The sequence below is a fragment of the Tamandua tetradactyla genome, assembly GCF_023851605.1.
Source record: "Tamandua tetradactyla isolate mTamTet1 chromosome 15 unlocalized genomic scaffold, mTamTet1.pri SUPER_15_unloc_4, whole genome shotgun sequence".
NCBI lineage: Eukaryota > Metazoa > Chordata > Mammalia > Pilosa > Myrmecophagidae > Tamandua > Tamandua tetradactyla.
Window position 1 is genome coordinate 266693 of NW_027518247.1, and position 72089 is coordinate 338781.

Here is a 72089-nt window from a genome sequence, read left to right on the forward strand (position 1 = left end):
ATTTGACGTAAATATAATCTCATATCTTGAAAATGAACAGAAGTTAATACCTCAGTGGTGGATTTTGGTTTGAAAGCAAGGACATATTTCTATATTTCTGTACCTCTTACTGGTAGATTCATTCTTAATATTATGGAGGCAAATAATATAAGGCTAAAGAAATGCCAGATTTAGTTTAAAAATACTATAACAATTTATTGTTATTGCATCCTGTTGTGAATTTTAAATACAAAATTTGTACACATTTTCCACATTCTCTTTAGGGCCTTTTTCACCTCTTTGTTCCTCAAACTGTAGATCATGGGATTCAGCATGGATGCCACCAAGGTATAAAATACAGAGGCCATTCCATCAGTATCAAGGGAATTATTGGATTTGAGCTGCACATATATAAAGAAGAAAGTTCCAAAGAAGACAGCCACCATTGTCAGGTGAGATCCACACATGGAGAAGGCCTTGTGCCTGCCCTCTGCAGAGTTCATCCTGAGGATGGCCATGAGGATCAGCACGTAGGACATGAGAACTATCAGAAGAGATGACACCAGATTAAAAGCTGCAAAGACCAGTATTATCAATTTAATTCCATGTGTGTCTGAGCAGAGCAGAGATATCAAGGGCAGACTATCACAATAGAAATGACTGATGACATGGTAGCCACAAAATGAAGAAAAGAAAATTTTTATGATGAACAGCAAAGACACAAAAACACTATAGACATAAGTTATCACCACCAGCAGGTGGCATGCTCTTTCTGACATGATGGCTGCATAAAGCAGAAGGTTGCAGATGGTCACAAAGCAGCCATAGGCCATTGCTGACAAAATGAAAATTTCATTAGAAATAAAAATACTGAAGAAAGTACGTTGGATAACACACACATTAAATGAGATTGTATGTTGATCTGCAAGAATATTAAATAGCATTTTGGGCCCCACAGCTGTTGAATAACCAAGATCAGTGGAGGCCAGATGTCTGAGAAAAACATACATGGATGTGTGTAGCCTGGAGTCTATCATGGTGAGGATAAGCCCAGGTTACCCAATGCGGAGACCATGTAAACCATGAGGAGGAACCCAAATAGTGGAGTCTGCAGCTCAGGGTGATCTGTGAGCTCTATCTTTATTTCCTTCATTCATCAGAATGAATTCATTCAGAATGGTGAGATTGCTTTTGTCCATCCAGGCCACTCAGCAGGGATCTATACTGGAAATAATTATAAAACAATCAATAGACTTTGGTAAATATGACTAAAAATAAAATATTTATATAATTTGCCCAAAATTATTGCAGGAATACAACTTCAAACTGTTTACAAAAAAAGCCTTTTTGTCCTCATTTTTATGGCCAAAAAATAACTTTTTTTGTAAATTGTCAACATCATTGCAGAGAATAAAATATTTGAATGGTGTGCATTATGAGAATGATCAAGATGTTTTCAGCTTTACTCAGTAATTTTACTGTCACTTTGGGGACAAAGGTTTAGAAGATGATATTCATACTGCCCCAGAGTTTATTCTAACATATGGTTAGTAACAAAATGAAAAATCATACCATTAAACAGATCTTAGCATTAAAACCTTAACCATTTATTAGTTTATTAGTCAAAATAATAAAATCTAGTATCTTGTGCTTTCTAAGGATATAAATTCTGGACTATACATCAGCACTATGAAATATTAATGAAAATTTTTAATTCTAAATATGATCACAATTCAGACTTTCTTCCCAGTTTGTAGCTAACACAGTGAATAGAAGAACAACATAAATGTCACTAGAAAAAAGTCCAGACATTAATAAAATAATCTATCCAGTCTTCTGCAAAAAGTTGATAACATCCAAAGAGATTTTTATCATTAACATAATTAATATTATGGAAATCTCCTTAAGAAAGCCTAAATGGATTTCTTAATTGAATTTTGGCAGAAAGAGGAAATGCAAGAGAGAGAGAGAGAGAGAGAACAGAAGAAAGAGGGGGGAGGAAGAGGGAAAAGAAAGAAAGAAAGGAGAAACAAGAAAGTTGAGTGATAATATACACAAAATGCATCGTTAGGACAAATGTGACCATTTTAATTGAGGCAATAAATTTGGCATTTCTAATTTAGGCAGTAACTTTTGTGTCTGTTTCTTCTTAGCTATGAAAATTATATGATATTTTATCAAAAGAATGCTTTGATCTATGAAACTAATGCTGAAATATTAAAGGAGTGAAATTTAACAATGTTTATGAATTACTTTTCAAGGCTTCAGCATATTAGTACCCCTCTAGTCTCCCTCTCTCTCTGTCTCTACACATAGATACTCTACACCCTCAGACACATATATAGATGAAGCAGGTTAAAACAAGAGATGTCCTTAAAAATGGCTGGAGGAAACATGAACAAGAAAACCATGACAAATTATTTTTTCTTCTTTTAAGGTAACTACAAGTTAAAGGATCTTTCTGTTCTATCATCCAATTAGACATGGAGAAGACAAAACACTAGAAGCTAAAGTAGAAGTAAAGAGGAAATCATGATAGCCTTTTGAAAAACTTTCTCAACAAGGGAAAACATACAAGGGGGTTAACAATTAAGTGTAAAGACTATACTGTAATGAAAATAAACTCTTCCCCTAGGCTACCTGCTAGCACCCTCATAGCCATTCTCCAAATTGTGCATTCACCAAGCAAATGTGGATAGAAAAAGCAGGTAATATTAATAGTTTCTACCATTACTTTTTCTCATGATTATATCATCGTTTCTAAATAATTTCTTCAATTATTTATATGTTCATCATTTCATATGTGAAATTTTGAATATCTACTATGAAAGATAAGAATTTAGCAAACATACATCATCTCCTTCAATCAACCCTAAATAAGCAGAACTAATTTAATTTCCTTTAAATCTTCATTTAGTCATCATTAATGAACAAAACCACACTTTGATGATTTTTCCATAGATGAGTACCACTTACATGTGGCAACCATTATTAATGTTTTCTAAGAAGGGTGAATTGACAAACAATACTTAATTATTTCTACTTACCCATAAAGACAAAGATTTAAAGTGTGACCATATTTATTTTCTCTTGTATTAAGGTAGATGTATAATTATTTAAAAACATGATAATTGGCTTTTTTATCTAAAATTATCATGTGACTCTTAATATGAAAATCACAATGCAGATAAAGAGCAATGATCAAACCTTAGATTCCTCTGGAAGCTGGATAGATATTAAATGTATCAAATAACCTAGTGTAGGGAAAGTTCAACTAAGAGAAACAAAAGTATACATCCCATTTACAAACATTAAACTACCAGTTTGCTTTGTTTTAATCTGCATGGCACAGACAAAAGAAGCATGCTATACAGATATGGTCAAGATCATATCGCTCAGACTCCTTCATACAATCTATGTGTTATTGATACAATTGTTATCTTTCTATCTTTAATTTATTTTCCATCAAATAAAAACAAGACCCCTTCTAATAAGTTGAACTGATGACTGAATTCCAATTTAAATGGCAATGTTGTGAGACAGAGATATTATTAAGAAATGCCTTTCACAGATAAAAATTAATAAAAATGGCAGAGTAGGGAACTCCAAAACCCCTACCTTCCACTAAAGAAGGAGATTAAATGCTAAAACTGTCCAAATCAAGTTTTTGGGATCTCTGGAATCTAATAAAATACATCCAGTGTCCATGTAAATGATTAATAAAGTAAGAAACTATTACACTTTGGTCAAATAAAGTTGTGGCATTTCAAATTATTGGCCTACCATCCCTGATTTTTCAGCTCCAAGAATGCCAAAACAATGTTGGCCCACACTCCTGGGGTTTCTTTTTTTGTGTGTGTGTGTGTGTGCCTCTGTTATGGTTTTTTTTTTAATTTTTTTTATTAATCAAAAAAAAGAAAAGAAATTAACACAACATTTAGAAATCATCCCATTCTACACATGCACTCAGTAATTCTTAGTATCATCACATAGATGTATGATCATCATTTCTTAGTACATTTGCATCGATTTAGGAAAAGAACTAGCAAAAGAGCAGAAAAAGATATAGGATGTTAATATAGAGAAAAGAATTAAAATAATAATACTAATAAAAATATATATATATATGGAAAAAGAAAAAAACAAAAACAAAAGATACAAACAAACAAACAAACAAACAAAAAACCATATTTCAGGTGCAGCTTCATTCAGTGTTCCAACATAGTTACATTACACTTAGGTATTATTGTGCTGTCCATTTTTGAGTTTTTGTATCTAGTCCTGCTGCACAGTCTGTATCCCTTCAGCTCCAATTACCCATTATCTTACCCTGTTTCTAACTCCTGCTGGTCTCCGTTACCAATGATATATTCCAAGCTGATTCTCGAATGCCAGTTCACATCAGTGGGACCATACAGTATTTGTCCTTTAGTTTTGGGCTAGACTCACTCAGCCTAATGTTCTCTAGGTCCATCCATGTTATTACATGCTTCATAAGTTTAGTCTGTCTTAAAGCTGCATAATATTCCATCGTAGGTATACGCCACAGTTTGTTTAGCCACTCGTCTGTTGATGGACATTTTGGCTGTTTCCATCTCTTTGCAATTGTAGATAATGCTGCTATAAACACTGGTGTGCAAATGTCCATCTGTGTCTTTGCCCTTAAGTCCTTTGAGTAGATACCTAGCAGTGGTATTGCTGGGTCGTAATCCATTCTGCCATTCTATGTCTTTTGATTGGGAAATTCAGTCCATTAACATTTAGTGTTATTACTGTTTGGATAATATTTTCCTCTACCATTTTGGCTTTTGTATTATATATATCATATCTGACTTTCCTTCTTTCTACACTTTACTCCATACCTCTCTCTTCTGTCTTTTCGTATCTGACTCTAGTGCTCCCTTTAGTATTTCTTGCAGAGCTGGTCTCTTGGTCACAAATTCTCTCAGTGACTTTTTGTCTATAAATGTTTTAATTTCTCCTTCATTTTTGAAGGACAATTTTGCTGGATATAGAAGTCTTGGTTGGCAGTTTTTCTCTTTTAGTAATTTAAATATATCATCCCACTGTCTTCTAGCTTCCATGGTTTCTGCTGAGAAATCTACACATAGTCTTATTGGGTTTCCCTTGTATGTGACAGATTGTTTTTCTCTTGCTGCTTTCAAGATCTTCTCTTTCTCTTTGACCTCTGACATTCTAACTAGTAAGTGTCTTGGAGAACGCCTATTTGGGTCTATTCTCTTTCGGGTGTGCTGCACTTCTTGGATCTGTAAATTTAGGTCTTTCATAAGAGTTGGGAAATTTTCAGTGATAATTTCTTCCATTAGTTTTTCTCCTCCTTTTCCCTTCTCTTCTCCTTCTGGGACACCCACAACATGTATATTTGTGCGCTTCATATTGTCATTCAGTTCCCTGATCCCCTGCTCAAGTTTTTCCATTCTTTTCCCTATAGTTTCTGTTTCTTTTTGGAATTCAGATGTTCCATCCTCCAGTTCACTAATTGTAGCTTCTGTCTCTTTAGATCTACCATTGTAGGTATCCATTGTTTTTTCCATTTTTTCTTCTTTGTTCTTCACTCCCATAAGTTCTGTGATTTGTTTTTTCAGATTTTCTATTTCTTCTTTTTGTTCAGCCCATGTCTTCTTCATGTCCTCCCTCAATTTATTGATTTGGTTTTTGAAGAGTTTTTCCATTTCTGTTCGTATATTCAGCATTAGTTGTCTCAGCTCCTGTATCTCATTTGAACTATTGGTTTGTTCCTTTGACTGGGCCATATCTTCAATTTTCCAAGTGTCATCCATTATTTTCTGCTGGTGTCTGAGCATTTGATCAGATTTCCCTGGGTGTGGGACCCGGCTGGTTGAAAGATTTTTCTGTGAAATCTCTGGGCTCTGTTTTTCTTTTCCTGTCCAGTAGGTGGGGCTCATTGCACTCATCTGTCTGCAGGACCCACCAGTAAAAGATGCTGTGGCTCCTTTAACTTGCCAATCCAAATCTCGCAGTCGGCCTGGGAAACTGCGCGTGGAGGTGGGGGTTGCCGGCCACCACGGCTTGGGGGAGTGCCGGTCCAAATTGCCCAGCTGGTCCAAGACACCAAGCGTGGCGGGAGGGCCCCGCTATCCAACGTTCCCAGTCAGACCGGGGAGCCACGTGTGTGGAGGGGACCCCAGTCGCCAGCCGCCCCAGCCGGGAAAACACGCGCCCCTCGGGTATCTCACCGCAGCGGATTCTCTCTGCCCATTCAGCCGTTCCAGAATGGGGTACGCTGTCTTTTTGGTCTCTGTCGTGGCTCCAGGAGCTGTTTCGTATTGTTTCTGTTTCTTTAGTTGCTTTTCTGGAGGAGGAACTAAGACCTGTGCATCTTACTAAGCCACCATCTTCTCCGGAAGTCACTCCTGGGGTTTCTTGATGGTTCCAGGGGAATTATTCATCCTATTTTCTAATAATTTGGTTGTGTGTCTTCATCTGTCTGATAACTACCTGAGGGATCAGCCCAGAGGCTTGCATAGGTTTAAAAAATTAATACAATTATGTGCTGTCTACATGATACTCATTTTAATTCCAAGGTAAGAAATAGAAATAAAGAGAAAGGATAGATAAAAAAGTAATCAAAGGAAAGAATCATTAAACAAGGCTGTGGCAGCTGCACAGATGAGACAAAATTAAGTTAAAAATTGTTAAAAGAGACAGAGAAGGATGTTATGTATTGATAATATGGATAAAAGAATCAGCCCATCCATAAGATATAAGAATTATAAATATATATACACCTAACAACAGAACCAAAATTACACAAATCAAAAATTGACAGATTGAAAGGAGAAATTTTCTACAATACTAGTAGGGGACATAAAATGTGTTTGATGCCTCCCATATTCACTATTAAAAATATAAAAGAGTTTAGCTTCACACTGTCATGTCATTATAAAACCAGATCATTTTCTGTAATTTCTTAACAGAAGCCAAATTATTCCCAAGACTCAGCTCCCAATCCCAATACGGTTTTCAATACTAAAATAAATGACAGTAAATGTATTTCTACTATGATAGATCAAGAAAATTATGCATTTCAATAGATCTATTTAAATATCAAAGTAACTTTTGAGTGGCAGATAGCAGAAAGAAGACCTGAAACCACTTGACAAATAAGTAGTGGAAAAACACTACAATGTTAAGCTAGATACATATTCTTGTTCCATAATTTTGCAAAACAGTTCTTTGCTTAAACCTTTAGTGGAAGAGACTTTAATCTCAGTACTGATCTCCTTTAGCTCATTGATCACCAAATAATAATTTGGATGTTCTTGCAAAGACTCCTCAAAGCCTGGGAGGTAAGATCCAGCAGCAGTCTTTTTACTCTTTGACATCATGGTGTGGTTGAGTCACACTGAAAAAGATACTTCAATAGTTTCATTTGGCCTCACTTCCATCCAACTAAGAGTAGTATCTTGCAAATGACACTGATAATTTGAACCAAATTGGCAAATTTGGAAAATAAATATAGAGGGCAAATTCAGTACAGAGTAAATGTAAAGATCATAGAAATATTGTTAATATTTGTATTCATTTAAAGGTAAATGGAAAGTGCTATGGAAATCTTTAGGTTATTTCTGAAATAAAATTGATTAATGACTATTTCTTAACTGGCATCTTGTCTGTGGCTACAAATGAAAGAAAATAACAAGAAAATCTTAGGATATGGGTGTGGAATTTGCCCTCCTCAGAGGGTACAGTTTTGTAATACCCAAAGAATATCAATTAACTAGGAAATAAAGATAGAGCTCCAGAAAGACCATAACAAAGGTTGCTGAAATACCACACTAGTCTAAAAATCAAGTTATCAAGGTAAATTGTTTATAAACATTGCTAAGTCACATAGATTAGGTACTAGAGAATACAGGTTAAATGGAAGATGGAAGCTATGAAAGGCCATGGGAAATCTGAGCGATATTCCTTGTTTTAGTTTCCTATGCTGCTAAAACAAATACCATGAATGGGTCAGGATAAACAAAGGGAATTTATTTGCTCCTGTTTTGAGGCTTGGACAAAGCTGAATCAAAACAAAGAGACACTTTCTTCCCAAAGACCAGTGTCCTGGTGCTGACCACTGATGCACATTTATGACCAGAATCCAGATTCAACAACAACCACCAATAAAACATTATCAGGACCCGTGAAGAATCCCACAGGGTTTCTGAACAGTAATGCTATTTATATATATTGCAATAGAATTATTTATATATAAATAGAATAATATTTATATATTATTAGCATATAATAAAGTATTACTATTATATATTAAATTCATTTGGCTAGACTTGCTCAGTCATATGTACACATATCCTTCCTTAGTAAATACTACCAGATAGTTTTCCAGTGTGATTATGCCAATGCACACTCCCACCAGCCATGCACATCAGTTAAGGATCTCAATATCCTTCTCATCATTTAATATTTTCCATCATTTTGATATTACATTATTTTCATGATTTCTATTTGTTCATTATTCACATTTTCTTTTAAATCTCAGCTTTTTTTTCCTGGGCAGGCACTGGGAAGTGCACTTGGTGATAACTCTGCCTGCTGAGCCACCATGACCCACCCGACTCTCAGCATTTCTTTTTTTTCAATGGACAGGCACCGGGAATCAAACCCAGGCCCTCTGGCATGGCAGGCAAGCATTCTTGTCTGCTGAGCCACTGTGGCCTGCCCTCTCAGCATTTTTAGGATACTAGTTCTAAGTCTTTGTCTAGTAAGTAAAATGTCTGAAATTTATCAGGGTTATTTTCTGCCACCTTATTTTTTCCCTTTGATCACAATCTTGTTTATGTGATTAATGTTTGAAATCTGAACTTTTAAATACTTTAATGAGTTAATTGTAGAATTAAATTTTCTGGCTTCCAAGCATTTGCTTTATATTTTTTAATTGTTGATGGTGGTATTAGCATATTGGTTTATTGATTTTTCCAATCTCTTTTGCCAAAACTGTCTTCCCAGGTGTCCATAATCACTGAAGTCTCTGTTTCAGCTAGTATTATATCTATTTCTTATAGATGAGGAGCTAAAAGAACAACTATTAAAAAAATACACCTCGGGCGGGCTGCGGTGGCTCAGCGGGCAAGAGTGCTTGCCTGCCGTGCCGGAGGACCCCGGTTCGATTCCCGGCCCCAGCCCATGTAACAAACAAACAAACAAACAAAATATAATAAAACAAGAAAATGTTTAAAAATGTTTCCCTTTCTTCCTCCCTTCCTTCCTTCTCTGTCTTTCCTTCCTTTCCTCCCTCTCTCTTTAAAAAAAAAAAAAAAAAAAAAAAAATACACCTCTCTCAAGATTTTCAGATTAGATCTAGGTGTGTTTCTCCATTATAGCCTTTTTTCAGCCTTCTTTGTGGGGCCTATTTCAGTAGGGAAATTTTCAACATTTCACTATTGTGTAAATGTTTAAGGCAAGAATTTAATAGATATTATTTATTAGATTGATTAGCTGTTTTAGTCTATTCTGCTAGAACTTCTATCATAAATTGATGTCAAATTTCATCATATGCCCATTTAAATTTTAAATTATAGTTTTTTTAATTGCATAGATTGATTTTCATAGATGAACTCAACCTTGAGTTCTTGCATATGTGCAGTACCCCTTTAGCTTTATCATATTTTTTATTAATTAAAAAAAATTAACAAAACATTTAGAAATCATTCCATTCTACATGTACAATCAGTAATTCTTAATATCATCACATAGTTGCATATTCATTATTTCTTAGTACATTTGCATCGATTTAGAAAAAGAAATAAAAAGACAACAGAATAAGAATTAAAACGATAATAGAGAGAAAAAAAAACCTATACCTCACATGCAGCTTCATTCAATGTTTTAACATAATTGCATTACAATTAGGTAGTATTGTGCTGTCCATTTCTGAGTTTTTATATCCAGTCCTGTTGCACATTCTGTATCCCTTCAGCTCCAATTACCCCTTCTCTTTTTCTTTTTTTTTTAATTAACGGAAAAAAAGAAATTAACCCAACATTTAGAAATCATACCATTCTACATATGCAACCAGTAATTCTTAACATCATCACATAGATGCATGATCAACATTTCTTAATAACTTTGCATCGGTTTAGAAGAACTAGCAAAACAACCGAAAAAGATATAGAATGTTAATATAGAGAAAAAAATAAAAGTAATAATAGTAAAATCAAAACAAAACAAAACAAAACAAAACAAAAACCTATAGCTCAGATGCAGCTTCATTCAGTGTTTTAACATGATTACTTTACAATTGGGGATATTATTGTGCTGTCCATTTTTGAGTTTTTGTATCTAGTCCTGTTGCACAGTCTGTATCCCTTCAGCTCCAATTGCCCATTATCTTACACTGTTTCTGCCTCCTGCTGGACTCTGTTACCAATGACATATTCCAAATTTATTCTCGAATGTCGGTTCACATCAGTGGGACCATACAGTATTTGTCCTTTAGTTTTTGGCAAGACTCACTCAGCATAATGTTCTCTAGGTCCATCCATGTTATTACATGCTTCATAAGTTTATCCTGTCTTAAAGCTGCATAATATTCCATCATATGTATATACCACAGTTTGTTTAGCCACTCTTCTGTTGATGGAGATTTTGGCTGTTTCCATCTGTTTGCAATTGTAAATAACGCTGCTATAAACATTGGTGTGCAAATGTCCGTTTGAGTTTTTGCCCTTAATTCCTTTGAGTAGATTCCCAGCAATGGTATTGCTGGGTCATATGGCAATTCTATATTCAGCTTTTTGAGGAACCGCCAAACTGCCTTCCACAGTGGTTGCACCATTTGACATTCCCACCAACAGTGGATGAGTGTGCCTCTTTCTCCACATCCCCTCCAGCACTTGTCATTTTTTGTTTTGTTGATAATGGCCATTCTGGTGGGTGTGAGATGATATCTCATTGTGGTTTTGATTTGCATTTCTCTAATGGCCAGGGACATTGAGCATCTCTTCATGTGCCTTTTGGCCATTTGTATTTCCTCTTCTGAGAGGTGTCTGTTCAAGTCTTTTTCCCATTTTGTAATTGGGTTGGCTGTCTTTTTGTTGTTGAGTTGACAAATCTCTTTATAAATTCTGGATACTAGACCCTTATCTGATATGTGATTTCCAAATATTGTCTCCCATTGTGTAGGCTGTCTTTCTACTTTCTTGATGAAGTTCTTTGATGCACAAAAGTGTTTAATTTTGAGGAGCTCCCATTTATTTATTTCCTTCTTCAGTGCTCTTGCTTTAGGTTTAAGGTCCATAAAACCACCTCTAGTTGTAAGATTCATAAGATATCTCCCAACATTTTCCTCTAACTGTTTTATGGTCTTAGGCCTAATGTTTAGATCTTTGATCCATTTTGAGTTAACTTTTGTATAGGGTGTGAGAGATGGGTCTTCTTTCATTCTTTTGCATATGGATATCCAGTTCTCTAGGCACCATTTATTGAAGAGAATGTTCTGTCCCGGGTGAGTTGGCTTGACTGCCTTATCAAAAATCAAATGTCCATAGATGAGAGGGTCTATATCTGAGCACTCTATTCGATTCCATTGGTCGATATATCTATCTTTATGCCAATATCATGCTGTTTTGACCACTGTGGCTTCATAATATGCCTTAAAATCAGGCAGCGCGAGACCTCCAGCTTCGTTTTTTTTCCTCAAGATGTTTTTAGCAATTCGGGGCACCCTGCCCTTCCAGATAAATTTGCTTATTGGTTTCTCTATTTCTGAAAAATAAGTTGTTGGGATTTTGATTGGTATTGCATTGAATCTGTAAATCAATTTAGGTAAGATTGACATCTTAACTATATTTAGTCTTCCAATCCATGAACACGGTATGCCCGTCCATCTATTTAGGTCTTCTGTGATTTCTTTTAACAGTTTTTTGTAGTTTTCTTTATATAGGTTTTTTGTCTCTTTAGTTAAATTTATTCCTAGGTATTTTATTCTTTTAGTTGCAATTGTAAATGGGATTCATTTCTTGATTTCCCCCTCAGCTTGTTCATTACTAGTGTATAGAAATGCTACAGATTTTTGAATGTTGATCTTGTAACCTGCTACTTTGCTGTACTCATTTTTTAGCTCTAGTAGTTTTGTTGTGGATTTTTCCAGGTTTTCAACATATAGTATCATATCGTCTGCAAACAGTGATAGTTTTACTTCTTCCTTTCCAATTTTGAGGTCTTGTATTTCTTTTTCTTGTCTAATTGCTCTGGCTAGAACCTCCAACACAATGTTGAATAATAGTGGTGATAGTGGACATCCTTGTCTTGTTCCTGATCTTAGGGGGAAAGTTTTCAATTTTTCTCCATTGAGGATGATATCAGCTGTGGGTTTTTCATATATTCCCTCTATCGTTTTAAGGAAGTTCCCTTGTATTCCTATCTTTCGAAGTGTTTTCAACAGGAAAGGATGTTGAATCTTGTCAAATGCCTTCTCTACATCAATTGAGATGATCATGTGATTTTTATGCTTTGATTTGTTGATATGGTGTATTACATTAATTGATTTTCTTATGTTGAACCACCCTTGCATACCTGGGATGAATCCTACTTGGTCATGATGTATAATTCTTTTAATGTGTTGTTGGATACGATTTGCTAGAATTTTATTGAGGATTTTTGCATCTATATTCATTAGAGAGATCGGTCTGTAGTTTTCTTTTTTTGTAATATCTTTGCCTGGTTTTGGTATGAAGGTGATGTTGGCTTCATAGAATGAATTAGGTAGTTTTCCCTCCACTTCGATTTTTTTGAAGAGTTTGAGGAGAGTTGGTACTAATTCTTTCTGGAATGTTTGGTAGAATTCACATGTGAAGCCATCTGGTCCTGGACTTTTCTTTTTAGGAAGCTTTTGAATGACTAATTCAATTTCTTTACTTGTGATTGGTTTGTTGAGGTCATCTATTTCTTCTTGAGTCAAAGTTGGTTGTTCATTTCTTTCCAAGAACCCGTCCATTTCATCTAAATTTTTGTATTTATTAGCGTAAAGTTGTTCATAGTATCCTGTTATTACCTCCTTTATTTCTGTGAGGTCGGTAGTTATGTCTCCTCTTCCATTTCTGATCTTATTTATTTGCATCCTCTCTCTTCTTCTTTTTGTCAATCTTGATAAGGGCCCATCGATCTTATTGATTTTCTCATAGAACCAACTTCTGGTCTTATTGATTTTCTCTATTGTTTTCATGTTTTCAATTTCATTTATTTCTGCTCTAATCTTTGTTATTTCTTTCCTTTTGCTTGCTTTGGGATTAGTTTGCTGTTCTTTCTCCAGGTCTTCCAAGTGAACAGTTAATTCCTGCATTTTTGCGTTTTCTTCTTTTCTGATATAGGCATTTACGGCAATAAATTTCCCTCTTAGCACTGCTTTTGCTGCATCTCAAAAGTTTTGATATGTTGTGTTTTCATTTTCATTCGCCTTGAGGTATTTACTAATTTCTCTTGCAATTTCTTCTTTGACCCACTCGTTGTTTAAGAGTGTGTTGTTGAGCCTCCACGTATTTGTGAATTTTCTGGCACTCCACCTATTGTTGATTTCCAACTTCATTCCTTTATGATCCGAGAAAGTGTTGTGTATGATTTCAATCTTTTTAAATTTGTTAAGACTTGCTTTGTGACCCAGCATATGGTCCATCTTTGAGAATGATCCATGAGCACTTGAGAAAAAGTTGTATCCTGCTGTTGTGGGATGTAATGTCCTATAAATGTCTGTTAAGTCTAGCTCATTTATAGTAATATTCAGATTCTCTATTTCTTTATTGATCCTCTGTCTAGATTTTCTGTCCATTGATGAGAGTGGTGAATTGAAGTCTCCAACTATTATGGTATTTGTGTCTATTTCCCTTTTCAGTGTTTGCCGTGTATTCCTCACGTATTTTGGGGCATTCTGGTTCGGTGTGTAAATATTTATGATTGTTATGTCTTCTTGTTTAATTGTTCCTTTTATTAGTAGATAGTGTCCTTCTTTGTCTCTTTTAACTGTTTTACATTTGAAGTCTAACTTGTTGGATATTAGTATAGCCACTCCTGCTATTTTCTGGTTGTTATTTGCATGAAATATCTTTTCCCAACCTTTCACTTTCAACCTATGTTTATTTTTGGGTCTAAGATGTGTTTCCTGTAGACAGCATACAGAAGGATCCTGTTTTTTAATCCATTCTGCCAGTCTATGTCTTTTGATTGGGAAATTCAGTCCATTAACATTTAGTGTTATTACTGTTTGGATAATATTTTCCTCTACCATTTTGCCTTTTGTATTATATATATCATATCTGACTTTCCTTCTTTCTACACTCTTCTCCATACCTCTCTCTTCTGTCTTTTCGGTTCTGACTCTAGTGCTCCCTTTAGTATTTCTTGCAGAGCTGGTCTCTTGGTCACAAATTCTCTCAGTGACTTTTTGTCTGAGAATGTTTTAATTTCTCCCTCATTTTTGAAGGACAATATTGCTGGATATAGGAGTCTTGGTTGGCAGTTGTTCTCTTTTAGTAATTTAAATATATCATCCCACAGTTTTCTAGCCTCCATGGTTTCTGCTGAGAAATCTACACACAGTCTTATTGGGTTTCCCTTGTATGTGTTGGATTGTTTTTCTCTTGCTGCTTTCAAGATCCTCTCTTTCTCTTTGACCTCTGACATTCTAACTAGTAAGTGTCTTGGAGAACGCCTATTTGGGTCTAATCTCTTTGGGGTGCGCTGCACTTCTTGGATCTGTAATTTTACGTCTTTCATAAGAGTTGGGAAATTTTCAGTGATAATTTCTTCCGTTAGTTTTTCTCCTCCTTTTCCCTTCTCTTCTCCTTCTGGGACACCCAGAACACGTATATTTGTGCGTTTCATATTGTCCTTGAGTTCCCTGATACCCTGTTCAAATTTTTCCATTCTTTTCCCGATAGTTTCTGTTTGTTTTCGGAATTCAGATGTTCCATCCTCCAAATCACTAATTCTATCTTCTGTCTCTTTGAATCTATCATTGTAGGTATCCATTGTTTTTTCGATCTTTTCTTCTTTATCCTTCACTTCCATAAGTTCTGTGATTTGTTTTTCAGTTTTTCTATTTCTTCTTTATGTTCAGCCCATGTCCTCTTCATGTCCTCCCTCAATTTATCGATTTCATTTTTGAAGAGGTTTTCCATTTTTGTTCGTATATTCAGCATTAGCTGTCTCAGCTCCTGTATCTCATTTGAACTATTGGTTTTTTTCCTTTGACTGGGCCATATTTTCAATTTTTTGAGCATGATCCGTTATCTTCTGCTGGCGTCTGCGCATTTAGACAGATTTCCCTGGGTGTTGGATCCAAAAGTTTGGAAGATTTTTCTGTGAAATCTCTGGGTTCTGTTTTTCTTATCCTGCCCAGTAGGTGGCGCTCGTGGCACACATTTGTCTGCGGTTCCCACCAGTAAAAGGTGCTGTGGGTCCTTTAACTTTGGAAAACTCTCGCCTTCCGGGAGGTTCCCTAGCTGACATGGCTTGGAAGAGTGCCAGCCGGCCGGGGGTCTGAACACGGGGAGGGTCGCTGGCTGCCGCAGCCCGGGAAAGCACTAGTCCGAATTTCCTATTCGGCTTGGGGCGCCAAGCATGGTGGTAGGGCGCCAGCCACAGAGGCCTGCCCGGAAGAGTGCACGTTCCCGGGGAGTCACGGGTTTGGAAGGGGCCCCCCCGTCACCGTTCTCCGTGGCCTGGAGATTTCCGATCCAATTCTCTCAGTTGGTCCGGGGGCCGCGCATGGTGTGGGCGCCAGGTGCCACGGTTTCAGGGGACCACCTGTGCAATTCTCCCAGCCAGCCCGGGAAGGGGGAAGGGAGTGACTCCGTCCGCTTGCCGCCCCGCCCAGTGAAGCCCGCGCCCCTCGGTGATCTCACCAGAGCAGGTTCTCTCAGCCAGCCAGCCATTCCAGGATGGGGTATGCTGTCTTTTTTATCTCTGTCGTGGCTTTTGGAGCTGTTCTGTATCGTTTCTACTCCCCTAGTTGCTGTTCTGTAGGAGAAACTAAAATCCACGCATCTTACTAAGCCGCCATCTTATCCGGAAGTCAACCCTGATTTTTTTAAATAATAGCTCATTAATCACACTACAGGATACTAGATATATTGTCCATTGAATGAAATTGATATCTAGTTGATGTTCTCAAAAGCATCAGAGGAGGGGGCGCGATGGCGCTGGGACGCTGGGAGGCGCGCTGGGCTATCATATTTTTACATACTGTCAAAATATAAGAATATAGATCAATATGTTTCAGAATGTTATATCTTAGTGTAAGTTCTTTGGGGGATGTGTTTTTTCTTTCATTTAATATTATGAATGTGAGTTCTATCATTCTCCTCCATTTCCTTCTTCAATCATGGTATAAAATCCACTGTATTAATGCTTCAGTTTGCCAGGGATTCTGTAACAAAATCTGTACTATAATGAACTAGACTATGATACTATCAAGTAAAAAAAATATATTTCCTCACAGTTCTGGGAGCTAGAAGTCTGAATTTGTGTTTTGGCAGGACCATGTTTCCTCTGAAATGCGCAGAGTTCTGGCAATAGCTGTGAGTTCAAGATGTTCCTTCACTTGTGGTATAATTCTATTTCGCTCTCTGGATAAACAAATTTCCCATGATTTTACAGATACCAGTGTTAAGACACAGCAATTTCCCCAATACTGATAGCAGAATATACACATCTGTCATAATTCATCTAAGGACTGAACCTATCTGATGTTTTAATTGTCATGATTTTAAATTCAGTTTGGTCCTCATTAGAAATATATTCAGATATATACCAAGCCTTGCACCTCACTATCCATATGGAAATACCTGCAAATTTAATACAAATATAGTAAAGCCCAAGGAATTTTATCATCTTACTCTGGTGAATACATTAGCCTAAGTCAAATAATTAACATTTTACTTTGATTTTGTCATCAATTTACCATTTCAACTATCATTACTATAGAAACATATGTCTCCATAGTGTTACCACATTCAACCACCCATTGCGTGCCCTGCAGCTCCATCCAAGCTAGAGTTTCTCTGAACTTCCTTAGGAAAATTTCTAGATTTCTGCAAGGGACATCAAACCATTTTAAGTGATTGTATTTCAATTACTTACAGCACTAACTTGCTCTTTATTGCGTGCTTTATTTGCTTTTCTCCCTTCTCTGTCTCACAATCTTCATTCCCATATTTATGCTTCCTGGAATCAACTGCAAGTTAAACATCATATAAACAAGGCTTTCTCAAAGTATCTTTTCAGATACTTTGTGCAGTTCCCATCTAATGCTAATATCACATTACTGAATAAGTGGAAGGAAGCTGTCATTGGAAACTATTACTATTTGAAGTATAAACAGTTATTCAGCATCAATATCCCCAAGCCTTATCATCTTTCCTAAGATCAAATTCTAGATTTCAAACTATGCTTTCAGCTCTCCCTTTCAGAATTTTCATTGTGCAGATTACCATTACTAATAAAGAAATCATAAAAAATAGAAACAGACAACTTGTTTACCTCAAAGAGCATAATAATACTGGCAAAAACACCAAGTTACTCAAAAAAGCATTAAAATGAGAATATTAATATGTATGACATACTCTTCTGAGCCTGGCACTGGTACTATTGTCATTTCTATAATTTTAAATTGAAAACATGAATCAAAAATTTTTGCTGGCACTACTATGATAATCATGATTTGAGTCCTCCACTTACCTTAAATGAGGAATATGTTATTTCTTCCCCATGTAGTTGGTAACTTTACTGAAATAAGAAGAATTTGTGAGTGTCTCTCCTCTTTGAGAAACAATTCTGGGAGCCTGAGTGCAATTTGTTATTATTTCCAGTGCATCTTAGACTGGGAAGCAATGCCCCCAGGCCTTTGTTAATTATCCAGGGTAACTTTGACTTCCCTATTGGAAAACATTAATTTATATATAATTCCCTTTCTTTCTTGTGCTATTCTGTACAACCACCCTGATATTTGTTGGATGCACATTTTAATTTAAGAAAATTATTTCAGTATTCAACATTTTTCATATGGATTCTTCCAAGTCTGAGTGTGAAGGTAGATTTCTTTAACTTGCCTTAAAATATTTTTAAAATATTCAGAAAGAATAAAAATTGTGAAAATTACATACTCATTTTATTTCTTTAATCTCACAACTAAATCGAGTTAATCCTACCTTAATTGCTTATCCTGCAATCAACATCCATCTTCATTCCTAATTCCACATCACTTCTCCTTCCTATGTAGGCATCTCTCCTAGTAGGTTGATATAGGTCCTTAAAAAAGGCATCCATGTCTGGCACTGGCCAGCTGTCCACTCTGGTCCATCACATTACCAGGGAAGTCATGTGGCTGCTGCTAGGAGAAGTAGTAGGAGGGATCATAGGAAGTCTCCTGGAGACCTGCCATGTCTTCTTCCTCAGAACAGAACAACAATAGTCATGAAATCAAACCCCCACACTGTGGGACTTCAGAGAAGAAATGTTCATGGGTCTCATATATGACCAACTCCTTGATTCTCATCATTAGGATTGTCTTGCCAGCCTGGAACAACACCTATGTGTCCAAGAAACTCACATGTTATCTCAACTGGGTTGGGGTACCCAATAAATTATTAAATCTTGGAGTGTTTGGTGTGAAGCAGTCAAGTTGAATATGTCCTATGACTACCATTGGTATGATAATGAGGAAGTGATGAAGATGCTCAAACAGTGTGCTCTGGTGGTGCTGGAAGATGTTAAGGCACATCTCATTAAGAAGAGTGAGCAGACTGCAATGTTTGATGCCACTAAATCCCTGGGAAGTTACTGGAGTTAAACTGGTAGGATGATAAAGTTTGTGAACCCAGGTAACTAATTCCTGACCTTGATTTAGAAAGGTCAAGGGGAGGGAAAAATATTTGGGCTTAATTAGTAATTAAGATTTTTTAGTTAACATGGCCTTTGTGGGGTTTTATTTCTTATTTTCTCTGGATTTGAAAGAAATTATAAGAAAATGGACTTTCTGCAAATAAGTCATATCATTTGCTCATTGGCCAACAAGGGAGTCTATGTTTCTCCTTTTTCTGGTGGAGTTTGACTTAACAGTGATGTAGTCAGTGGTCTGTTTCAACCTATGGTATCCTTTTATAGATCACTTCCAAAAGCAGGTTGCATAGATTCTGTTCAAAATTTTTTCCAAGACTTTAAAAACCTGGATATTCCCATGTAGTCATTACATAATGTGAATGCAGTGGATTGAATCTGTTTTGTAACTCAGAAAAGGCCATGTTTTCTTAATCCACTCCTGTGTGTACAGACCAATTGTAGGTGGAAATTTTTTATTAGGCTGTTTCAACTGAGATGTGATATGTTAATTCCAGTGGGTCTTAATCCTATACTGGAGTCCTTTATAAGAGATGAAATGAAAATATGCTCATAGATAAAACCATGAAGAAGCTAAGAGGGCACCCAGCAGAATCTCAGAGAGAAAGCACCCAAGCACCGAAGTGAAAGATGAACAGCAGATGCTTGCCATGTGCCTTCCCAGGTGACAGAGCTGTCCCAGATGCTAGCAGCCTGTCTTCAGAGTCCAGGTATCATACTGTTGATTCCTTGAGTCTGACATTCTCAAGGCCTAAGAACTGTAAATTTTGAGTTAATAAATTCCCATTGTAAAAGCCAACCCATTTCTGCTATATTATATTCTGGCAGTTTCAGAAAACTAAAACAAAATGGAAGTATTTACTGAGTTTATAATTAATGCTCAAGGAAAACAAAATACAGTTCAAAGAATAACTAACAACTGGCTATATATAGAGATGGACCACAATATGAAAGGTAGTTAGCCAAAATTTGGGTGTTCCTTTGTTGCAGGTTCTGTATCATTTCTAGCACTCCCTCCATCCTCTATGTTTAAGAAATGAACTCTCATTTGTCATCATCCCTCAAAGTTTACACCCAATGAGCAAAGCCCTGAGAAATGATCTCCCATTACCTAAACATCCCCCATTCTAGGTTGTATATATTCTGCTTTGTTTATTTTTGCTGTAAGAGTTGTTTATTTGAAGAGATATTTGGAATACAAACTTAGTTTTACTTTAATGAAAGTTCCTTTTTACCCATCAAGGATGATTGCCTTGTGTCCACTATAATAATTCCATTAAAACAAGGTAATCAGAGTTAATTATTGATCTGAATTTGATATCCAATTCAACAATTTTCAGGACCTCAGTTTCCAATCAATTAAGTCAAGAGAATTCATATATCTCATTGTAACAAAGACGTGGTTGATAGTAAAATGTGTTTTAAATCTCTACTCAAAATTCTTTGTAGAAAAAAAAGAAATTTTCAGAGATAAGACACTGGGTATAATGTATATATCATGTTGTCTTATAAAGAAATTTACATATTTAAAACCACAGCATATTAAAATTTATTTGATTATGATCCTTTGAGGTGATTTTTCTGTAATAAAGTAATGAGCTAATTGAAAAGTATTTCTAAATATCCATCTCTTATAAAAATTACAGTATTTTCAGCATTCTAGGATCATTGTGTGGCTTATTCCTTTCAAATCAAGTTTTAAAATTAGTAAGGTAAAATTTCAGTCATGAATGTGCCCTGGTTTATCAGTTTAGTTGTCTCTTCAAATTAGTGAAAATGTTTTTTATATGGGAAAGAGAGATTAGTAGCAGGACTAAGGATGTGCTCAATTTTGCCTGTCATTATCTGACCCAAAATTCCATCTATATTATCCACAAATTGATACCAACTTAATCTGCATGAAAATTGCACTACCGTTTTTTCTCATAGTAAAGTAGATACCAAATGGTGACAATACATCATTTCTGTGATTTTCTATTCATGAGGTCAACATGGTAAAATGATCTATTAAACTCTTATGGTAACTTTCACACTTCATATTTCAGCTCAATTATCATCTTAAGAGAGAATTCCTTGACTTCCATTGCTCACATAGGCCCTCTCTCTCTCTTTTTTTTACATGGGCAGGCACCGGGAATCAAATCGAACCCAGGTCCTCTGGCATGGCAGGCAAGCATTCTTGCCTGCTGAGCCACTGTGACCCACTCAGGACCTCTCTTTTATGTCACTTAGCACAGTCATTATTTAATATTTGGTGATATGAAAACTTGATTAAAATTTAGATCTCCCACTATACACTGACACTGTAACTTGATTAAATGCAAGATTCTGTGGTCCACATATTTGTATGCTCAAGGCATAGTGAACTTCCAAGAACATATAACTTATTCAGAAAATATGTGTATGTTTAATAAATGGTGAGTCAAGAAATGAGTAATAGTTAATTGCAATAGTTATAACTTTTATGCAGTTTATTAGTTACCAGATTGTATATACATTTTTACATATACTCTCTCATTGTATCCTCGTAACAACCCCAAGATGGGAGTTCATTCTCACCTATCACCACAGGTAACACATGAAGAAACAGAGGCATATGAACTGTAAGTTAATTTGTCAAAGCCACGTCACTCATATGCAGAAACCAGTATTCTAAACTAAGTTTCCTTAGCAGAGTATTCACTTTAAAAGTCTTTAATGCATAGGAAAAAAGAGCAAAATTATCTTTTCATTTTGTACACTGATTATTAGGCCTTTTTGTTATACCTTTATGAAGTTATGAATGTCTTCATTAAGTCAATGCAAGAAATAAGAAAGAAAAGAACATTTTTAAGAAGGAGGGAGGAATTTGATTCACTTGATTTGACAAATCTTTCAAATGGTTGATATATGTATAATTTTCAGTTTTAATATGGGAGGTCAATAATATAAAAACAATAAAAATAGCCCTAGAAATGGAAGTGGAAAAAGATGAAAGAGGAAGAGGAGGAAGTCCAAGGAGCAAGAAAAGGAGAATGAGAAAATGAGAAAGGGAAGAAGACTAGAGTGAAGAAGAACAGCATGTAGAAAACCAAAGACAATGAATCAATTATACCTACAATGAGTCTGAGGTTCCATTAGATTTTCAAAGTACAGAACCAGAACCCTTGACAGATATTATTCAAGAAAGTCTATAGTTATTTAGAGAGGAAATATTTGAAGCAACCACACTGGATGAAATTTAAAAAGGAATATAGAACTCCACCTCCTTTGGATGCAGAAATGTGCAAATATAATATTGCTCTGACTCCAATGATTTTCTTAAAAGCCAGACACATGAAAAAAATCACAGCTTTTCGTGAGCCCTCATCCAAATAATTTGAATCCTGAAGATGGACAGGACCCTCAAATTAGAGATTTGACAAATGAACCCTTTCAACTTTGACAAGGGTTGGGAAAAGGAGGTGAACATAGTACAAGCAGGTACAAAGGGATCAGATAAATTATAAATAAAAGATTCAGTAACACTGAGGAAATCTAATTTGGAGATTAAAAGGCCAGCATCAATTTATTTCACAATAGGTGAACTTAGGATTTAGGATGGTCTATGTTAAAACAATTTCAATAGGGACTGCTTACTCCTTGAAAAATCCTTGTGAGGGAGTTTTTCTTCCAGCATTGAAAACTTTTTATAGTCATTAAGTATACTTTCAAATAAAATAAGCAACAGTCAAAGAAAGAATCATATCAAAAACTTTTATTACTAACATTTTTTTCTAACTATCTGTTGTTGGGATGGCAATATTCCATCCCTAATAGAAAAATAATTTTGACAGATCAGGAGTAAGAAGCAGAAAGAAAACATGACTTATTTGTCCTACATTTTAAAAATAATTTTATCCCTCACATTTATTAAATATCTTTCTAAAATTATATTTCTCTTTTGAACTCTCTCAATGTTTCTCTTGTTTTGAAACTCTGCTTAGAAATATTGCAATTTTCTGAAAAATTTACTATTATTATTTTATACTGACCTTCTTATCTTTAGAGTACAGAGATCCACTTTCTCTAATAGTACTACTTTATTTGCACAGTATTATTTTTATGCCTATATTTACAGGTATTCATTTTTATATCCTTTACCTATTCATCCATTCCTTTTCTTAAAAAAAGTCATTTTTCTTTCTTAGTTGAGTGAAATATTGAAAGAAATACCACAGACACCAAAGGACAAATATTGTATGTTCTAACAGTTGAAACAATTAGGAAAAGCAAACTCAGAAGATCAGAGTCCAGAGTATAGGTAACCAGGGGAGCATGGAGCTAAGGGATAGGAATTTAAGGACAGGGGTCCTATTAGGATAGAAGGAAAAGTTTTGCTAATGGGTGGTTGTAATGTTTGCATAATATTGTGATTTCAATTAACAACACTGAAATATATATCTGAATATGATTAAAAAGGAAATGTTAGATTTTAAATATGGCAACAGAAAAAAATTAAATATCCATGGAGCTACATTACACAAACTGTGAACCCTAAGATAAGCCATAGACTTAAGTTGATAGCAAAGCTATGAAGTGTGCAATCATCTCTTATAACAAAAGTTCCATAAATTTAAAATCTATCATATCAGCTCTCAGTGGAAAACCTCCATTGCCTCCCCACTTCTCTCAAATTAAAGGTCATAACAGAGTCTTTAAAAGCCCACGTCTCCCTCTTTCTAATGCTCATTTTAATATGTGTTTGATCTCTAGATGAATTAGTGCAGGGGGGCATGCTGGGTGGGAAGAGACAAACTTAGTGTGTAGCAGTGGTCCCAAACTCCTTTTGAAATCATGTCCTCCAGGAACCATTGGAGCATCAGGGCTGTTCCAAAGTGCAAAGGTCATAAGTGACTGAACAGAAATTCAGGGTTGTGATGTAGGGTACTTAGAGCTGATGTTGCTGAGGCCCTTTTCATGGTCACAAAGACTGCATCTGTCACCGAGCCTAGTCTGGGAAGAGATGTGAAGTGGCTGATCAATAAGGGCAAGGTTATATCAAAACACAAAAGTGTAAAATGAAAACTGAACTCATCACACCCCAGGTGAAAGTGAAGGCAGCCTATGTGTACCGTTCTGCCTATCTCCACCACCCCCTCCCAATTTCTCAGTGACAGAAAGAGCTGATACATAAAAGAAGGGATAAAGAGAACATCACTATTCACAAGTCTATAGCCACCCACTCCCAAATGGGCTACAGTGTTAGTAACTGGGAGTCCCTTCATTCTGCCTGTCTCTAGCCCACAGAGAGGTGACTGTGTCATGAAAGGAAGACAATGAATGTCAAGAGATGAGATGGGTAGGAAGGGAGGAATTTGCAACTGTGGCACAATCTAGTGTCCAGATTAGCCATAGCTAAATGAGGGAGCAGTGGAAACAGGGATGGCAGGGGAAGGTGAGCTTCTAGAACAAAGGATGCTTAGTGTCCCTGTCAATGGGGGTGGGACAGGGACACTATGTCTCTTCTCTCTCAGAACAAAATAGTTTCCTTGAGTTTGTGTCCACTCTAATGCAAGATAATCTTATTTTGTGATCCTTAATATAATTATATCTGTAAAGAATTTTTTTTCCAAATAAGGCCATATACAGGTACTGGCAGTCATATCAAAACTATTCAACCCATATGAGTTACCAAAGGAGAATGCAAATTAAACTTCATAGATTTGCAGAAGGTTATTTCTTTGCTGAGTTCTTTTAAATAAAACTGTATCTTTACTGAGTGGTCAAAAAAAATGACCTGAAACCATATCATTGTAAAGCAAAAAGCAACTGGTATTTGATTTGATAAATCAAAAAGAGGAGGAAAAAGAACTGAAAGGAAGTTTAGAAATCCTCCAATCTAGTTTTATTTTACAGAATAGGAAAAAACTGGTCAGGTAGGAATTTTTTGCGTTGTTTTTGGATCTTTTATCTACTGTTTTGGTACATTTTTTGAGTTATTCTGTACCAGGGGGTATTATTTGCTATGTTAACTTTGACATGCAACATTCTAAGTTTAGAATACAATGTATTCTTCTAACCTAATTTATATTTCTAGCCTTTTCTTAATAGCTATAGTTTTAATCAAATTATTTTGTCCTCAGTGTTGAATTATACTCTGTTTTCAATGGAATTAGAAAGTATTTTACATTTACAAACATAAAATTGTAGTACTTGTGAGAATTACAATTATAGGTAATGAATGCAGGTAAGTGTTTTGTTATACTCAATTCAGTACTTAGAAAATAGATGAATTATTTATTTCAGTCATAAAAAGGATTACAGAATGACTGCTTATGGGTGAGTTTGTGTACTTAAACTAAAGGATCATTTTGTTCCTTTTGAGTATTCTCTATTCCAAACAATGCAGTTCACATCTCTTTTAATGTTTCATTTTGTGCACATGAAATAATCTAAATTGTCTTCATATTGTCAGCATTGAATCCTTAGGTTCTTGGTTTTGTCTTGAGAATGAGTTCAAGGGCATAACACAGATTGAACAAGCTGGTAGAAAGTTCATTGAGTACATGCAAGAGGAGCATGTGGGCACTCTTGGAAGAGGAGAGGTGAGAGGTGTACAACTTTAGGGCAATATGCTTTTATTGTTTAGCTTTACTTACTCTCTTCCCCCCTGTCTTGTTAGATCAAAATGGTTGATTAACAAAATTTTCTATGACTCCCTCCATTAGGTCTTAACTTCATAAAACAGATCTTTGAAAAACATATCTTAGAAATCAGGGTTTATTTTCTTACACTCACACCTCTCCAGGAGGGGCCCAGTAGTGGATAGTACATTCAGGTGGGCTGGTTGCTGCCCAATGTTTTGTTTTTTTATTTAAATTTTTTTAAGCATAAAAACATACAAACATGAGCATTCCATTCCTGTCATATAATACTTCTTAAAGCCCACATTTGCATATATTTTGCATTTACTGGCACAGCATAACTAATTCTTTAGGAGTGTACACAGATGAGCAATGGGTGATTTTAAGGAAATAAAAAGAAAGCATGATTGAATTTCCCCCCAAAATTTTGGAGTGTCATGTATTTCATGAACATAGCAGATATATTGTTGTATTCAATCAGAATGTTGTGCAATTTGATTAATTATTTTAGTGTAGTCTTACATTGTATTTAAGAAAGAAGACAGAAGAAAGTAAATATCAACATTGAATGAAATAAGCATTTTATGATTCATTTAATGTCCCAAACCTCACTTCCTCTCTATATAACCAGGTAAAATGTCTTGTGAATCTTTTGTTAATTGATGATGATAAAACAATTTTTTATGTAGCTCTTTTCATTTGAAGCTGTCCAAACAGGAAAAATAACATTTTTAAAGTTAATCCATTTCTGTATGTATAGATCCATTGTAAGTAGCATCTTTTGGTGAGTAGGATCTTAAGTGGAGATGTGGCTCAACCCACTCAGGATGTGTCTTAACCCTCTTACTGGAGTCTTTATAAGAGGATAAAAGACAGAGAAAATATGCAGAGTAAATTCAAAGAAGCTCAGAGACAAGGAAAAACACAGAAGCCAGACAGTACACTGCTGAAACCAGAAGTTTGAAGCAACAAATCGAGGAGAGAAGGGAGATACAAGCAGAGGTCACCATGCATTTGGCCATATGACAGAGGAATTGAGCATCACTGGAATCTTGTCTTTAGTGAGAAGTTATTGTATGTTGATTTCTTAATTTGGACAATGTCATGGCCACAGAACTATAAACATATAATTTAATAACTCCCCAGTGTAAAACCAACTCATTTCTGGTATGTTGCATTTTATCATATTTAGCAAAATAAATAAATTTTCTTACCAGAAGACTAGAGTACTATACTTCTAAGTATCAAAAATGCTAGTACAGCTTTGTAAGTGGATATGGGGAAGATTCTTGATAAATTTTGTAGTGCTACATAAAAAGGGTCTATTGCTTTGAAGAAACTGTTGGTAAAAATATAGATGCTAAAGGTACTCCCAGGAAGCTTGGTGTTGGTGGAAGGCAGAATTTGAATGTGAATGAACTTGGATATTTAGCTGAGATTTATAGACTAAAGGAGAAAAGTAGGCTGTAGGTTCTCCTTGCATGTTATATTAAAATACGAGAGAAAAGAGAAGTTGAGAACTGAACTCCTGGGCACACAAACTCACTTAAACCATAACTTGAAAATTTGGAAAATTTTGAACTTCTGGAAAGTGAGTTTCCAGAGAATAGTGTTTCATGTGAGGATTTAGCTGAACATTGATCCAAAGAGCCAATTCAGCACAAGTCACCATTGGAGGTGAAGATATCTAGAAAAGATTTATGGAAGATCTTGTCTGATGGTTTGACTCATACATTCTGCATACAAAACCAGCAAGGATTTGCAACATCTATATGAACAGAACCATTGGCAGTGCACACTAAAGCAGACAGAAAAGACACAGACTGAAGGAAAAATTACTTCAAAGACAGAACCATGGAAGCTGAGATCTGGAACAAACACCTCTTCTTGGGCAGAGAGAGTGGGCCCACCAGTGAATGTGGAAAGGACAAGTATGTCCTAGAGCTTACAGAAGTTGGGCCTTCTGCCCCATTGTTCAGGAAAAGTGTTGTCACCTTAGAATTCCCAGATGCTGGAGGTTTGAGAGTGTTTGTCTACCCCATTTTTCAGAAAGAGTGCTGCCACCCCAGCCTTCAGATAAGGTGGAGCACATTCCCTGGGGATTGAGGTGGATCTGGCCACCACCTCACTGTTCTGATGGGCTTGAACCTTGCTCTGGAGATTGTGAAGAGTCCAGCTGCCACCCAAGTGTTTGATAAGGGTGGAACCTTGGGTCTGGCAATCATTGCAAAGCTTGGAGATGATAGAGTCTTCACCCCAATGTTTAAAGAGAGAAAAGCTGCTGCATAAGCATTTGAAAAAGTTGGGGCCACTGCTGTATCATTCCCAGAGTTCAAAGAATATTCTACAGATGACCCTCAGCTTTGAAATCTAATTGGGTTTGCCCTGAAAGATTTTGGAACTCTTTAGGATAGAGTTTTCTTTCCAATTTCTCCTTATGGCAATCGGAATGTTCACTCTGCAACAGTCCCTCCTTTATACATAGGAAGCAGATAATCTCTTCACATGTCCACAGCTAGAAGGGAAATATGTCCACTGAAAGAGCACACCTATTACTGATGTTGATGAGTCCTGATAGTTAATATTGTCACTGAAAAAATTAATGCTTTTGTGATATTGTGATGGAATTAATGTATTTTGAATATGGACAGAACATGTCATTTGGTGATCCAGAATGTGATGGTTTGAAAGCTATATGTATCCCAGAAAATATCATGTTCTTAAAGCTAATCCACTCTTGTGGGTGTGGACCTACTTTAAGTAGGATCTTTTAGTCAGTAGGATCTTAATTTGAGATATGACTCACCTCATTAAGTGGGTTTTAATCCTCTTACTGAAGTCTTTTTGAAGAGAATAAGAGACAGAGAGAAGACACAGAAAAAAGTCCCAGAGAAGCTCATAGACAAGGGCTAACAAAAGAAGCTCATAGAAGGAGACACTGAAGCCAGAAGCTGGAAGTAACAAAACCTGGGAAAGAAGGGAATGACCAGATGACATCTTCATGTGCCTGTCCATGTAACATAGGAGTCGAGGATCACCAGAAGCTGTTCTTCAGGGAGAAAACATTAACTGCTGATGCCTTGATTTGGGCATTTTCATGGCCTCAGAACTGTAAGTTGTAAGTTAATAAATTTTCATCACAAAAGTCAATCCATTTCTAACTTATTACATTTCATCAGCTTTAGCAAACTAAAACTGCAGAGGAAGGAGAGGAAAATAAGTTTGTAAAAGTGAATGGATGGGTTGGAACATGGTGGCTCAGCAGCAGAGTTCTTGCCTGCCATGCCAGAGACCCAGGTTTGATTCCCAGTGTCTGCCCATGCAAAAGTAAATAAAAATTAAAAAAGTAAATGGGTGATAAAAAATATAAATGGATCATATAATTCTACAATGACTCTGAGGGTCAAGTACATTTTCAAGTAGTAGTAGCAGAATCACCAGAAGCTATTGTAATGGTAAGTATGGAGGTATACAGAAAAGAGATATTTTAAGCCACAGCAGTAAATGTGATTCTAAAAAAAATACAAGAATTCCATTACTACTTATGATATACAAATTGGTCATGAACATTTTTTCAAGCCTGACAATTTTAAAAAGCCAATAACGAAAAAATTTACATGTCTTAAGCCTACAATGAGTGATAATGTTGGCCACATCTAAGAAATCAATTACTAAGGAGGGGCAAGCCCCTCAAAGAAAAGGAAATGTGATAAATGAAGAGTTTCACTTTAGAAAGAGGGTAGGAGAAAGAGGTGGTTACTATCTAAGCAGATTGGGAGAATATAGATAATTTTATATAATTGTTAAATCTATTTATGGGCTACAGTGCCAACTGGGAACAGCACTGAGCTCTAGTATCAAGGGATTTTCATTCACTTTCAATATCTTATCTGCAGGTCTCTACCAAATGCTCCAGGAAAAAACTGGGGCACGTTGAGAGAATTCAGACAAGGTCAATATGCAGCACACAAAATACTAAATATCTTCCTCCTCCTCTCTTAATAATTGAGGAACTGGTATTATTTTTACCACTTACAGCTTTTTTCTTACTTTTGTTTGCCAAAGGACAGATAAAATTTACTGAGGTACCTAGTTATGGAATTGCTTCTGCTTTCTGACAACATCTAGTTGAATAGCAAATTTTGGCTTAATTTTACCCACTCCCTGGTTACCCAACCTGTTTTAGAATCCTATAATAGGCTCTTTAGATTGTTCCTTTTTCCTTTGAAACTGCACACTTTCTCATGTCATGGGCTTTTCTTTACTGCAATGAGAAATAGAATCACATTGTTCAACCACAGGTGTTTCTGATGGTCTATGACTAAAGAGAAATATAGGTTAAAGTATAAAGAGGAAAGGATAGAAAACATGCATGGATACATGAGGAATTTTACCATAGGGATGGAGTTAAAAGGTAAAAATGCTATAAATAGAACTTTTATGAAGCACACATATGCAACACATATAACAGAAGAATAAAAAAATGTCCAGCAACAGTATCATCTGTAGTATCAATAAAAACAAGGAAAGATTCAACAAACTTGATGATAAGTCAATAAGAATTTATCAAACAGAAAAAAGCTGTTCTAGTTTGCTAGCTGTCAGAATGCAATATACCAGAAATGGAACAGCATTTAAAAAGAGGAATTTAATAAGTTGCAAGTTAACAGTTTTTAGGCCATGGAAATGTCCCAATTAAAGCAAGTCTATAGAAATGTCGAATCTAAGGCATCCAGGTTAAGATACTTTCATCCAAGAAGGCTGATGAAGCTCAGATTTTCTCTCTCAAGTGGAAAGGCACATGGTGAACACTGTCCAAGTTTCTCTCTTGGCTGGAAGGGCACATGGTGAACTCACATTATCTTCTAACTTCCTATCCAGCTCCCCAGGAGTGGTATTCTTTTTCATCTCCAAAATGGCAGGTGGACTCTCTGCTTCATGGTTCTGTGTTGTTCTCTGTTGTGGCTTTCTCATGACTCTGTAATTCTTCTCTGCTCCCTCTGAATCTTCTCCTTTCTCTAAAATGTTTCCTCTTTCATAAAATTGCAGTAAACTAATCTAGACCTACATAGTATGGGTGGAGACATGTCTCTATCGAATCAGGTTTTGAGGGTATTAACCCACATTGGTTGAATCACCAATCAAGTTTCCAAGCTATAGTGCTGAATATGGATTAAGAGAAATGGTTGCTCCAACATAATTGCTTAGGGTTAAATCACAGCTTTTGTAGGGTTCATAAATCCTTTCAGACAAGCACTGAGACAAAAAAAATAGCATGCAAAAAGGTACCCAACAGCTCTGGTAAAATATCAAACAGTATAATGTACATACAGTAGCAGTCTTACAACAAGGATGAAAAGGGAGTACCTAAGAAGAAATATTTAAGGTTATAATGATCAAACTTTTCTGAAAATAAGGACAGACATCAAATCTATATCTATCAAATTAATGGACCCCAAGAGGGTTAAATAAAAATGGCAAATCAACACAAAAGCATATCTAGACATTTTGGTCTCACATGTGAATGAAAATATAGGTAAATTATGAAGGCAATCAGAGGATAGTACATATCACATGCAGAAGAGAAGCTATGAGAATTACACCAGACATGTACATATTAAAAATGAATCAAGCCATAATGAAATGGAGGGATGTTTAAAGTGCTGAAGATAATAACTGCATTTGCAGCACTCAATACCCAGTGAAAGAGCATTCAAACATAAAAAAAAGACCCTTTCAGGAAAATTGATATACAAATACTCACACACACACACACACAGAAATAATTTATAACCACCAGCCTTATGCTTCAAAAATTTTCCAGGCAGATGAAGTATGATAGCAAAAGGATCTTTTGTTTACTCAAAGAAATAACAATGTAAAAATGTAAAATGATAGTAAATATATCAAATATTGGATTTTGAAAAATAAGGGAAACTTCATTGATGCATTAAAGGGCTTTAATCATGTATAGAAGTAAAATTGATGGCAAAAATAGTGCAAAGATTAGGAAAGATAAATTGGAGCTTTCCTACTTGACGCAAATAATGTCTAGAGCAATTACTATGAAAAAAATTGTCAAATAAGAATGAATGAAATTGGTGGGCCCTAATGACTCAGCAGGGAGAGTTCTCACCTGCCATGCCAGAGACCAAGGTTCAATTCCCAGTGCCTGCCAAGGTAAAAAAAAAGTATGAATCAAGTGATAACAGTATAGTTATCCACATATTTTGAAAGGATAGTAATGAAATGTTATAAAGATCTTTTTGGTGTTCAATTTCCTAATTTAGAAAAAATATACAATTCCTTAAAGACACTTTCACCAGAAAAAATAGATAACCTGAACAGTCCTATATCATGCAATTGAATTTTTCCTTAAAAATCTACCACATTACAAAAATGTGGGAATTCTTTTTACAATGTGAAAACTGAAATGTGGACAGAGTGTTATTTGAAACATTTTTAGTCATTAAGAAAGGATGACCTCTTGGGAATTAGAGCAACAATCTTGGGTCCCAGGATTACCTTATGGAAAAAAGCAACCCACAGACCCTATTCAGCAAGTCTCCACTGTTACAGCCAAGGATGATACTTTCTCTGTAGTTGAGCTAAGGTATTTCTGAATGCCTTTCTCACACAAGGACAGCCTGTATCAAACACAGTTCTCTCGGCAGCCCAGTCACATCACCTCATAAATCTTTCCTTCCTTTTCAAATCATTTATTTCTGTAAATAGGACTATACATGCATGTTTGGAAAGATTTAGCTGATATGACCAGAGTCACACATTCTTCTCTCAGTACATCTAAAAAAATAGTAATAGTATATAGTATAATAGTAATAGTAATAGTATATAGTATAATAGTAATAGTATATTATTGGCAGGAATATCTAAAGGATTCCTGCCAATAATATATTATTCTCAATGAGCTTGTAGTTTTTGCTTATTTGTTTAAAATATAATAAAGCAATGATTCTTTTTTTCTCTAATAATAATAATAAATCATATTGTAGCATATCATAGATTGGTGATGGAGAATGTGAGCTATTTAGTCAGACTGGCTGGGTTCAGATATGAGCTTGTCCTTGAAGCAGTTACCTGAGCATGAACATGTTCTATAATCTCTCTGAGCCCCAGTAGTTTCACCATATGTAAAATTTAGCAATTCAGACACATTTATTGAGGCACTGTTCTAGGTGTTGTGGATACAGTGTTGAACACAATAAGTAAAAACATGTGCTCACAGAGTTTTCATTATGGAGGAAAACAGAAGAAATAAAAGGGAAAAGCAAAATGAAAGATTAGTTGGGGTGAATTCTATGGAATACAAATGCAGCAAGGACCAGGAATGGGGGCAGGGGTGAATTTAAATAACATGTCAAGGCATGGTCTTATAAGGAAGAGAATGAAAAAAGATTCATGCAGTTATGTGGTGGCAGGGCATTTCAAGAAAAAGAGAAAATGAAAAAAGTCCAGGTAGCATCTGGACTAGTAGGTATAGGGAAGTGTGAGGAGGCCAGTGTGGCCACTCCAAAGTGAGAGTGAAAGTTTCCATGATGAAGGATGAGTTTATGGGAGCAAGGAGGAACAAGGCCATTTAGGATATGGAGACTCTTCTAAAAATACTGAATTTTACTCTTAATGCCTGGGAAATCTTGTAGTTTTTTTTAAGACAAGTGACATGATCACACCTACTTTTTAAATCAGTACTCTTCTGGCCCCTATATTAAGATTAAGCTCAAAGGGAATAAGGCAGAATAGAGGGAAACAATCTAGAAAGCTTCATCAATAATTTAATGACTGAGATGATGGTTTTTTGGGCAAGGTCATGGCACAGGAAGTATTGAGAAATAGCCACCCCTCAAAATATTCTGTACATAGAATCAAAAAGACTTGCTGATGGACTGGATGTGAGGTGTGTGATATAGAGATGAAAATGACTCAAGTCTTTGCCTGAACAAGTAGGAGGATAGCTTTCCTTTACCAGATATTAAATTGTAGATATTGTCAGTACCTATTTGAGAGTTCTCTTGTGAAGATAAACCAGATTAATTGTAAACCTCAAACCCTTTAAATATCATTTGGCATTCAGTAGGTGCTGTGTAAATATAATTTATTTTTTCACTTATTACATAAAATCAATCATTTGCAAACAAAAGCTATTGATTTTATTTTGTCATGCAGTACTCCAATTTTACTTCCTTCACCATTATTTAAATAGTTGTACTATTGAAATACATAGAATTGCATCATGGCATCATGAATAAAAGGATTTCAAATATGATATAAAGAGGAAACTTAGGTTCTGAATATATCCTACTAGAGACAAAAAATAAGACTGCATTGCAAATATTGAATCCTAATGTAAGAAATGGCTCTAATTAACAGCACAATTAAAATAATGCTACCACCTTAATCACCACACTTATATGAGGTGTTAATATAAGGAAATTTATTGGTGTGCTGCAATTTATGCACGTTCATTTTTTCTCAAAACCTTCAACTTCTCTAATAAAAGAAAACATAAATATACAAAGCATGTGTATATAGACAAGCATGCTTTGGGGATTTCTGAGGGGAAAAACCCCCAGACCATATATTACATTTTACATAAAATATGATCCCCACTGGTATAATTAGGCATAAGAGAGAAAATGCAAACAGTCATGTTTTTATATTGCTCAAAGTAATGTTATATATATTTAATAACAATATAGTTGCTCATTGGAGTACATTATGAGAGGGTAGGTATTCTTAATTTAAATAAAAAAGCAAGGATTTCCTGAAGTTATTATTGCCTAACAAATTTATAGGCTCTGTTGACCAAGGTTGTTAATACATATTAATGGATATATTTTCTAAACCAATGAAATGCACATAAATGAAAGAAAGGTCAATTCAAAGATGAATTGCAAAACTATATAGATTCTAAACAACAGATTTCAAGTAAGAAAATGTCATAATGAAATCATTCATGTAGTATTATATCTGCTAAGTTAAACTTTTCACATAAATGAAGAGGATAAAGGAAAATAATATAAATTTTAATAATTTGAATAAATAAATAAATAGTGATGAACCAGTGAAAAATTGTTAAACATTATTATGCCTTTAAACAGAGGCTAAAATTTATTATAATCAAATTATTGGAACATGGGAAAAATATTTTCTTTTATAAACTTGGAATATCAAGTAAAATTTAAGCTACAATCCCAGAATTTGTAGTGGAATTTTTAAAGGAAATTTGAGCAACCTACCTGATGAGAATTTATGAGATTTCACATAATTAGGACTCAGTATAAATCCTTACCATTACAAATTTTCTGCAATTGAAAATTGTAAAACAAATGAGCCAAGTGTTTAACTTGAGAATTTGTTTCTAACTAACAAATCTGTAGATATCAGAATCAAAATACTGTTTTAAATTATACTGAATGTAAAAAAGAAATAATTACTGAAGTTTGTTGAGATCACAAAATGGTAGAATTTTCAAATGGTTAGCAGATAGACACATGAGGGACATTACTGCATGCAGATTTTTAATCTGATTAATTCACAAAATTTCAAATATTAAACATTGAAGGATCTCACACATGTACCAAGAAAACATTTATCTCCCAACTTTAAATGACAAGGTAACCACCAAATGATATATTGAAAAATGTAAAATTAAAAATACAAAAGAATAATAAAAAGAGAAACATTTGGAACATGTTTGTAATATAAGCATAAAAATATGTACATAGATCATGAAAAAAGCTATTAAAAATGGTGTTAGAATATTTCTATTTTCTTATTATTTAAAATGTTTATATTTTCTGCAATATTCACATATTTTGTTTGTAAATATACTACCATAATATTTTATTTTGCTCTAACAACAAATGTTTAATGTACTAATTTCCAATTTAACTGCTTGATTATAAATAAGATTAACCAAATTAGTTATGAAACACCAGTAAATATTTTCATAAAAAAGTACATTGTGCATTCAAATTTTACAACTTTAATTATTCTTATGAAGGCCACAAATTTTCAGTACTGCATTAAAGTATTTCACATTAGATGATTTGATTTAAACTTTACAATAACTCTATGGATTTAGAATTACTAATTTTCTTTTACATTTAGGGAAACTGAGACAAACTCTCAATGACTTACCAAATGAAAGTCTGCTTAAAACCCAGCAGATCTAGAATCTAAACCTTGGATTGTCCAGTTCAAAGCAGTGCTCTTTACAACTCAGCTGCATTTCTTTTTTACAGAATAAATGGAACAACTTCTGAAAGTGCTCTACATAATAAAATTATCTGAAATTGGAACATGCATGGGGATTTCTATGATATAATTTCACAGAAGACCTATGTTTTTTCTCATCCATTGCCCTTAAAACCACATATAGTTAGCCCACAGATATGGGATATAGTTCATGACTTCCAGTTACTATGAGAATTTTTAAATATGTTCTTGGAAATAGTCTAGATTATGTGTGGTGATGTAAAGTGTGATTCAAGAGAAATGCAGTTTAATTGAAGGGTGTCATGACTTTTAGAGAGAGGTCAACTAAATACACAATAGGAAAGAAAGAAAAGATAAACATGAATATTCAGAGTCACTATCACTTCAATTGCCTGGAGCCCTCTCTCTTCTGCATGACTCTAATGAAAGCATTTTTCACTTCTTTGTTCCTAAGACTATAAATGAGTGGATTCAGCATGGGGATCACCATAGTATAAAAAACGGAGGCCACCTGATCCTTTCCCAAGTAGTTAGACTTAGATGGTTTTAAATAAGTAAAAATTGTAGTACTTTAAAAGATGGTGACTCCCAGGAGGTGGGAAGCACAAGTAGAGAAGGCTTTGTGCTTTCCTGATGTGGAATTAATTTTCAGGATAGTGGACAGATTGGACCCATAGGATGCAGAGATTGTCATAAGGGAAAGCATTAGGGTGGAGCCAGCAAGAAGAATATTGTGATTTCAATGTCATGAGTGTCAGAGCAAGAAAGGGCTAAAATTGGGGATGTGTCACAGAAAAAATGATAGATTACATTGGAGTTGCAGAAATGCAAACTCTGGATGCAAAGAACAGTGACCAAGGAGTCAGTAAAGCCAATCATGTAAGACCCAGTGACAGGGGCACAACAGAATCTCATGGACATAACAACTGGGTAGTGGAGAGGATTGCAGATGGGTACATAGTGGTCATAGGCCATTGAAGAGAGAAGGAAACACTCAGTGCCACACAAGAAGACAAAAAAGTACATCTGGCTGTAGCAGCCCAATGATGAAATATGCTTGCTGAAAGTCATTGAGTTCTCTAAGGTTTTAGGGGTGATGACTGTTGAGTAACAAAGGTCAAGGAATGAGAGGTGACTGAGGAAAAAATACATTGGGGTTTGAATCTGGGGATCCAAACAGATTATGAGTATCATCCCTTTATTTCCCAGCACAGTAATCAGATATATGAGGAGAAATACCATAAGGAGAACTCTCTGGAGTCCAACAAGGATGAAGTCAGTATAACACGTGTGTTATACTACTTTCCATAGCATTGAATTGTAAACTGTTGAGAAATCAAATTTGATACTTGACATGAATGATTTAAAGTTTTTTTATGTTTATATGAGTGATACTGCAGTTTTACAAGTTAATTTCATACTCCTAGAAATATATAATAAAGAGTAATTTGCAAAATGTGACTGAAAAATTCTTACTTTTACTGCCATATATATATACTAGGTTCTAATACATCCTTTGCATTTCATATAGTAGAAATTCATTTATGTTGAATAATTAGAGTGAAACTGAACTGTTGTAAATGCTTCCATTTATTAATACATTTATACAAATGAAAATATTATTTCCTAGGTATTACTGTTGTTTCCATCTTTTAGATGAGAGAAAGTTCACAAAAAGTTAATGAAGTTGTCCAATGTCATAACCATTAAGTGTTGATTCTATTATTCTACAAAGATTGGTTGAATCCAGAGAGCATATTTAGCACACTGTATTTCTATTCATGATTACATTCAGGAAAATAATAAGTAGTGTAAATATGCAATAAACAATTTTTTTTGTTCTTTTGGCATGGGCAGGCTCTGGGAAACAAAATTAATGATAGTTTTAATGTATCTTTTGCTGTTGTTTCATATTGACTATTATGTCATACTAGTAACAGGTGATAAAGTAAATCCTAGGATTCTTTGTAGGGTGCACTATTATAGATCACATATTGAATATTAACTTTCAAAAGACAACATGTTTTTTTAACTTGTCATTTTAAAATAAAATTTCTTCCAAGGATTATATCTTGAATTTCTGTTCATTGCTGGTACATTCAGATTCCATGAATTCTATATTACCATTTCCACAAATCTTGGCATTATTTAGGTAAGACATAAATTATATGTCTATGGATGTGGATTTTTTATTTTATTTTTTATTTGATCAAATCTAAAACCTTCTAAATTTGAGAATAACACTTACCTGAGCCAAAGGTGAAGAACTTCTTTTAGACAAGTATGACTGTCTAAAACTATATCAAGCTCAACTGTTTCCCACATATAAGGAACTGAAAATTTCTGTGATAAGGTGGGCCACAGTGGCTCAGCAGGTAAGAATGCATGCCTTCCATGCCCGAGAACCCAGGTTCAATTCTGGGTGCCTGCCCATGTAAAAAAAAAAAAAAAGAAAAGAAAATTTCTGTGATATATCAGTTTTCTTTGAGATAAGTTAGTTTTAAATTTTTGTACAGGCAGTTCTGTTTTTTCCTGAAGCAAATAAATGAACATCCAGATTTTATTAATATCCTGGTCAAATGAAAGTTCCCCTGAAATTACATCTCACAAGTGTACCAAGGAGTTTCTATGAACAAAAGCAGAACAGAGTATCATTGCCTTTCCCCTGCTAATGCCAAGGCACCACTTATATTGACCATGACTGATAAGACCCATTCAGCTCTCTCTGGGACCAACTTCCAAGGAGATTACTAGGCAGGTTTCCAAGCACTAATGCATCAATGCTAAGTTTCATCCAGAGAATTCCACTTATCTTACAAGCTACATAATTTTGACAATGATTTTTTGATATTCTTTTGAGAGCCTATAGTATTTGGGTACAGAGAAGGCATTTTTTAGAGAAAGTCTTAATTACCCTGTGGCTGAAAGCCCAGTTCATTAGCCACCAGGGATGGAATAGCACAGTTTTTATTATGAAACATATTCATATTTTAAATTGTGACACTCCCATGGAAGTAAATATTTGTTCATTACACAAAAATTAGAATACAGTTAAATTCAAAGAAGAAAATGAAAATCATTATGTTGTTAATTTTGACGTGTATTTTCTTACACTTGTTTTCCTTTAGGAATAGCTAATTATATCTATATTTATATGGTCATATACTTTTTAATTAATTGAAGTCCTCTATTTCACACTTCTGACTCATCTTCCTGGCTCCTTTGAGTTAATAAAATATTTAATGTTAAATTGTATTCTCTGTGTTTGTTTCCACCATACCTCATTTAATTGTATCACCAGTGATTTTTCCAGGGGATAAAATTTGCCTCCTTAAATTATTTCAGTTCCCTTTAAATTATTTTGTAGCCTCCAGTTATTCAGGATAGCAACATAGACCCTCCAAGTTTCCATCTGACCACAGAATCTTTGGAAAACTATCCATACCTGGCAAAGCCACTTCCTCAAAATTCTGTAAAACAGTTGCAGTATAATTCTAAGTGGGGAAGTGCTGAAGAAAATGAAAGTTTAAACTGGTAGGAGAAGCTGGTTTCTCCCCCGCCCACACTAAGACACTGTTAGGTGTAGACTTGCACTCTTGCTTTTGATTTCTGGCTCTGTTATGGAGGAAGCAGAATCTTCTAGGTGCATCTAGGGTTCATGTATGTTGGTTTCAACCCATCCAGGGGCAATCTGTAAGACTTATCCAAACACTAATCTGTGAATAGCTTTCCAGAATTTTCAGTGGAAGCTGATGAACCTCTTGGACAGCTGAAGCACTGTAAGAAACAATCATGAAGGAAACCTGGAGAAATTGATCCCTCATTTTAAGACACACAATAAAAGACTCTGGAACTTGGAGGGGCATTCATTTTCCAATCAACAGAGGAATTTCTAAAACCAGAAGCAACACAACAGAACAAAACACAAGCTCAGAAAAGAAGGAGAGGATACCACAGTTTTGCATTGATCTGATATTCGTTACCTTGAGCTTCTTGTTTCTCTTGGGCTAATCTGCTTGACTGGAGTGCTTAACTCTGAGGGGGAGCACTGTACAAAATGGAGCCAAATTTTGAAGACATTGGAAGTTGTGATTTGCAGCTTGTATGTTGTTGTTGTTTTTAGCTCTGACCACTCAAGGAGGTATGTGTCATACACCTCACTGAATATAAACTTATTAAACACACAGCTCAGGGACTAAATCCCATAGTTAAAATAATAATATATACAGCATGCAACAAATTTATAAGAAAAACAAAGAAGTTGAAATAATGACTATTCAAAGAAATAAGATAAAATCCAGAAACCCATCCAATGAAACAGAATAAAATGTAGAAACCATCAATTAAGAAAACTAGACTTTGGTATACAGGTCAAAGACATGAAAAATGATCCTCAAAATGCTCACAAAGAAAAAGGAAGACAGAAAGAAATAAAAAATATCATAAAACAATGAACAAACAATAAGAGAATCTGAATAAAAAGAAATTCAAGGGGAACTAAACTAAAATACTAAGGTTGATGAAAACAATAAGAAATAACCCTAGAGGGTTTCAAGAGTAGGTTAGACTTGGTATAAGAAGGAACCAGGGAACCCTAAGGTAAAACATATGAAGTGATTCAATCTGAGGAGAAAAAATAAAAACACTGATAAGAAATGAGCAGACTCTAAGAGTCCTGTGCTGCACCAGCAGGAATACTAAAATATTCCTTATGGGTGACTCAGAAGAAGAAAGAGACAATGGTTCAGAATGTATATTTAAAACATATGGCAGAAAATATCCCAAATTTAATGAAGACATGAATGTACACATTCAAGAAACCCAACAAATACACAATACAAGATAAAGTTTTAGAGAACCATGTCCAGACACACTGATGTCTACAAGTCAAATCTTGAGGGCAAAGAGAATTTCCTGAAAGTTTCAAGAAAAGAGCAACATGTTTTGTAAAATGAAGTGTAGATTTCTCTTCAAAACAATTGAGGGAAAATGTCACTGAAACAAAATATTTTACATGCTGAAAGAAAAGAATTGCCAATCAACAATTTTGTATCCAATGAGACTATCTTAAAAACTAGGGGGAAATTAAGACAATCCCAGGAAAAGAAAAGCTGTAGAAGTTCATTACCATCAAATCTGACTTACAAGCATGCTAAGAGAAGATTTTCACACTGAAAGAAAAGGATACTTGACAATGGATTGAAGAAGAATAAAATGGCAAAAACTTCTGGTAGAGGTAATCACATGGGTAAATATAAACCCCATTATTACTGTATTGTGTTTTCTGTATCTAATTCCACTTTTTAGTTGATAAAAGTTGTGAAAACAAAATGCATAAAATATTGATAATGGGAGGCAAGGATAGTTCGGTGGTGGAATGCTCACCTGCCATGTGTGAGACCCACATTTGATTCCCAGCCCATGCAATTCCAAAGCAAATAACAAACATACGAGAAACAAGACAAATAAAAATTCAACAAATCATGCTGCAATAAGGGGATGCTCACATAGAAAAAGAATCAAACATGACCCTTGCCATACAGCATACAAAAAATGTAATGATGAATCTATGGTTTATGACATACAATTTGTAAGGATATAATTTGTATAATGGGGGAATGAATAAAGGTGGAAGAGTGCTTGTGTATGTTATTGAAGCCAAGTTGCTATCAAGTCATAAGTAATTGTCATAGATTTAAGAATTAATATTTAATCCTTGCGGTAAACCACAAGAATAATATCTGAAAAATATGCAGAAGGAAATGAGGAGGGACTAAAAATCATACAAAATAGGGACAAAGAGTTACACTATATACTAATAGAGAAGTCAAGTCAACAAAAATATGTATCATATATATATATATGGAGAGAAAGAGAGTGAGAGAGCAGAACATGATGCTAACATTGAGATAATAGAAAGGATAAATAAATGGTTCTAAAGTTATAGTAGGAGATATCGATTTACTATATACAATAATGTATAATACATCTAGGCAGAAGATTGACAAGAAAATAAAAGCCATGAATGACTCTATGAATGAAATAAAGCTAATAGATTCTTGATGCAACAACACCAAATACTTATCACTCTCTAGTGCAAAGAGATCATTCTCCAGGATAGATCATGTGGTAAGTTACAAAACAAGTACTAATAAATCTAACAAGTTTGAAATCATACAGTGTATCTTTTTGACCACGTTGGAATGATCTAGTAATCAATAATGAATGATAACTGGAAATTTCACAAATATGCTGAAATCAAGCAGCACATTCAACCCATAGGTCAAAGAAAACTAACTATAGATCCAAAGACACATTATTCTGAGTGAAATAAGCCAGTCACAAAGTACAAATATTTTATTTCACTGTTATGAGCCAGTTGTAATAAACAAGCTCATAGTGTTAGAATCTAGAATATGAGTTACCAGAAAACAGATTGATGTTCGAGAATGGCGAGTTGATGCTTAACTTATACAGACTTTATATAGTTTTTTGACAAAGGTTTGGAATGGATGATGGTGATGGTAGTACATTTTTATAAATGTAATCAACAGCACTGAACTATGTATGTAAATTTGTGTAGAAGAGGAAAGTTTGGGATTTTACTATAATAAAAATTAAAAGATAAAGCATAAGGCTGCACCACATGGTGAACCTTTTACTGTAGATGATGGACTGGATTATTAGGGCAAATAAATGAGTGTTCTTTTATGGGTTGTAAGAAATATATGATACCAATACAAGGTGGTAGTAACAGTAGTATATGGGAAAAATTACACTGAATGTAAATAATGGATGACGGAACTAGTTTAATAAACTTTCATCAATCGTAACAAAGGTAATGTGTTAAAAATTAGTACAATTGAAAACGCCCAGCCGGCCTGCTTGCCCTGGGTCAGCGACAAGCCATGCTCCAGCCAAGGCATCCATGGTGCCGGGGGCAGTTGCCAAGTGCCCCAGAGGCAGGGGGAGGAGGAACTTGTGCTTAGAGGCCGGATAGGTCTGCCGGACCCCCACCTGAGCGGAGGAATGGGCGGGCCTCAGCTGGGAGGTTAGAAAAGCTGGGGAGAGACTAAGGCAACAGGAAATCTCCGGGGCTTCCCTCCCTGCAAGCAGGCAGGCAGGAGGGACGGACAGAGCAGGAGGAGGAGCGAGGCAGCGCCCGTAGCTGCAAGGCAGGAGGCCATCCATTGGGCCGGCGGAGGGGCTTGCCCCTCCTCCCATCCACACCACGGAGGGCGTGTGGAGGAGGGTGGAGACCCACATCTCCTGCCGTTTCCCCGAGCTGCTGGTCATGATCTTTGGCCACCTGGACTTCCGGGAGGGCATGCAGCGCAGCGGTGCATGAGGGCCGCCTACCAAAAGTGGGTGTGGTGGTGTGTGAAGGCCGAGCTGCATCTGCTCCGGGCCAACCTGTCACTGTTCTTCAGCCTGCAGGCCTTGGGCATCCGCCGAGTTGCAGCCTCAGCTATGTGATCCGGGGCATCAAAAGTCTCAACCTTAGCTGCTGCTACAACCTTACTGACAACTGGCTGGGCCACGCCTGGTGCAGGAGAGCAGTTCCTGGAGCGCTCTCAACCTGAGCCTCTGCAAATAGATCACCGACAGCAGCCTGGCCCGCATCACCCAGTACCTCAGGGGTCTGGAGGTGCTGGAGCTTGGGTGGCTGCAGCCACATCACCAAAACCAGCCTCTTGTCCATTGCCTGGGACCTGCAGCGCCTCAAAAGCCTCACCTCCATAGCTGTGGCCACCTGTTGAACATGAGCATGGAGCACCTGCAGCATGATGTGCAGTGGGGCTGATGGCTCCCTGGGCTTGGAATAGCTCACACTGCAAGACTGCCAGCAACTCATCAATCTTTCCTTAAAGCATGTCTCTTGTGGGCCATAGGGCCTGAGGCTCCTCAACCTCAGTTTGTGGGCCAGCATTTTAGATGCAGGCCTTCTGCACCTGTCATATATGGACAGACTACACAGCCTTAACCTGAACCATTGTGACATAAGTGACACAGGTACCACGCATCTGGCCAGGGGCAATCTGCACCTATCAAGGCTGGATGTGTCCTTCTGTGACAAAACGGGGAACCAGAACCTGGCCTTCATAGCTCAGGGGCTGGATGGCCTCAAGTCCCTCTACATCTGTCCCTGCCACATCAGTGAAGGTGGTGTCAACTGTATGATGCAACAGATACAGAGGCTGGTCAACATCCGAGATCGTGTGCACATCACGGACAAAGGCCCAGAGCTGACCGCTGAGCACCTGAGCCCGCTCACGGCCATCGACCTGCATGGCTGTATGGGAATCACCAAGTGTGGTCTGAAATGCGTTACTCAGCTGTCCTGCCTCAGGGTACTCAACCTGAGAAGCTGGCAGATGACAGACAGGGAGATGGTCAGCTGAGGGCTACAGCATCCCTTCCCTTGTCCTTCCCTATTCATCCCCCCTTCACCACCAATATCCTCTCCTCACTCCCAGTGCATAAGTATACATAAGTCATTGCCGTTGATGGAACTGGGCAATGACAGCAAGTTTCAGGCTCATTTGTCCTGCCACCTCCAGCACCCACCCCAACAAGGGCCCATTCTCATCCCATCTGGGGATGAAAACCAACCTGACCCCATCACTCCTCTGATACTGTTGTCTGTTCCACTCTCCTTTCTCCTGAAGATGATTTGTTTGTCTTTTTTACTTTGACTTCTTTCCAACCATCATCTATCCAGTATTGTCCCACTGCTACTTTCTGGCTATAATTTTCTCCTTATCCATTGGGATTTGAGGACCTAATCATGTTTCTAAATCTTGACTCAATTTATAGCACAAATATGTGGGAGAAATAAGAGTTGAACTGTTTTTTTGTTTGGATGTTTGAAATGCAGATTGTCTTGTAGATGATTATTATATATTGAAACTCCACCCTTCCTTGCTGTCATTCCAAGTTTCCTCACAAAAAGGTCAGTGAGGCTTCTTGTTGGAAGCAGAGGAGCAGAACTGGCCTGTAAGAATCCCTGGGCTCAATGCACAGGGATAATATTGAAATCCATGTCTTATCTCTGTTCTTTTAAAAAAATGGAGTTTGTGGGTTTTAAAAAATTATTTTTAAATGGAGGAATAGATGACTTTCTTTATTCTGGTGGTGTTGGAACTTGTGTTGTTTTATTTAAAAAAAAAAACAACAACTACCAGCCAATAATTTTATATCCTACAATACTCTCTTTCAAAAATGGGGGGAGATTAAGATAAGCAAAAGCTGAGGGAGTTAAACACCATGGGACCTTCTTTACAAGAAACATTAAAGGAAGTTCTTCAGGCATAAAGAATACTAGAAAATGTTTCAAAGCAGCATAAAGAAATAAGAATCTGCAGTAAAGCTAACCGTGTAGTAATTTTAAATGACAGTGTTATTATTGCATTGTTTGGTACTCTACTTCCACCCTACAGGTACTTAAACATAAATGCATAAAATTAATTATAAATCCATAATTTTTTTAACATTGTAAAAAAAGGCATTTATTAAATGTCAAATTGCACATTAGATAATCATTGCCCACTGAGAGCTTACAATCCACAGCGAAAACTGATAATATATCAAAAACAAAATTGAGACATTAAACAGAAGGGTGCACAGGTAGTTCAGTCATTAGAATGCCCGCCTTTCATGAGGGAGACCCAGGTTCGATTCCTGGACCATGCACCCCATCCCCACCAAAAAACCCAAACAACAACAACGAAACATTCAAGAGAAGAAATCAACAAATCATTGGAGGTAAAAACAGAACTTATACATGTTGTATGTTATACAACATACTTTGGAGGTATCCAAAAGAACTGGAGAGTGCAGCATTTTCTCAGGTTACATAAACATGTCGTGTCCCCCTGTTCCCTAGACTGTTAATACAAGGAATACCAGTTAAAAAAGAAAAAAAAACAGCTTAGAAAGATGGGTAATGGTATCTTGTTATCAGATCAATAGCTCTTCCAATCTACAAAAGTGAAATAGGTAGGCACTTCTAATATGCATATTTTGGTTACTTTTTTAAACAGATGGTCAAAGCAAAAACCACTTTCCTACTGAAATCCTACAGGGATAACAAATTTAATGAATCATTCAAAATGCACTCTATTCATACAAACAAGATACTATGCCTCCTTTGTACACATATGCCGTAAACAGGCAGATAATTTTAGCAAAACTCTTAAGTTTCAGATTACATGACATCTTATGCTGCAGTCATCAGAACACTGCCATTTAATTATGTGGAATTCCAGGAGTCAAAAGTCTAAAATAACATTTACTGTGAACAGCCACTTGCTTCAGTTTTAATTTCCTGAATTCTTGGGTTAGTCATTTTCTGCATTAATGGGGAAGATGTGAATAGAAGCAAACAAGATCTAAACAAAAATATTTTGAGTGAAAATCCTCTGAAAATGAATTCCACAATTTTTAAAATCACAAAATGTAATGCCCTGACATCTGAATTCCACTGGAATGAGCCATTTCAGCATTAATGAGTGTTTAAAGATATTCCCTGATATTCCAGCAATCATATTACAGACTCAGTACATATTTTCATCACTACATCAATAACAAAACCAAGCAATTCGTTCAAGAGCTGATATCTTCAACAAAGCTCTCAATCTGCAAAGTAAGTCTGTGCTGCAAACTGCATTTTGTATACTTGCCTTTAGTTTTACATCCCTATATTAATATTTATCCAGTGTTTGTTAATAACACCTAACATGGTAGGCTGTCTGAATTAATATGGTAAATCTGTGAATTAATGACAAACTTGTGGAATCTATGTCCATCAGTTGGCACCATAAATATAAGGGTTAAAAGCAATCATCATAAAAACAGCATGGATCTCAGTGGCGTGACACTGGTCTGTTCCTTCAACTTTCTGGGGTCAGAGCAGCTTGAATTACATCCAGCAAACCTGTTTAGGTAGAAGTACACAATAAGGCATCTACTTTTCTTTTCCACAGTAGCTAACACTCGGGGATTTTTATTTTGTTTGTTCCCCTTTTTTCTGCACAGCAATTAGACCAAAAAGCCATTTTAATTATGTATGTATATGTTAATGTTTCTATGAAAATGCTATTTTTCTAACTTTTTATTGAGGTTTGGCATAATCTTCCAAAATCTGGAGAAAAAAGAAAACTGCAAAACTCTGAGAGGTTAATTGTAAAAAATGCCTCATCTAGAAAGGTGACTTTCCATATTGTGGGGCAGAATAAGATTCCTTGCTCTCATGTGATTCCTTGGGAGGAAGGAAAGGGTGACAGCTACCTCTTTTAGGCCTGCACCATTCTGTCCAAGTGCCTTCTAGGATACTCTCTCTCCAGGAGCTGTGCCAGTGGGGCCTATTTTCCAAGTTAATTCACCATCCCACAACTCTTTAACTCAAATGTTAGAGCCCTTAATGTGTGCTGGGGCACTGTACCAGCTTCTAACATCAAGGGAAAAAGCAGGAGAACAGGGAGGCAGTACTTTTGTTGATATTTAACAAAAATCATTATATCCCAGAGTTGGCTAATAAGAAATTTAACTGGTGACATTCTACCCAATTTAAAGCATTCTACACAATGTAAAGCACCACAGAGAGAGAGAGAGACCTGATGAAGAAAAATCTCCAGAGGGGCTTGCTTTTTGATACAAGACCCTGAAGCTTTGGCAGACTGGTGTCCTCTATCCTAAAAATGGAAGCAAAGATCCAAATTTGACCTTGATATATAGAGTACATGGTCTCAATTGTGGATCTTCAAGCAAGAAAAGCACAAGAACAAAAGAGGAAAAAGGAGTGGATGTGCTCAGTTGGGCTGTTGGTTTTGGTTTTCTTCACTCACCAACAATATCTTCTTGCCTCTACTCAAGTTAACAGCTTAGCACAGTAGCCAGCATCTTTTTGTACACTCAGTTTTCAATTTGTTGCTCTGTAGAAGGACCATGTGTTCCAGGGACTACCTTCCATCCAATTAGGCCTATAGAGGTCTTTTGTTTTCTTGTTTGTTATAGAGGCCTTATATTTGCTCATGAGATTTCTCAGTGATAAATCCCATTTTAGCAAATAACATAGTTTAACAATCTTACACCCTGAGCAAAAAGCCTTTTGATGTAAGTATGCAATAAAATTTATAAAAAGAAATGCTATATGTGTATATATTTACAAAATCCTGGGGCTCTTTGCTATTATTAATCATTCTATTTAACAATATTTTGCTACATTATTTATGGTATTAGTATCTAAAGAACCTATATACTATCAAGGATTCTGGCTAAACTAACAATTTTTGGTATGTATTTTTCTTTGGAGATGGGAAAAACTAAAAAAAAACAACAACAACAAAAGCCAACTAAAACCTTAAGTACTGTCTGTAGAGTTTACAGTCTCTGCTCTGCTTGTAGGGATGAAGACTTGAACTTCAGGTCCTGGAGAGTCTTTCTGCTGCTTTATAACTGAACACCTAAGCTAGACTTTGGATAAGACACAAAGGGGATCTGAAATACAAGTCCAAAGGACTCCATCATGACCAGCTGTTTGCAGTGCTTATAACTGGTGAGAATTCCAACAATTAATGCAGTATGGCAGCATGCATGGCTTTGGTTAAAGTGACCCAAGTTTAAATGTCAACTTCATCTCATCACTACTTTTGTATCTCAGGCAAGGTTATCACTTTACCTTTTGTGGCTTAGGTCTCCTCACTAAAAGAATGGAGAGAGGGGATCCAAGATGGCGGCTTAGTAAGGTACATGTGTCTTAGTTCCTCTGACCCCAAATCAACTAATAGGTGAACAGAAACAGTACAGAACAGCTCCCGGGGCTACAGCAGGGAATGGACACACAGCGTAACCCAGTCTGGAATGGCTAGTCTGACTGTGAGACTCGGCTGCGGTGAGACCCCCAAGTGGCGTGCAATTTCCCAAGCAGTGGCAGCTGCGGCGGTCAGAGCTAATCCTTCCCTCCTTCCCGGGCCGGCTGAGAGTCTCAGAGAGGCAAGTTTCCCAAGCCAACGCGACCGGCGCCCCTCTTTTGCGGGTGGCTTTGAGTCTTGGCTTCGAGTCCGTGGCTATGAGTCTCGGATCAGAGGGCTATCCAAAGACTGGACTGGCTAGTCTGACTGCGAGACTTGGCTGCGGTGAGGCCCCCAAAGGGCGCGTGATTTCCCGAGCAGTGGCAGCTGCGGTGGTCGGAGCTACTCCCTCCCTCCTTCCCGGGCCGGCTGAGAGTATTGGAGAGGCAAGTTTCCCAAGCCGAGGCAGCCGGCGCCCCTCTTTTGCAGGCGGCTTCGAGTCTTGGTTTTGAGTCTGCAGCTACGAGTCTCAGATCAGAAGGCTATCCAAAGTCTGGACTGGCTAGTCTGACTGCGAGACTCAGCTGCGGTGAGACCCCTGAGTGGCGTGCAATTTCCCGAGCAGCGGCAGCTGCGGTGGTCGGAGCTACTCCCTCCCTCCTTCCCGGGCCGGCTGAGAGTATTGGAGAGGCAAGTTTCCCAAGCCGAGGCAGCCGGCGCCCCTCTTTTGCGGGCAGCTTCGAGTCTTGGTTTTGAGTCTGCAGCTACGAGTCTCAGATCAGAAGGCTATCCAAAGTCTGGACTGGCTAGTCTGACTGCGAGACTCAGCTGCGGTGAGACCCCTGAGCGGCGTGCAATTTCCCGAGCAGCCGCAGCTGCGGTGGTCGGAGCTACTCCCTCCCTCCTTTCCGGGCCAGCTGAGAGTATCGGAGAGGCAAGCTTCCCAAGCCGAGGCAGCTGGCGCCCCTCTTTTGCGGGTGGCTTCAAGTCTCAGCTTCGAGTCCGCAGCTACGAGTCTTGGATCAGAGGGCTATCCAAGCCACAGTGGCACCCCCCCGTGGGAGGCTTCCCGGTCCGGTGGGGAATCCCCCAGGCCCGCTGCGGCCCGTGACCAGACACAGGGTCCCCTCAAGCCGCGGCAGCTGACGCCCCCACCACGTGCGGCCCCTGAACCAATGGAGAGAATTGGATAGGAAATCCCCAGGCCACGGAGATTGGTGACTGGGGGAGACCCATTCCAAACACTTGAGACAAACGTGTGCCACGTGCGCCACCTACTGGGCAAGATAAGAAAAACAGATCCCAGAGATTTCACAGAAAAATCTTACAACCTTGCTGGGTCCGACACCCAGAGAAATCTGAATAAATGCCCAGATGCCAGCAGCAGAAGATAACTGTCCATGCTCAAAAGATTGAGAATATGGCCCAGTCAAAGGAACAAACCAATAGCTCAAATGAGATACAAGAGCTGAGACAACTAATGCTGAATATACGAACAGAAATGGAAAACCTCTTCAAAAATGAAATCGATAAATTGAGGGAGGACATGAAGAAGACATGGGCTGAACATAAAGAAGAAATAGAAAAACTGAAAAAACAAATCGCAGAACTTATGGAAGTGAAGGATACAGTAGCAAAGTTGGAAAAAAATAATGGATACCTACAATGATAGATGTAAAGAGACAGAAGATAGAATTAGTGATTTGGAGGATGGAACATATGAATTCCAAAAAGAAACAGAAACTATTGGGAAAAGAATGGAAAAATTTGAGCAGGGTATCAGGGAACTCAAGGACAACATGAACCACACAAATATACATGTTGTGGGTGTCCCAGAAGGAGAAGAGAAGGGAAAAGGAGGAGAAAAACTAATGGAAGAAATTATCACTGAAAATTTCCCAACTCTTATGAAAGACCTAAAATTACAGATCCAAGAAGTGCAGTGCACCCCAAAGAGATTAGACCCAAATAGGCGTTCTCCAAGACACTTACTAGTTAGAATGTCAGAGGTCAAAGAGAAAGAGAGGATCTTGAAAGCAGCAAGAGAAAAACAATCCATCACATACAAGGGAAACCCAATAAGATTATGTGTAGATTTCTCAGCAGAAACCATGGAAGCTAGAAGACAGTGGGATGATATATTTAAAATACTAAAAGAGAAAAACTGCCAACCAAGACTCCTATATCCAGCAAAATTATCCTTCAAAAATGAGGGAGAAATTACAACATTATCAGACAAAAAGTCACTGAGATAATTTGTGACCAAGAGACCAGCTCTGCAAGAAATACTAAAGGGAGCACTAGAGTCAGATACAAAAAGACAGAAGAGAGAGGTATGGAGAAGAGTGTAGAAAAAAAGGAAAATCAGATATGATATATATAATACAAAAGGCAAAATGTTAGAGGAAAATATTATCCAAACAGTAATAACACTAAATGTCAATGGACTGAATTCCCCAATCAAAAGACATAGATTGGCAGAATGGATTAAAAAACAGGATCCTTCTATATGCTGTCTACAGGAAACACACCTTAGACCCAAATATAAACATAGATTGAAAGTGAAAGGTTGGGAAAACATATTTCATGCAAATAACAACCAGAAAAGAGCAGGAGTGGCTATACTAATATCCAACAAATTAGACTTCAAATGTAAAACAGTTAAAAGAGACAAAGAAGGACACTATATACTAATAAAAGGAACAATTAAACAAGAAGACATAACAATCATAAATATTTACACACCGAACCAGAATGCCCGAAAATACGTGAGGAATACACTGCAAACACTGAAAAGGGAAATAGATTCATATACCATAATAGTTGTAGACTTCAATTCACCACTCTCATCAATGGACAGAACATCTAGACAGAGGATCAATAAAGAAATAGAGAATCTGAATATTGCTATAAATGAGCTAGACTTAACAGACATTTATAGGACATTACATCACACAACAGCAGGATACACCTTTTTCTCAAGTGCTCATGGATCATTCTCAAAGATAGACCATATGCTGGGTCACAAAGAAAGTCTTAACAAATTTAAAAAGATTGAAATCATACACAACACTTTCTTGGATCATAAAGGAATGAAGTTGGAAATCAATAATAGGCAGAGTGCCAGAAAATTCACAAATACGTGGAGGCTCAACAACACACTCCTAAACAACGACTGGGTCAAAGAAGAAATTGCAAGAGAAATTAGTAAATACCTCGAGGCAAATGAAAATGAAAACACAACATATCAAAACTAATGGGATGCAGCAAAGGCAGTGCTAAGAGGGAAATTTATTGCTCTAAATGCCTATATCAGAAAAGAAGAAAAGGCAAAAATTCAGGAATTAACTATCCATTTGGAAGAACTGGAGAAAGAACAGCAAGCTAACCCCAAAGCAAGCAAAAGGAAAGAAATAACAAAGATTAGAGCACAAATAAATGAAATTGAAAACATGAAAACAATAGAGAAAATCAATAAGGCCAGAAGTTGGTTCTATGAGAAAAACAATAAGATTTATGGGCCCTTAGCAAGATTGACAAAAAGAAGAAGAGAGAGGATGCAAATAAATAAGTTCAGAAATGGAAGAGGAGACATAACTACTGACCTCACAGAAATAAAGGAGGTAATAACAGGATACTATGAACAACTTTACGCTAATAAATACAACAATTTAGAGGAAATGGACGGGTTCCTGGAAAGACATGAACAACCAACTTTGACTCAAGGAGAAATAGATGACCTTAACAAACCAATCACAAGTAAAGAAATTGAATTAGTCCTTCAAAAGCTTCCTAAAAAGAAAAGTCCAGAACCAGATGGCTTCACATGTGAATTCTATCAAACATTCCAGAAAGAATTAGTACCAACTCTCCTCAAACTCTTCAAAAAAATCAAAGTAGAGGGAAAACTACCTAATTCATTCTATGAAGCCAACATCACCATCATACCAAAACCAGGCAAAGGTATTACAAAAAAAGAAAACTACAGACCAATCTCTCTAATGAATATAGATGCAAAAATCCTCAATAAAATTCTAGCAAATCATATCCAACAGCACATTAAAAGAATTATTCATCATGACCAAGTAGGATTCATCCCAGGTATGCAAGGATGTTTCAACATAAGAAAATCAATTAATGTAATACACCATATCAACAAATCAAAGCAGAAAATCACATGATCATCTCAATTGATGCAGAGAAGGCATTTGACAAGATTCAACATCCTTTCCTGTTGAAAACACTTCAAAGGATAGGAATACAAGGGAACTTCCTTAAAATGATAGAGGGAATATATGAAAAACCCACAGCTAATATCATCCTTAATGGGGAAAAATTGAAAACTTTCCCCTAAGATCAGGAACAAGACAAGGATGTCCACTATCACCACTATTATTCAACATTGTGTTGGAGGTTCTAGCCAGAGTAATTAGACAAGAAAAAGAAATACAAGGCATCAAAATTGGAAAGGAAGAAGTAAAACTATCACTGTTTGCAGACGATATGATACTATACGTCAAAAACCTGGAAAAATCCACAACAAACTACTAGAGCTAATAAATGAGTACAGCAAAGTAGCAGGTTACAAGATCAACATTCAAAAATCTGTAGCATTTCTATACACTAGCAATGAACAAGCTGAGGGGGAAATCAAGAAATGAATCCCATTTACAATTGCAACCAAAAGAATAAAATAACTAGGAATAAATTTAACTGAAGAGACAAAAAACCTATATAAAGAAAACTAAAAAAACTGCTAAAAGAAATCACAGAAGACCTAAACAGATGGAAGGGCATACCGTGTTCATGGATTGGAAGACTAAATATAGTTAAGATGTCAATCCTACCTAAATTGATTTACAGATTCAATGCAACACCAATCAAAATCCCAACAACTTATTTTTCAGAAATAGAAAAACCAATAAGCAAATTTATCTGGAAGGGCAGGGTGCCCCGAATTGCTTAAAATATCTTGAGGAAAAAAAACGAAGCTAGAGGTCTTGCACTGCCTGACTTTAAGGCATATTATGAAGCCACAGTGGTCAAAACAGCATGGTATTGGCATAGAGATAGATATATCGACTAAGGGAATTGAATAGAGTGCTCAGATATAGACCCTCTCATCTATGGACATTTGATCTTTGATAACGCAGTCAAGCCAACTCACCTGGGACAGAACAGTCTCTTCAATAAATGGTGCCTAGAGAACTGGATATCCATATGCAAAAGAATGAAAGAAGACCCATCTCTCACACCCTATACAAAAGTTAACTCAAAATGGATCAAAGATCTAAACATTAGGTCTAAGACCATAAAACAGTTAGAGGAAAATGTTGGGAGATATCTTATGGATCTTACAACTGGAGGCAGTTTTATGGACCTTAAACCTAAAGCAAGAACACTGAAGAAGGAAATAAATAAACGGGAGCTCCTCAAAATTAAACACTTTTGTGCATCAAAGAACTTCATCAAGAAAGTAGAAAGACAGCCTACACAATGGGAGACAATATTTGGAAATGATATATCAGATAAAGGTCTAGTATCCAGAATTTATAAAGAGATTGTTCATCTCAACAACAAAAAGACAGCCAACCCAATTACAAAATGGGAAAAAGACTTGAACAGACACCTATCAGAAGAGGAAATACAAATGGCCAAAAGGCACATGAAGAGATGCTCAATGTCCCTGGCCATTAGAGAAATGCAAATCAAAACCACAATGAGATATCATCTCACACCCACCAGAATGGCCATTATCAACAAAACAGAAAATGACAAGTGCTGGAGAGGATGTGGTGAAAGAGGCACACTTATCCACTGTTGGTGGGAATGTCAAATGGTACAACCACTGTGGAAGGCAGTTTGGCGGTTCCTCAAAAAGCTGAATATAGAATTGCCATACGACCCAGCAATACCATTGCTGGGAATCTACTCAAAGGAATTAAGGGCAAAAACTCAAACGGACATTTGCACACCAATGTTTATAGCAGCGTTATTTACAATTGCAAAGAGATGGAAACAGCCAAAATGTCCATCAACAGACGAGTGGCTAAAGAAACTGTGGTATATACATACGATGGAATATTATGCAGCTTTAAGGCAGGATAAACTTATGAAGCATGTAATAACATGGATGGACCTAGAGAACATTATGCTGAGTGAGTCTAGCCAAAAACTAAAGAAAAATACTGTATGGTCCCAATGATGTGAATCGACACTTGAGAATAAACTTGGAATATGTCATTGGTAACAGAGTTCAGCAGGAGTTAGAGACAGGGTAAGATAATGGGTAATTGGAGCTGATGGGATACAGACTGTGCAATAGGACTAGATACAAAAACTCAAAAATGGACAGCACAATAATACCTAATTGTAAAGTAATCATGTTAAAACACTGAATGAAGCTGCATCCGAGCTATAGGTTTTTGTTTTGTTTTGTTTTGTTTTGTTCTTACTATTATTACTTTTATATTTTTTTCTCTATATTAACATTCTATATCTTTTTCGGTTATATTGCTAGTTCTTCTAAACTGATGCAAATGTACTAAGAAATGATGATCATACATCTATGTGATGATGTTAAGAATTACTGATTGCATATGTAGAATGGTATGATTTCTAAAAAAAAATGGCCAGCACAATACTGTCTAATTGTAATGTAATTATGTTGGAACGCTGAATGAAGCTGCATCTGAGCTATAGTTTTTTTTTTCTTATATATTTTTGTACTTTTTATTTTTATTTTTGTTTTCTCTCTGTGTTATCATTTTATTTCTTTTTCTGTTGTCTTGCTATTTCTTTCTCTAAATCGATGCATATGTACTGAGAAATGATGACCATACACCTATATGATGATATTAAGAATTACTGATTGCATATGTAGAATGGAATGATTTCTAAATGTTGTGTTAGTTAATTTTTTTTAATTAATAAAAAAAAAGAATGGAGACAGTTCCTTCCCTTTCACAGATTTAGGTGTATCTAGCATGCCCACTAAAACAGTTACTATTACTCAGCCCAAGACACATAATGTGCTTTGATGGAGATCTGAAGGCCAATCAAGGGTTGCCTTTGACAGGGGCAGGCTCTGCCACCATCTCGAACTCAAGAACCAGGAAAGGGCTGTAGTGAGGCTGCCAAAACACCCTGCCAACACTCAAATCACAAAGGCAATACCTGCCAGGGGCATCAGGACTCAGAAGGGGAAAACCACAGTTATTAACAGCCATCAAGAGAAACTAATCCGTTCATTTCGGAACTTATATACAGGAAATGAAAAGGCTTCCAAAATTCTTTAGAAACTCACATGTAAAACAATAACTTCATACAAATATTAGTTAATGCAAAAACAAGTATAAACCATATAAAAGTACTCCCCTAGATTCTATATCTGCAGAACTGGCAAAAAATAAATAAATTCTCCCCTTTCAAAACCTTATTTGGAAAGCAAGTAAACAAAATTAAAAGAACTCTAGCAATAACCTTCATTTAAATGAAAACTGAATCTAAAAAAAAGCACTATATTTCTCAAACTCATAAAAATAGATTTTGAACAGTAACTGAGCATCCTAGAATCCTGGCTTCACTCATTAGACATGTGACATCAAGTATGTTTCCTCAGTTATAAAACAGAAATAATACTGCCTACATCAAGGTGTGGTGAGAATTAAATGATAAACATATAAGGAGTATAAGGCACTTAGCATAGTGCTGGCACAAAAAGTAACAGTTTTCCACTGTATAGACACTAAAAAACACAAGCATCAAAGAAATTTTTTTCTCTACACAGTGCTTTTCATGTGGGTTTGCTGATGAATGTTGAGGTGCATCTTCAACCTGAAATTTTCTCACACATGGTGCATTTAAATGGTTCCTCTCCTACGTGGCTTTTCTGGTGGCATGCAAGTTCTGAGTCCAAAATAAAACTTTCTACACAGATTTTGCACTTATGGGGCTTCTCCCTTCTATGAACATTCTGATGGGAAATAAGCTCAGAGATATCAAGAAAGGTGGTCTCACACTTGAGGCATTTTAAGGGTTTGAACGTTGGGAATGAAAGTAAACTTTCCTCACAATGGTTGAATGGTTTTTCCCCCTTGGGGCCCTTCTTGGGATGGACAAGGCGTGAGGAATGCCCCAGGTTCTTCCCATCCTTAGTGGAATGGGACTGACTTGCCAATGTGTGAGTTTTCTAATGCAAAGCAGGATTCATTTTCTGACTAAAATATTTCCCACGCTTAGCATACATATGGGTCTGTTCTGCACTATGGGTTTTCTGATGCTTTGCCAATCCTGGGAGCCACATAAAGCCTCTCCTGCATAAGCCACATGTATATGATTTCTCCTTTACATGGATATTCATGTGCTGAGACAGATGTGAGTGCTGGCAGAAGGCGGTGCCATACTCAGCACCTGGGAATGCTTCTGGCTGCTATGGATTCTCCTGTGTGTCTTCAGGTTGACTCTATGACTGAAGATTTTCCCACAGTCACCACATTCATACCTTTTCTTACCCAAATGAATTTTCTGATGCAGAACAGGTTATGAATTATCGCTGAAGCTGTGGTCACATTCAGGACTCTTACACTCACTATTGGCTTCTTCCCAGGGAAAGTCAAGGATGTCAGAAAGTGCTCTGGTTCCTAAACATTGAGATAGTTCTACCAGTGGGGTATGATTTTCAATGGTAACGAAAAGGCTTCTGAGACTTTTTCTGCAAATGGGTGTTCCAGTTGATATTGTCCCTTCAGGGCTTTCAACTTCATCCTCAGCAGATTCTTCTGGATAAAAGACAAGGGGTATGGCAATGGAGCATTTTTCTAAGGCAAGCTCTTCAAGTTCCATAGACTCTAGACTTAACTGCTGATTAACCTCCACCTCGCTTTCCCCACTCAGCAAGGCCATATCCTCCAAACATTCCTGTGCAACGTCTCTGCTGAGAGACCTCTGGGCAGGGTGCAGACTCACACATTCCTCTTGGGAAAAATACACAGCCAGATCTTCAAACAGCACTGGTCCCTGGGCCGCAGTTGCCGGGGGCAAGGACGCCATTCGTGAGGTGTGCCTTCAAGTCGCCACAGGGATTTCGGGACAAAGCTTAGAAAGCCTCGACCCACTCTAGCAGAAGCAACAGGAAGCAAAGCCCGACTGAGCGTGAAGACCCTCAGCCGTTGCCACCGACAGACTCCCACACTCTCCCTAAATCCATAATTTTGAACATAAACTGTACAAAGATATAAGTGGAAAGGAGTACAGAAAATGGTAGTTTATGGGATGAGTAAAAAAGTTGAGGGATAAAGAGGCATACAAAAATATTATTGCATGCTATTGAAGTTAAATTGGTATCAAACAATATATGATTGTTGTATATTTAGGATGTTAGATTTTAACCTCATGGTAAGTACAAAGAAAATAGATAAGAAATATGTCCAAACAAAAAATAGAAGGCACTAAATATGTAACATCACAGGAAATCTGATCAATATAAAATTATCCATTAATAGTAGTGAAAGGAAAAATGCCCTAAGATTATTTTGTTCTGAAGCTGATAAAATCAATATATGAAAAATGGGTTTTCTTTTACATTAGGTACACGTTTCCAGTTTTAAGTCCATGAAAATATCTCAATTAAGGCATCTATGTAGACAAGTCACCTTGAGACTGGGCTCCTCTGTCAGATAGCCAGTCAACATGTTGAAGTTTGCTGATCCTTCTCTCCTGGATTTCATTGCTTCAGTTTCTGATCTTTCCATCTGTGGCTTTTCCTCTAAACTTCTCTGGGTGTTTCTCTGAATTTTCTCTCTTAACTTCTGTATTTGTTTTATTCTCTTGTAGAGGACACCGATAAGAGGATTAAGATCTGTCTTGAATGAGTTGGATCACATTTCAATGTGAAATAACCAATCAAAAGTTTTTACTTATAATAGGTCTTCACCCATGGGAATGGGTTAAAAGAACATGGCCTTTTCTGGTGTGTGTAACAGCTTCAAACTACTAAAAAGATTTACAGAGTTTAATAACAAAATGTCAGAAGAAACCCTGAAATATCAGTAGTGATTTTTAATATAACTGAATTAAACTCTCTAGCCAAAAGGCAAACATTGGCAGATTGGATAGAAATGCATTACCCAATTTTATGTTCTCTCAAAGAGACACAGTTTAAATTCAAAGAATCAAGTAGGTTGAGGTTGAAAGTATGTTAAAACAAAATAAAACATACCATGCAAGTAGAAACCAAAAGATAGCTTTGGGTGGTGTTTTGGTTTAAAAAGTTGGCAGAATGCAATATATCAAAACTAGACTTTAAAATGAGGATTTATTTGCAAATTTATAGTTGTAGGCCATGAAAATGCCCCAATTAAGGCATTAAGAATATGATGCCTGGACTCTGAAGAAAGGCCAGCATCTGGGACACCTCTGTCACATGGGAAGGCATGTGGCCGACATCTGCTGGTCCTTCACTCCTGGGCTCTACAGCTTTCCACTTCTGAATCCAATGGGCTTCTCTCTGAGCATCTGTTGTTCTATTCTACATCTCTGGAGATATTTTCCCTCTGTAAGCTCTCTCCAAGTGTTTTTTTTCCCCTCTTTTACCCCTATAAAGGACTCCAGTAAAGGATTAAGACCCGCCTTGAATTGAGCTCATCACACCTCAATTGAAATAATCTAGTCAAAATCCCACCCAAAATAGGGCTACACCCACAGGGATGGATTAAAAGAACATGGCCTTCTGTTGGGGCCATGGGGCTATGGGGCCATTCTCTTGGGGTCAGCTTTGAACCAACTGATGGATAGATAAGTAAAATGTGGTATTATAGAATACCACAGTGAAATACTGTTCTGCCATAAAAAGGAATGAAGTCCTGATACATGTGACAAATTGGATGAAACTTGAAGTCATCATGTTGAATGAAATAAGCCAAAAACAAAAGGACAAATATTGTACAATCTTAGTGATTTAAAATATTTAACATAAGAAAACTCATATTCAGAATCTGTACTGTAGTTTACCATGGTTTTGATGGGTGTAGAGAATGGGAAATTAAGACATAATGTACAAGGTTCTTATTTGAAAGCTGGGAAATATTTTGGTAGTGGTTGATGATTATGGTAGCAAAACATTATGAATGTAATTAACAACAGTGAAATGGGTATCTGTATGTGATTAATGGGCTACCCTAGATTGTATTTGTGCTAACAGTAAAAAAAAAAAATTAAAAGCTAGTAAGGGAGGTTTCATTACCTTTTTTGAATTTCTGAATAATTGTTGAATTATAACCAATTACAGTGTATACAAAAATATGTTGAGTCACCACTCAGATCAACCAAAGTAAAATTTTGCCATTTTGCTTCAGATTTTTAAATAAAAACAAATAATGCACTAATAGCAGAAAAGCACAATGCATACAAAAGATGAGAGATTAGTCAAAATATATATTAATAAAAAAGAAACGACTATTAAAGACATCACTAATTGCAAACAAAAAGGAATTGTGACAAATATGAATTTTAAACAACTTTGATTTTTGAGCAAAAGTAAGTCATAATATAATAATTTATATGGACATGGCATAGGAAAAGTTTAATTTTCATATGAATTCAAAATGTACATGAAAAGAATGCACATTTTAATATTTGAATAAATTATTGAACAGTGATAAGTGAGACATTACCATTTTACTTCTAAAACAGAGGTTGAACTTTATCTTACCCTTTCAAAAATACTTGAAGAAAATGGTAAAAATAATTCTAGAAAGAAAACCTAAATATACATTAAAGTATATAAAGTAAAGTGTTATTTATATGCAAAATAATGCATCTAAAAAACTTAGGTTTAAATGAAAAATAATCAAATACCTGGAAAATGGAGAAAGCATAGTTTCTTGTATATACATATAATATATATATATATACACATATATACATATACATATATATACATAAAATTGCTTATACATTTGAGTTAAATTCATGCTTAGTCTATATTTTGTCATCAAAAGTTGCGCTCCTAAGTCTGTTTATTGAAAATGACATTGTTTTCCATAATATTCCAAATTTGCCTTTAATAATTATCTTTCAAGGACTGTGGACATGCATACTTGTGCCTATGTGAGTTTGCTGTGAATGAAAAAACTTCATTTGTTAAAATATGTGTTGTATAGATTTGTAATTGTCCATTTGAGGTTGCAATTCTTGTAGACCAGGAGGTTAAATTTCCTTCCCAATTTAAATATTAATGTCTGACCTTAATGATCCTATTATAATGAACCACACCAGAATATTTTTAAAAATGAAGTCTTATTAATTCAGTAAGAGTATCTGGAAACTTTCCCTCCTTGTAGATAAAATAAATACATTGTTCCAAGAAGTAAACTTTAAAGCCTGCAGTTTCCAAATTCTTTCCCAGTTATCTAAGTGGAAATAAAGTATTCTCCCAAATCTGATCTTGCAAATGAAAACATTTTGAGTAAGTCCTGATCCAGAGCTCTGGCAACCAACTTGTTTTGAAAAGTTCACCCACAATCAAGAGTCTCTTTTGCATCTGTGCTTTGTGTTCCCAAACTCATGCTGACCCCAAGAATACCCACCTTTAGTCCTGGCAGACCTGTAGTCCATTCAGCTCATTCTTTCCAGGGGAACCCTGCATCAAAAGGGAAAACAAAAATTAAAAAAGACACATTTAAGGAAGTGTTACATTAAGCTGCTTCAAGCCTGGAGCTGATTTTGCAGCTGGAAAGTAGAGACACAGGATTGCCCTCCTTTTTCAGATGTGCCTACTCAAGAATGGTCATGCTTTCCACCTGCCCATGTCTTCCTGAAGTTCCCTAGTGACTGGCAAACAGTGCCTTCTGCTCAATTCCCTGTTCCTAGTGGCTCCATGCCTGTGTTTTGGGAGGGGGTGGGCTTCTCAGTTCTCTTCTGAAGGTTCTATTTCTGCCTCCAGCTTTCCAGAATCCCCTTGGGATTGTCCACATAGTCCCTTCTCTCTCCTTTCTGTAACATCATTTTGTCATTTTTGTCTCTCTTCTCACAGCTGTCCCTCTTCCTTTTGTTCTTCCAAAATAAACTCAGTCTATCTGCATGCTTGGCTTTATTTGATCATATATTTTATTTTGAGTGACAAAAATAAGACATTCCATATATTGTTTTTCAATACAGGGTACTTCCTCCCCTCATCCCACCAGCAGAGACAAAGGCCCAGGAAGGCTGAATGTCTTGCTCAAGGTCACACAGCTAGTAATGCAGACCCACAGGGTCCCTGGTTCCACTTCCAGGCTTCTCCACCGGATGCCTGATACTTTCCTTTTTCTCTGCACCTTGATGGGCACATGAAGTGCCAAATATATCCACATATAACAGATATAAGGAAATTACTTCCCTGGACAGACTATCCCAGATGTTATTATTGGAATGGCTTTGGCAGCTGAATGATGAAAACCTTGATTCTGTATAAAGGTCTCTGGAAAATGAGGTTTCATTGGGAGCACATGATAGATAAGGAATGATCCATACGTAGTACAAAACTCAATTACAGAATTATTTTCTAGCTCTTACTAGATACTCCAAATTACCAAGGTTTTTTTGCAAGTAAAACATAGTTTGCCATACTAAAAAGCAAGAGGTGAAACATGACAAAATTTAAACCAGGAGATAAAAATGTAGCATGTCTATGCATTAAAAAAATCAAATATTGGAAAAATCAAATACTGAGGAAGACCTCTGGCCTAAAATATGCCTTACTTGAAAGATATATAAAATATATCTTACTTGAACCATAGAAAATCTGTACATGACTTAGCAATTTTAATTCATTTTATGAAAACAAATGATGAATGACAGATGAGTTCAGTGACAAAAAAGGGGCACTTTTTGGCTAAAACTACAAAATAGACTGGTTTTCTGAAAAAATGCAGGAAATCATTTCAGATCATTTTCTAAATATCTAATTGATACAGGGATCTTCAGAAAAACTTAACTTGCCTTATAGAAGTTTATCCTGAAATACAAATAACACAAAATTAATCATATAAAAGGGTTATTACATCTGTTCTGCAAGTCAGTGTAACATGACTGTGACCATCTCATGAACCAGAGTGACACAGAGACGATGTGGAGAGCACAAGGCCACAGATAGAGCCCACACCCACACAGCTGACCTCACCAGGCCCTGCTGTTGGGTGAGGGCCTAGGCAAACAAGGCTCAGGTGTTATCACAGTCTTTCAAATGTATGCCCAGAGTCATTTTCCTATATTGCTGACCTTCTCATTTATTTTGAAATAAATGGTTGTAGAATGCACAGACATGTTGCTTCTACATGAATATAAAATATCTTAGGTGGCTTTTTATTTTCCTTGATTCTTAACATTGTTTGAAAACCTTTGAAATAGGTTGGTGATTCCCATGACAATGCTATGTGAAAGTTAAGCAATTTTTCATGAACCTGGTGATTCTTCTCCCTCAAGAAGTCCCTGCCACCTAATTTAATATTGACATCATCCAGTATCTCCAGTCTGGGGTGCTGGCCCCTGGAAAGGAGAGTCCACCTCTGCAGAGAGGGTACCAGGAGCCCGGAGGGTGAGGGGAGGCTAGATCAGGGTCAAGGACACTTGGGTCAAAAGAATCATAGTCCTGATGAGGAACACATACCAAAGCCAGGGTCAGCACTTCCAACCCTAGGTAGGCATAAACTCAGTCTGATAAACCATAAATATATGCCTTTACCCATCCTTTTTTCCTGCCTTCAGACAACTTCCCTCTTTTGAACATACACTGTGATATACACACTCTTTGATGAACCCTTTGGATCAAATGAGACTGTCAATTTGTTGGACCATCCCTTGATGGCACTGCTACTCAAGTAAAATGTTTGCTCGTGTGGCAGAAGGTGGCCAGTGTTCCATATACACATTTGTTCACCTGATAGTGCTTGTCCTTCATAACACTGAATTTATATCAGTTACCCATTGGCAGGGCACCCAGAACTCAGAAGAGTGAGCATGCCAGGGGACCCATCAGCTACAGATATCTCCTATGTGACCCTTCTGCAGGACATGCAAGAGAGATGTTTCCTGCATGCTGTCAACTTGACTCCACCTCAGCCCACCCCTACATCCCATGTCCATCACTCCATTTGTCCATGGTTCCCTCTTTGACCCCACCAGGACCTTCTGAGCCTGGTGGTTCTAAAATGGGGAGCTTGTTGGACACAATCTCTTGAAGTGCAGCATAGGCTCTACCCTTACAAGATTCCCTGGCATCTCAATGCCCGCAAGACATACCTTGTCTGCCCTGACAGCAGCATAGACATTCCACAAGGTTGAGGGATGTCTCTAACTGAACTCATTGAAAAGCATTAAAATAAGTTGAGCTGCACCTCAGAAACTAATATAAGAAATCAGAAACTCTCTGGGTCATCTCTATCTGGAGTGAGGAGTAACCACTGGGAAAATTACAGAGAGAGCTTTGCCCCCTCATGTGCCATTTCTCAAACTTCATACCCGACCCTTGCTCCCCTCTCTTCATAGGGGCCCAATAAGGACAAGGAAATGTACCTTTTGAAAGTGAAGGAGCTCTAAATTTGTCTTTGGGTGGTGAAAACAAAGGCAGTGGCCTAGGTAGAGTGTGAGACCATCCATGCCCAGGACACACCATATGGGAGATTTCAGACAGAGCTCAGGGTCCCTGCTGTGAGGGACAAGAGGGGGTGGAGAGCTGTAAGCTCTGGAGAGTGGCCGTGATGGCTGCTGGGAAGGCCAGGCCATTCCTGCTACAGACAAAGGGACCTGAAGACACTGTATATTAGAGCCACTCAAGAACCCATCCTCAGAGGCCCTCTGTGCCCTACTCTGCACCCATTAGAGGAGGACCCTTTGAAGATGACTGTCAGTTGAGTTGTGGACTCTGCTGTGTACAGGAACTTCTAAGCTCCTATTTAGGTGTGGCATGACTTAACCAGGATGGGCCTTAATCCACACAGCAGGAGGATTTATCAGGAGAATCCAGGAGTCATAGAAGGCCACCATAAGAAGCCAGAACCCAGCAGAAATGGGAAAATCAGGCTCAAGGAGAGATAGCTATGTAATGGCAGGCCAAGGAGCCACCAAGGAATCCCCAGGACTGCAACAAGGCAGTTCTAGGATGCTATGGATTTGGGGGAGAAGATGTGACCTTGCAAATGCCTTGACTCTGGACTCCTAGCTCCAGGACCATAAGATGATAAATTCCTGCTGTTAAGTCATGCCAGTGGCAGGCATTTGTCTTAGCAGCCCAGATGAAGTAAGACAGCATATAAGGAGGAAAGGTCCAGGAGACTCGGGCTTTCCTGGGAAGCTGATCTCTCCAGGTAAACCCTAAAAATGAAACCATATGGGAAGCTATTAATCTGACATCTTTGAAGCTTCAAAGACTTGCCTGAACCCCAGGCCACTCTCAGACTCTTAAGAGAGCACTGAGGGATATCCCTTGGAGGCAACAAGCCATCCTAAGTGGCAGCCACTGTGAAAATCTGGACTAGTCACCCTCTGAAGTCAATAAGCCCTGCTTGGCTGGTCTGCAACCTTGGCAGCTACCTATGCTCATCCTCCCTCTGCCTGCTGCTTGGTCTCTAACTGCCCCCTTCAACCACAATCTGCCTTCAGAGGAAGCTTTCCCAGCTGTGACCTGAAAGTGGGACAGGGAAATACTGACAAGAAGTCTGGTCCTCTTTCTTCCTCAAAGCTAAACCACAAACTACTGAGAGAGACCCTTATGGGCAGACTGTGATAGCAGGTCTGCCATCAACCCACTGCCACAAAAAAAATCAATGGGCTACGTTTGTCAAGTGGTGTACATGCTCCAAGGCCCAAGAGCCCAGAAGGCTTGGGGTGGAGCCAGGTGGGGATTCCTCCTTGTCTGAGCCTTTGTCCTCAGCAAACCAATTACCATACAAATAGATACTCCAGGCTCCCAAAGGGCAGGAAACCATCCCAGGAGTCCACTTGCATGAGAAAACCAAAAGGTAGTCTTACCGGGGTCTGCTGGGTACAGGGATCCCTAGGATACCAGTTGGTTCTGAAAGGCCCTGAAAAGAAAGAACATGAGTGAGTTACAGGGAATGCACACAACTGCATTTCTTGGTTTTGGAAGGAGCAGTGCCTGGAAGGTAAGGAACTTCAGCTTAACTTGCAATGCTTTCTTATTTAAACAAAGATGAACAAAATCAAAAAGGAAAGATGTGAAATAAAAGTTGCAAAGTGTTAACATGCCAAATTTTGATGATTGATGTTGAGCTCTCTGTTGCATGATCTATTCAGTTATATATGTAAAATATTTGATAATTTAAAACAAGTACACTATTTTGCTTATTGGGTCCATACATTCTCAAAGTTATTCCAGAGCAGTGCTCCCCAAACTTGTCCTGGACCAGAGCCAGGCATCATTCCCTATTGCCCAGGGGAGAGGCATTGTTCTAGGTCTCACTCCTCTGACTCTGTGGTCTGGGGTGGGCCCAGGGGGCTAGCCTGGACAAAGCTCTCTGAGTGCCCCCATGGAGGAACAGCTTAACAACCATTTACTAGACCTAATTTAATAAATGATTTCAATTATTCACTCCCACCTCTTAGATCTTGGGACCCTTTCTATGTCCAGGGAGAGAAGCAGACCTGGTTAGTGAACAGAAGCTTTAGACTGAGTCAACCCTACTTCCAGGGAACAATCAGTCTGGATGCAGGGTGAAGCTGAGGAAGAGAGAAGCATGTAGATAGGTAATTCCATTAGAAAATGATGAGTTCCTATAAATGTTTAGCCCCAAGCAAGGAGTGAGCTGTGTCCCCAGGCAGAGGAGCGAGAGGGAGTCAGGCAGTCTCCTGCATCCTGTAGAGGCAGAAGGGCCTGGGGAGATGAAGCTAGAGAAAGGCATGTGGCACCACATAAGCCCAGAGCAGGCAAGTTCAAAGGTGCCATGTTTTTTGAGCAATGAAGACAGTTCCATAAGAGAAGAGTGTAGAGCCCAGGCAAGGCATGGCCAGGACCTCAGAAAGCAGGGTCAGAGGATGGGACTTACTGAAATGGTCTTGGGGCCACTTTGGGAGCACAAGAAGACATGTGTGTCTTTGAGAAAAGCAGACCCATGATTCAAGGGCCTAGAGAGAAGAATGGTGGAAGCTGGGTTACAAGTCAGGGGCCTCACACTGTCATGTGCATTGTAGAAGAAGGCAAGTTTCACCTTCTAAATATCTACAATTCACCATCCAGACATGTGGTCACCCTACAGCTGAAGAATCATCCTTGGATCCCACTTTCTAGTAGTCACATTTTCATTTTGCAGCATGGTACCAGGTGTTCCTGCAGGCCAGCTCTCACTCACCCTCTCCACTCTCACCCTCTTCACTGCCCAACATGGACCACACACACTCTGCAGGAGAGGAATCTCTTTGCCTTGCTGGCTTAGGCATCTCTCCACATATACCCTGTCCTCTTGGATGCATTCTTGCCAGTCACATCTAACCAGGGTTTTTCTGCCTCCAGGATATTTCCAAGCAGAATGAATAGCCTTATCTGACCCATGTGCCCTCCATGGCAGAGGCATCTAGCAGTCCCCCCGAAAAGGCTAAAAGTAACTGAATGTCAGCACAGATGAGGCAAGTGGCAACAACAATATCATGTTACCACTATAGGGTGAAAGATGCCAATAGTTGGTAAGGGGGTGGCATCTGAGAACTGTGCCCTTTTTGTACTCTGGGGTTGCACATGAGTTGAAAACAGGACCATGGAGGGAACATTTCTGGAGGAGGACCTCGGGCTGCCTCTGGGACCTGGTTATCTATAGTTCACTCAATGCTGGAAGCCTGTGGGAGAGAACTGACTGTTTGAGCTGGAGCAACTGAGGGGCCAGTCAGAGCTGGGGGTGCCCTGTACAGGTGCTAGGCTGGGTCTCATTCCAAGAATGCACTTTAAATGTGGGCTGGGGGCAGGGTGAGGATAAGGCTGGCAGCTCAAATGCATGTGCCCTCCTCAGCCTTCCTGGGTGCTCCTGCTGCTGCAGTTCCTCTGTGCTCCCCTCTCAGGGTAAAGTATACCTTGGAGGCACCCCACCACCTAGAGCCCACTGAGGCCCATCCATCACACAACTTTCACTCCATAGCAAGACAAGTACTTAAGCTTTCCTCATTCTTTACCTTCCTGGTGGAGTAGATGGCCCTTTAAAACTGTCTTTCAAAAAAAAAACTGTCTTTCACTCACCAGCCCCTGTCTGTACCCCTCATCCTTCTCCTCACAAATGACCCTGCAGCCCACTGAGATTTACTTGTTTTAAAATCTGACAGCATTTTGGGCCTAATGAACCTTTAGTGATCATTCAGTGCAAATTAATCTTCCCTGTGTGACAATGAAGAAAACCAAAGCCCAGAGGGGGTAAGTGCCCTGCCTGAGGTCACACAGCCATCATGTCCAGGTGGGCATGGCCAAAGGCTCTGACCCAGTCAGGAAGCAGCAGAACTACCTGGACAGCTGGATGTAAATGCACATACACAATACCCTTACTTGGAATCTGAGGTAGCAGGGCCTGGACAAGTCCAACGGGTCAGTGACTTCTGAATTTTTCTTCAGATAATTTTGACAGGCCACGAGATTTGGGAATTTGCTCATCCAGGCCAATTCCATGTATCACCACCACAACCATAACCAGTACTGATAATACTGTAAGCATAGTAATGCAGTAAGAAGGAAGGAAGAAAAAAAAAGAGAGGTTAAGAGGGCTTGGCTACCCTCTCATTATTTCCTCAATTCATGGGTCAAAAGCTTTATCTCATTTTTGTCCTCACAATAATTATTGCAGGCAGATCTTCTTTATTCAATTTTGCAGGTAAGGAACTTGCAGTTGGAGAAAAATCAATTAGATTTTTCTAACTGTTAGATCCTCCATGTCTCCAATATCCCACTTTGGCAAAATGCCTACACAACCCTGGCTTGAATACCACTGGGGATGTGGGTCTCACCACTTCTTGTGACAAGCCTGTTTTACCTTTGACCGCAGTGTGATTACTCAAAAAAGTGTTCACAGATTAAGTGGTACTAAGCATCATTTCAGTGCTCTTTGGGTCCACCTCTGTGTTGGAGCCACAGCATCTGGTTTGGTGCTATGCAAAAAAAATCAGACAACTCTTCATGGGCTGAAAGTTATGCCACAATTCACATACCCTACATAAAGAAATTATTCTCTGGAACACTTTTCCAGTGCAGGGTGGAAAATGACTAGAAATGAAACTTATGCCAAATGTGTAAGGGGAAAATCCAAAAGAAAGATGGTCACATAAATTGTTAAACTCCTCTCCTTAATCAAAATGTTCCACAGATAAGAGATGCTAACTTCTTTTGGGCTTCTCTGTCTTCTAATGTTCCTGAGAGAAAATGTAAAATAATTAAGAAGGAAAAGATAAAAATTTTGAAATTCATGTAAAAATAATCTTCTCAGAACCCAGGAGAGGACCCAAGTGAACACAATGCTGATTGGCCACAGGCAATCCTTTAAGGAGAAAATGAACAGTATCACCTATAGCGGTATTTTGACTACACCTGATCTTGGTGATGGTAACTAAAAGTCTGGGAGTATTTATCCTCTGGCACCTCAGAAACTTTTTTCATTTATCAATGCAGAAATATTCAAAAAGTCAATAGACTAATATGCTCTCCTAGTGGTTATTTTGATTAGTGCATCAGTCATGTTTTCATTCTCATTTCAGTTAAGATGATCATACAAGGGGAAAGACATGGAGAATAAAACAGGAATATATAATAAAAGAAAAAGGATTTCCTAAAATCACAAATACATATCATAAAATAGTGCCAGATCTAATAATATACTTATCTTTTATATCAATAATCAATGGCTTATATTTACCTATAGCAATCAATCAGAGAAAAGTAAAACCTTGCTATGTGCTGTGTACAAAAGATTTATCTAAATCACAATCTGTCCAGCTCTCAACTATCCACCTTTCTATTAACATCAAACTCCTCTTTGAATGTCAAGTGAATCTATGAAATTTTGTCCTTGGGAAGCCTTTGGGAACACAGCAATGCTGATTTAAGAAAGTAGCACATTTTTCCCTCTCTCCATATGTCATTCACATCTGATTAAGCCATTCTTCCAAGACAGTTTACTATCAGCAGATAGAGTGAGTGATTGAGGTTCATTTATCTGAAGTGTACACTGGCTGCCTCAGCTGGCTTAGGCTCAGGAGGGTAGAATCAGCAGATAATTTTTGTTTCTGTCCTGAGGAGCATTCCACAACACAACCTATTTTTAGCTCAGATGATACATAAATTTAAAATAAACAGACTAAGAAGCAGGAGAATCTTATTAAATATTTAAATTAATATGTTTTAGAGGCAAACATATTATTCAAAATTTCAAAAGGTGTTTCTACCTCTTAGTTATCTATGTATGTTGTGTGGAGCAGACTTGTGCTTTTTACATCTATGTAAAAAACTCCCAATCATTTGTTGAACAAATAAATCAGTGTCAGATAGATGGCTGTATCTATTAATATTTTATTAGATAATACATTTATTTTTTGTATATCTCTAAATGTATATTGTGTGTCCTGAATTCTAAATTTACTACATTTTGATTTATTAAAATTTTTTCAAATGAAACATAGACATTAATTATATATTTTCCCTTTAGAAAATAATAAATGTGATTATTCATTAAGGGAATTATGAAAATTCTGTCATTAAATTAGGCAGTCCTGTAGAATTTTATGTCTACCACAAACAAGATAAAATGTGGAACAATGTCATCTTGTTGATTCAGCCTAGGGAGTTCGCACTGCTTTAGGAAGGAGTGACAAGTTCTGGTTGTTTGGTTGGAATGCATTGAATACACCCTATGAAAACAAGGAATTTCCTAATTGTATCAATAAATTATATTAATAATAAAAAGATGCATAAAATTCTCTCAGTTTATAAGCTATTAAGCATTGATAAGCTTTTTATGAAGAACATAAAAATATGCAGAAGAATTAGAGATAATATAACAAACAATGGGAACCCAGTATCTTCCATTAGTAAATCTACACTTTTAAATAGTTTATAGGATTCTTAAAAATTTTAATGTATAGAATATCTTACTGGATACATAATACCTAAAAAGTTAGTATTATCTCCTGAATTTTAAAGGTAAATTGAAAGGTAGGATCCAATTTATAATATGCAATTGACATCTAATAAACCCAATATTAAAAAAAGAATATTCCCAATCTGTAGAAAGTGAGAGAAAAAATATTTAACAATTGATTATAACTGGTACTCAGACTTATCAGTTATTATATATTGTGTTTTTCAGTTTCCTAAGTATTTAAATTTGACATGCTAAGAGAAATATTAAATTTTATATTGCAGTTGAGTTTATTCTGTACTTTAAATACTTGCTTTCTACAAGGTTCTTGATACACATGGTAAAAAGCAAGTAATTTATTCAAAGCTTTATAAAAGTCTTGTCTATTTTATGAAATATACTGCCTATTTCTCAAGGTTGACTTATTATCAGATGTTTTTTAAAGAACTGTAAGAAATAATACAAAACAAAATTTCTGAACAGTTTATAAATTATATCAATCTTTAGTCACTTACATTTTTAGTGACCTAGAAGAAAACACAGTTTTTATATTTACTGCTTTCATCTTGCAGGGGCATTTTCTTTCTTAGAATTACAAAAGCCCTGCATAAGTTCAAGCTTTTGAATAAGTTCCACATTTTTATCTCTCTATTTCAGGGATTTCTCAAAAGAATTTTTGGATATTTTTAGTAATGCAAGTCAGATTTTACTTACTCTTCAAAAAATTATTATTTTTCATAAATAGGGTCACAATGAGAAAGCTCACCATGAAATTATTCTAAGGTTTAAAGATTTGGGTTTAAGGATACCAATTGTTGGTACAAATCTCTAGCAGGGGAAAAACATGGGTTGATATAGGGTAAATATACAACAAAAGATTAACGTGGTGGTCATACTGTTATTCTGGTTTCTGGGGATCTCTAATACAATAGTGATAGTATCACAAACTATTTGTGATGTTTAAATTCACGGGTCAACTTGTCCAGGCTATGTGTCTAGTTTTTTGTTCAAGAACTGCTGGTCTGATTGTTACTGTGAGTACATTGTGTGGATTTATATCACCAGTAAGTTGATTGCGTCTAAGGATGATTACATACACAATAAACTGAGAAGATTTCCTTCACCAATGAAAGAAGTCTTATCCAATGAATTGAAGGCTTTTAAAGGAGAGATGATGACGTCATCAATCAATAAACAGAATGTCTTTCTCTACTTCAGCCAGACCACTTATCCTCTAGAATTCATCAGAGTTCCCAGATAATGCTTGCCTTGTGGAATTTTGGTTTGCCCATTCCCACATCTGCATGAGACAATAGTTATAATAATTTATAATATTTTAAAAACCCACCATGGGGCTTGGGGCTATGCCACCTCTTTGGTAACCACGTTAACCATAATCCAGTACACACCTGCCACAGCTGTGCTTTTTTGGGATTGGACACTGTCCTGCCTATAGCCACCATGTTTCTACCATATCTCTCCCATCTTTCTCTTCCAGG

At 37.2% G+C, this 72089-nt stretch overlaps 3 pseudogenes; 1 reads left to right on the forward strand and 2 right to left on the reverse strand.

Moving 5' to 3' along the window:
* Window positions 1–200: 200 nt before the first annotated feature.
* On the reverse strand, window positions 201–1178 carry LOC143672802 (olfactory receptor 8K3-like; annotated as a pseudogene).
* A 26139-nt stretch (window positions 1179–27317) lies between these two features.
* Window positions 27318–44398, forward strand: LOC143672803 (F-box/LRR-repeat protein 14-like; annotated as a pseudogene).
* An 11876-nt stretch (window positions 44399–56274) lies between these two features.
* Window positions 56275–57676, reverse strand: LOC143672804 (uncharacterized; annotated as a pseudogene).
* Window positions 57677–72089: the final 14413 nt, after the last annotated feature.